We start from the raw sequence: 72,089 nt of genomic DNA on the forward strand, positions 1-72,089 counted from the left end.
ACTTACTAGGAACTTCGTTATGTCTATGTTGTCACATCAAACGTTTAAAGTTTTTTTTTTCAAAACTTCCTTAGTCGATTTTATTAAAGGTTTTCGTACTAGACTACACCATGTATGGATCACACTTCTTCTTGCCCTCCGTTACGGATGAAACTTACCATTAAGATCTTTGTTAAAAACTCTTGAGCCACTTTTGAAACAGACTGAAACCCGGGCTAGTTGTAAGTTGCTTATTTTGCCCTTAGGGTTTGTGCTTAGTCTTAAGTGCTTTTATTTTAATTATTTTATTAGTGTTTTATTATATTTGTGTTGTGACCAGTTTGTGACAAAGGTCTCAGATCAGGTTTGTTTATTTTATTTGGACCTCGTTTGGGCTACCTAATCTTGTGCGAAAGATATCAGATAACTGGTAAATACCCGTGTGTTGTGGGGTATGGGGTTTTAACCCCAAATTAAGTGTATGAGCAGCTAATTTCCCTCATTTGTTTCCTGAACCTTCCTCTCACTCACACCTTCACCTAACCTCATCTTCACCATCTCAAACAACCCTAAATCATTTGATCTCGAATTGAAGCTTGATTTTAGTGTCAAATTGTTCCTTGTGTTGTTTTGATTCTAACAAGGTAAAGTTTGTTTAATTTCGTGATCAAATCAGTGTCAAAATGGGTGTTTTAGTCAAGTTTTATGAAAATGGGGTTTTGTGTCAAATTGGTAGAAATTGATGTTGTTTGTGTTTGAATGTTGTGGGTTTATGTTCCAAAAAGTTTAGTGTACGAGTTATGTTCAGTTTTGAGGTCAAAAACGTGTCCAAAGTCGAGATTTGGTGATTTTGGGTTGAAACCCGTCACTTTGCTGCTGTTGCAGCTGGTGAACTACCTTCGACCGATGGTCGTTGACCATCGACCGATGGTGAGGGACGATCGGCCGGTGGACAGGACCATCGACCGATGGTGTATGACTTCTGACCAACTGATGTAATTTTGACGATCGACCGATTGGGGGAGACCATCGACCGATGGTGTGTTGACGATCGGCCGATGGATGGGACCATCGACCGATGGTCTTAGACAGTGAAAATTTTACTAAGTGTTGATTTATAGCCGTTATGCTGTCCGTGTATTTTTTAGATTTTCAGGATGTAAATTTTGAAAGTGCATAAGTGTTTACTAATTTTAGCGGACGCATTTTTTTTACTAATTTTCTATAATTCGCTGTCAGTGTGTCTAATCTTGATGGGAACACTATTCTAACTTGGTTTTTGCTGTTCTCAGGAGATAAGGACAAGGAGGAAGCTCAGAAATAATAACTGAGCAGTTGCTGGTAATTGGTGAGTGGGTCTATCTACGGATAGAGTTTAAGTAGCATATCATGCTACAGTGGTTGACTCTTTTACCATGCATAGTGTTGGAATTGCCATGATAGAATAATATAGTTTGCCTGATGTTGTATGTGAATTATGTGTACACCGTGTGAATGGCACCAGTCGGGCATAGGGAGACTGGGGACTCGAGACCGTGCCTAGGAGAGGTTAGAGTCCGTATGAGGTCAACCGTGCCTAGGGGAGGTTGGGTCCATAGGCTACTAATTGTGGAGTATAGTGTGAACGATGCACCCCCTGCATCTGGATAACTATACTGTGAATTGAGTAGCAGGGACTATCGGTAGACTCAGGCCCGATCAGCTGGGAGTCGTGTGCTCGTACAAGCCGCCGATCCTCGTATTGTCTTATTGTATGCTAGTTGGTGGTTAGCATGTATTTTTGTTCGTATATAGCTTGTGTGTGGCTTAAGCTATATCTGTTAGATAGATTCCATTCACTTAGCGGTGCGCTAATCCCCTACATATTCTCCCCTTGCAGGTTTAGGTACTGCTAGTCGGGATGGGTGCTGTTGCAGAAGACATGTTTGACAACCCAACTCTGATGTGGACTTTTGTATGAATAATGTTTTGTAATAACGTAACACCGTTGTGTAGACTTAAACTTAATTACTCAGATTAATGTAATGACGTGACCTATATTGTGTTTATTATTAAAGTCTTCCGCTGTGTTTAAAAAAAAATTGGCCGGTGTTACAACTTTGGATGGCAGTTTTATAAAATTTGTTAGAAAATCTTTGCACCCATAAAATGTTCCTTTTAAGGTTAGACATGACAAAAAGCGGGCCAATAAATCAGTTTTCTGAGGCACACTCAATGGTCACCCTATTATAGGAAAAGCACTAGGTGGGTTTCTGTTCTCAATACTTCACGGCAAATTGCAACACCCTCGTAAACCTCATCTCTATGAATCTGTATGTAGAGGTACAAGAAATTATTTTTGAGATTCTTTTCACTTAGAGTAAACCATTCTTTATGACCAAGGGTTCACGTATCTTCTCATCCGCACATCCCCTTAAGTACACGGATAAATTTAGAACGAACCGCTTGAAGTGATCACTCTCGTTTAAAGATCACACCTTTCGTGCGACTTTCTTTCGAAAATGTAATATAATATACTTTGAGAACCTATGAATCTTATTATCCCTTTTGGGAGGGGACTGCTTAAAACATTTACGACACTGATGTGGATACTCTACATATTCCTTCCTTCGTTGGTTGCAACTATCTGTTGTCCTAGTTAATGTTAACCCTAACTTCAACATGTAACTGAAAGGATGAAGTTACATTACGGAACTGTGCTTTCATTTCATCCAAAGATAAGTTCACCTGAAGTATGGTAAACTGGGTGATATCCTTCATTTTTCATTCAGACCGTCCTGAAGACACTATAAATAATTATGGCTTGCAAGACCGATTGGTCACTTTCAACTAAAATTTCAATTCATATATTCAAATGAAACGTTCTTAAATATCGAGTTCATTATGCCTATGGCCTCCTTCCGAAATCAAGGGGTTAGTAAAATTCGTAGCTAACACTATCCAGACATCAAATCGCATGGTTGTGATCACCATGTTTTCCATTCTACCTGTCAGCTTTGTATTGCGACATAAGCGCTCAATGTTTTAGATGAGTTTGAAAACATTCATGATGCATTTCACACATCCAGCTTACTGAAGATGCCCGTAAGGCTAAAAACACCATCTTTCCTTTTGTGGATATATATTTAGATAATATACTCATGTTAAACAGAAACAAAATCAATTTATCGATCTCTTAGGACAAGAGACTTAATTAATGGCAGGTACCTATTCTTACTTTCATACGCCGAAGTACCTTTCAAGGTAAATAACTCACTTCTGAGCCCACGAGTCTCACGGAACTTTGATACGCTCCTTCTTATTCAAATACGATACCATTGTTGGTCACTCCTCAAAATTTCGGGACGAAATTTTCTTTAACAGGTGGGTAATGTAACGACTCGGATTTTTTGACTTCCTTTTGTGCTTTGTGCTTTCACGAAACTGTGTATTTGTGCGTACTAAGCTAGCTTATGCTCTCGGATCTCTAATCATAGGTAATTACTTTCGTTAATATCTTACAATGTGCTATTAAGTGTGCAATCAATTAACTTGATCCTCGAATGCTTTTACGACCGTTGGTGTCACTTATCGTTTTAAAGGAAATACGTACTTGGTACACGTTAAACTTTTGTCGTAATTAGAATATTATGACTGCGAAAACTTGATTGTTATTTATTATAACAATTACTTGGCTTGAGGGCTTATTTAATTAAGCTTAGTGTTTACTAATGCTTACTAGTTACCTTAATGAACTTAACACCGTAATTGACTTTCCATAGCCCGACTTGTCTTTGTGACACACGCTTTTCACGAATAATATTTCGGATATTATTTACATTCATGATTAATTATTATTAATCATTTTTAATTAACTAATGTAACTAGTTAATTACTTGGGCTTTATTTATTAAATTGTTACATACTTGGACTTGGGCCTTTATTAATGGACATGGACTTGGAAGCCCACCCTACTTTCTTAATGGACTAGTAAGCCCACTTTTATGCTAGTAATTTTTTAAGACTAAACTAGATTAATTAAGCTAAGTTGGAGACAAAAATGTTTCAAGCATGCAAGACCTCTTTCCTATACATTTAACTTTAATCCATTTTAAGCTTACACCATCTCCTAATACTTGAAAGATCACTTTTGACTTACCCTTTTTGGACTCCAAAACCGTAGGTTTTGAATGGGGAGGGAGGTTCCATTTTTCATTTTTTTTGTTACTTATTTACTAGTCTTCATTTCATTTTCCACACACACATACTTGCACTACTCTTTTCTCTCATATTTTTCTCTCAAACTTTGTAAGTAATAAACTTATTTTCTTTCTTTTCTTTCTATTGAATTCGAGTTCCATCATCATCATTTACTAGTTAGTTGTTGTTTGTTGTTGTTAAAGATCAAGTTCTCTAACTTGTATCTTCATGTAATCTTGTTACTTCCATCTTTGTTTGATGAGAAAACAAGAATAAGGATCTAAGTTCTATAACTTATGGTTCTACAATTAAGATGTTATAAAGATCTAAAACTCATAAGCCTTGAGAGCTTACTTGTGTTCATGTTTTGTAGACTTGAAGTTTATTTCCTTAAGATCCAAACTTTGATTTGAATCTTCTCAAGTATGAAACAAACATGAACATAATACTTGTAACTTTAGTTTATTTCTTTCTTTTGTAAGTATTTTAATTATTACCTTGGTCAAGTATTACAAGTTAAACTTGATCTCATATTTCTTGAAACTAAAATTTAACTTTGTAAGTTCAAGAACATGGAAGTATAACTTTCTAGTTATAACTTCATTAACTTATGTTGGATCTAAGTTTCTATAGCTTATGGTCTTCCAATTTTGTTGTAAACAAGAGCTTATAAGCTTATATACATTTTTCAAGATAAAAATCTAAGTTTCATAACTTATGGTTTTATTAGAGTGAGGATCCAAGTTCTATAATTTAGGATCTAACTTAAGAACACTAGATCTAGACTTTCTAGTCTAGGATCTTTAAGATCTAATTAAGATCTAAGTTCTACAGCTTAACATCTTGTTTATTTAGTTTACTTTCAAGTTTGTAGCTTAATATTACTATTAGAACTCATGTATGTGTCGGATCTAAGATCTTGATGTAACTTTGGTTCATCAAACTACTTACAACTCTTAAGTGAGTTGTGCTACATATCTTAGACTTACATTAGTGTTATTATGGTCAAAACTTAGTAAAAATGATGCAAACACATCAACGAGTTGTACACTTGAAGCTATACGCATCAAGGATGAGAACCGTGATGAGCATCAAGCACCAAGAACCCACCGGAGCACCTTACCTACTGTTTTCTGGGTCTGATCAGTAACCTGGGCTACTGGAAAACTTTATTTCCAGCTAGTTCGGTTCGAGTAGATGATTTTCTGTTTAGACCTCGTCTTAATCCGAGTTATGGTTTAGGATTTATGGCCATGCGAAAGTCACTAAACCCTTTTAACGTTGTGCTTAAATTTCTGACCTACTCGCACTTAAACCGTCGCTACGGTCAAACGAAGATGAGTTTGCTTCTGTAAATTAGTCAGATTCTAGGGGACTCACATACGGAGCCATAGCCACTGATTACGCATCTTTTCGATTTACGTAGAGGCCGTATCTGCTGATTAAAGTCAGCCTTTGTTTCGGTCTCTATTCTTGATTGAAACTTACTTTACCCTTTTTGACTTATGATGAATGATGATGATACTTAAGACCTAATTTACATACTTTTAAACTTTTGGGTCGATTTACTGGCTTAGTAACTTTTGACTTAGGTTGAGGACCTTTCGGACCAACCACTTGCTTACTTATCTCGAATCAACTTAACTACTTTTCACTGTGAGTTATAGCATCCCTTTTTACTTTAACTATTTTGGGACTGAGAATACATGTGCATTTTACGTTTTACATACTAGGCATGAGTACTTAAACTTTATATATGTGTGGGTTATACAACGGCATAAACTTTCCCCTTAGCTCGGTAACGTTTAGTCATTGGTCTTTGAACCGGTGAACGCGAATCTTAGATATGGATCCATAGGGTTTGACATCCCCACTCGGGCTAGTCGCGCTAGCATTTAACGGGTGTTTAATACTTCGTAAACATACGCACTCGCCAAGTGTACTTTTAGGGTGATATTTACGTTAAGTTAGTTACCAAGTGCCCACGGTTGAATATATATTTTATCATACTGATTTGAATTACTGATTTGAAACGTTGGTTTGAAGCACTAAAATCTCGTGGCCTACATTACATTACTGATTACAAACAACTATAGCTCACCAACATTCGTGTTGACTTTTGCTTAGAGGTGCTTAGACATTGTTGCTTCCGCTGTTAGACTTGCTGTCTTGGTGTTACAGACTTGCTGTGTTAGACTTCCGCTGCACTACTTAGAGATGTCTCAATCATGAAACTTTTATTTGCATTCGTAGCTTACGTTATTTTCAAACAATGGCTTTGTAATGACCTTTGGGTCACGTACTTATGTTTATGCTTCTATTCATAGGAAGCACGTTATCTTTTGTAAAACGCTATATTTTCATGAATGCAAAACTGGTTTTCAAACAGCATATAGTGTATGACCTTGTAATGATCCTGTTGTTGATGATCCGTACACGATGGTTTTGTACGGGGCGTCACAATTCCTCTGAAAAGACGTCGGGAAATTCGTTCACAATTCGTACATCACCCACGCTCTTCACTTTGGTTTCTAACGTTTTCACATGTGCTAAAACAGCAAGACGTCATTTCTTCATGATCTTTTGTGCTTTCATGCAACTAATGAGATTCAGTTTCGAGCTACATCTCTCTCCGTAAATAATCAGTGGCTCACCATCTCCGTGTGGTATACGAACAGCTTTATCTCCACAGATAATGTCAACCCTTATCTTGGTCAACCAGTCCATACCGACAATAACATCAAAGCTTCCCAATTTAATGGGTATCAAGTCAATCTCGAAATCCACACCAGCTATGTTGATAATAGCTCCTCGGCTAATTTGGTCAACTTTCTCAAGTTTTCCATTGGCTACCTCTACAAGCATACTCTCCTTTAAAGGAACTAACGACCAATTTATCTTAGAGCAAAAGTGTCCACATACATAACTTCTATCGGAACCAGTATCAAACAGAACAGAAGCTAATAGATTGTTGATAGTGAATATACCTGTGACCAAGTCGGGGTTTTCACGGGCATCCCTTACGTTTACGTTGAAAGCTCTGCCACGCGGTGGTCCATCGTCCTTCGCTTGTTGGGACACTAATTTTTGAAGTGGCCCGTCTGTCCTCATTCATAGCACTTTCTTGATCCAGTAGGGTTTGTCTTCACATTCAGGGTGGTGATCTTGCAGTCTTTGCCAATATGCTCAGTCCTTTTACATTTTTTGCAGACCATGTTGCAGTACCCGGTGATGCTTGTAGCATCTCTTGCACTGTGGCAGACTACCCTTGTAGTTAGAGTTCGAGCTAGGGTTCGCGTTGGGGTTGTTTCCCTTGAAACCTTCATGCCTCTTAGTGGGGTTTTGTTCAAAGACTCTCCCCTTATTGTTGTCCCACTTACGCTTCTCACTACTACCCGATTCGGATTTAGCCTTTTCTGGTTCTTTGCTGGTGATTTGGTTCATCAGGGTATGCGCCATGCGCATAGCTTCTGGGACATCAACTGGTTTTAAAGAGGTGACATTTCCTTGGATGGACTTGGGAAGTCCCCACAAGTATCATTCCATTCACTTAAATTCCGGGGTAACCATCGTAGGACACATCAGCGCTAATTCCAGGTACCTACGGTTATAACCATCGAGATCGGTTCCCACGACCTTCAAATCCCAGAACTCAGCCTCCATTTTCTGTATCTCTGTCCTAGGGCAATACTCTTCAATCATGGCCCCCTTAAATTCCTCCCACGGGGTAGCATACGCCTCATCAATACCCTTAGCTTGAGCAAGTGTGTTCCACTAGGTTAAGGCGCCGTCCGACAGCGTACATGAGGCATACTTGGTTTTGTTCGTCTCTGAGCAGTTGCTTACACGGAACATAGCTTCTAATTTCTCAAACCACCTAGTCAGTCCAACTGGCCCCTCAGTACCACTAAAATTGTAGGGCTTGCAGCTTTGGAATTCCTTGTATGTGCACCCGTTATGATTGTGCTGGATAACCGGTGGAGCTTGGGGGTTCATTTCTGCTATAGCTGCGGCCACCCGTTCGGCCATCATTTCTTCAATCTGTGCTGCTGTGGGCGTTGATCTTCCGTTGGCCATTGATCTTCTAAACAAAAATTTTGACTCAAGTCAAAATCCAGTATTCAAATAATAATAATACAGTATATGGTAACCAACATGGAATCAACACAACACATGTTAATTAAATAACGCAAATAGATACAGATACCACAAAATCATCATACAGTAACGTAAAAAGAACACCGTACAAAGATTTAAATAACACTAAGTTCCATTCATTAATAAAAAGTTGCATACATCCGCATAAGATTCGTACAATACATGAGTGAAACATGAAACTACAAATGGGATTACATAAAGAAACCTAATAAAAAAGTCATATGGTGACGGTGGGTAAAGGATGTCCATTATGTGGGACATCTGGTCCTCGAGCTCAGTTACCTGAGCACGGAGGGTATTCACCTCCCTCATCAGTTCCTCGACAGAGGGAGAGGCTGGTGGAGCAGGCGGTGCTGATGGTGCAGGTGGTGCCGGTGGTGCAGACGATGCTGGTGGAGCTGGTGGTGCAAATGGTCCAGCACCAGAAGTAGATGTTGCGTAACGGGGAGCCTTACGCATGAATGGATCAGCAGGATACGGCACAAGCCGCTTACGGGCGGTAACTCTAACCTTCAGTCCATGTGCGTTAACGAACGACCTACCTCCGTTAACCCCTGGAATAACAGTACCGTCGAAACGATACCTCTTCTTCGACGGGGTAGAGGGTGGCTGCACGGGTGCCTCCTCAAGGTCCTCGTCAGAATCATCATCACTGGAATCGTCGGATGTTGAGTCGTCAGATGATGAGTCGTCGGAATCATCGAAAGGTGGATGTGCTCGGCCAGTAGTCATCAGTCGGTATCTGCCGGGTGAAATCGGCACGACACGTCCATCAGGAAGGCGTCTAGCCCAATGACCATGCTCATTCCGGAAAGGAACGTCCCCATATTCCCCAGGAATCACAGCACCACCGAAATGGTGCTGTTGCTCCGAGGGTCCTGGGATGAGTGGAGCTGGAATCTCCGATGGATCCTCATGTCCGTCTGAGATGATCACTGGGTCGGGTGCATGGCTACTGTCTCCAGAGGACGAAGTGCCAGAGTCACTGGAGGGTAAAGAGGACAGGATCTGTGTGTCGGCAGTAGTAGCAGGCGAGGTGGCGGATGAGTCTGAGTTGCTCTCCAAAATGATAACAGGCGGGATATCCGACATCTGAACAAGGAAAAATAACTTTTTCCATGTCAGTAAGTCATATAGCAAGCACGTATTAGGCAAAGTAACTACGACAATCTAGATCATCTATAGCAGTAAGTAGCATGACAATAATGACAAGTATCATGCAATCGAAAGCAGATGGTAGCATGTAATAGTGAAATCATGTAGTAGCAAACGGCATATAGCAGTAAAAGTAAGCAGCAGCATACAGCAAGTTCCGCGGAAACAAGTAAACTAGCAAGTTGTAGATTAGTCCTATTAGTGAATCCTACTCGGTCCGGTCTAGACTCACTAATGCAACCTAATTCCCTACAACCAATGCTCTGATACCAAATGTGACGCCCCATACAAAATCAACGTGTACGGATCATCAACAATAGGATCATTACAAGGTCAAACACTATATGCTGTTTTAAAATAAGTTTGAATTCATAAGAAAAGGTGACGTCATAACCAACGTCAAATGTTTAACATACGATAATGTGCCTCTATGAATAGAAGGCGATAATAATAGTACGTGACCCATAGGTCGTTACAAATTCATTGTTCAAAAGTAATAAAGTTTGAATGCAAATTAAATGTTTCATGTGAAGATATCTCTGATAAGCTGTGACAAGCCGGAAATTTTTTACCAAATTTAAACTTAATTTTTGTATGATTAATATTTCCAACACGATAAGCAAAGTCTGTAAAACTGAATCTCAAAATTTTCGAACTACTTTTATATATTTAAATACCCTTCGGTTGTTTTCGACGATTCGCGAACAATTATATGTAAATAGATACATATATACTATAACTTGAAAATGTAACGATGTATTAATTGTTTGATACCGTACATTAAACTTATTGGTTTAAATATCTATTTGAATATATATGATAAGTTGAAATATTTATTATTAAAATTAATTATAAATAACTTCCAATGTGTATTTAAAAACTGATTTATGTATATTAAAAAGATATATACATATATATAATTTCAAGTTATTTAGTAAACGATAGTAACATTCATTTATTGATTCGATTGATATTTAGATAAGTTAACTAAAGCGTTTAAGATGAACCAGTAAAACACTAATTTGCTACAGTATTTTCAAATTGCTACAGTACCCAAAATGCTACATTGTCTTCGAAAATCACTATTTGCTACAGTGAAATTGACTTTGCTACAGTAAAACACTATTTTAAAATAAATAAAAATATATATATATATATATGTATATGTATATACTACGAGACGATGATTTATAGAAGCAAATAACCAAAACACTTAATTGATTAAAGCTACACTTAGAGTGACATAGTTATCAATGATTAAGTTTATATTTTGACAAAGGTACGAGTCACGAAACGAAAAGTACTAGTTTTCTCAGCGTACGAAAGGGCGTTCGAAAAACCAGAACCGGGACATAAGTCGAGTGACAACGTACGACTTATCGGAACAAAAATTACAAGTCAACTATGCATGTGAATTTAATATAATATATAATTAATTATATAAATTAAATATATTATATTTATAATTAAAAAATATGTCGACAAACTAGAAGTTAAAAGATCATGAGCTGGAAATCCATCCCATGCGATCGCATGGGAAATGGTCTTGGAGGCCATGCGATCGCATGGCAGTCCTGGACAGGCCACACCTATAAAAGCTCGAGATATCTGCCTCTGTTTTGATTTAAAATTACTCCGTAAGTAATTATTTATTTATTTTATTATTATTATTATTATTATTATTATTATTATTATTATTATTATTGTTGTTGTTGTTGTTATTATTATTATTATTATTATTATTATTATTATTATTATTATTATTATTATTAAGATTAATATTATTATTAATCTTAATATTATTAGTAGTAATATTATTAATTAGTATTATACATAAAATACTACGACGAGGTCATGAGCGTATCACTTTCAAAATAGTTTTATGAGCGGGATAAAGCTAAGGAAATTATGGGTTATTGCCAAGGAGATTATGGGTAATGTTCGGGGGTATATTTGTGAATTAAATCTAGTGTTTATCATCTCCGTTACGTCTACGTACCTTCCTACAATATTAAATCACAATATTGATATGTAAGTATTTATATCTTATCTATTATATATTAATAGTGTATCCATGTCTAGTGCTCGAATATATATTTATACATACTTGTATACTAAATTTCGTCATTAAACAGTTTATAATGAATCACGAATTAAATACATATATTACTGGTAAAAGGTATATGATATACATGTTTTCGGAAAGCTGGCAAAAAATCAATAACTTTTCATTTAGATATCGAATAAATTCGATGAACAGATTAAAAGATATGATCAACTGAATTATGATTGACGTTAATTGAAATTGCTTTTGAATCTGCAATTAAGATTTAAACAACTTGTTTACGAGATTGATAAATTGGATTTTTGAATATTACCAACCGAGTAAATGAATCCTTATATAAGGTACGTCTCGTTTTGTTAAACAACTGTCAAAATTGACTTTTTGAAACGACTTTGGATAACTTTTATATGTCGATCTCGAGCATTAGGATTGTGATACACTATGACCTGACCTAGATTGATAGACATTTATTGACCAACATATGTTCTCTAGGTTGAGATCTACGGTTATTTGGTAATTCGAGTTTCGATCACATTTTGGTGAACGACTTTATATGCTGCTAAGGTGAGTTTCATTTGCTCCCTTTTTAATTGCTTTTGCAATCTATATTTTTGGGCTGAGAATACATGCACTTTATTTTAAATGCAATGGATACAAGTACATACTAAATTCTACACTAAGTTTGAACCGAAAATCCCTTAGCTTTGGTAACTGTTAACTGCCAGTTATAAGAACTGGTGGGCGCGAGTAGTAGTATATGGATCCATAGGGCTTGATATCCCCGTCCGAGCTAGAGCACTAGCCTTTTAACGGACGTATGCTATTTGAGAAGCGTACACGTTGGTTTGCGTGTATTATTAAGATGATTATACAAAGGGTACAAATTATATATACGTTAAGTTTAGTTACCAGGGTGCTCAATTTCGTAGAATATTTTGATAAACGTTTCTGGATTAAACAACTGAAATCTTGTGATCCATCTTTATATACAGATTATGCGCAACATTAAAACTATGAACTCACCAACCTTTGTGGTGACACTTTTAAGCATGTTTATTCTCAGGTTTCTAGAAGTCTTCCGCTGTTTACTTATATGTGATACAAGCTATGTGCATGGAGTCATACATGCTTTATTCAAGAAAACTTTGCATTCACAAAATCATCACCGTGTATCTTATTTTGACTTCATTGTCAACGGATGTATTATGGTAAACTATTATTTATGGTGATTGTCTATATGTAGAAATCATCAAACGTTGAAAACCTTAGAAATTGATATTCATTTATTGTGTACCTTTTGAAAAGAATGCAATGTTTACAAAACGTATCATATAGAGGTCAAATATCTCGCAATGAAATCAATGAATGACGTGTTCGTACATATGGATTTGGAGCGATCATCACAGTTGGTATCAGAGTGTTGGTCCTAGCGAACCAGGTCTTGCATGAGTGTGTCTAACTGATAGTTGTTAAGATGCATTAGTAAGTCTGGACTTCGACAGTGTCTGCATGTTAAAAGTTTTGCTTATCATTTCTTGTCAGAAATTACATGCTTATCATTCTTAAAGTCTAGACACGTTTTCCTGTATTTATTGCATAAATAGTGTATAGACAAAAATTCATATCTTAGCGTATCTGTTACTGTAAACTTTTCCTGACATCTTCCGAAAATTTCTCCGTAATTTACGGGATTTTGGTATTATATATACATATGTAAATTATGTATTGAAGAGTACCAATCTAAATTCTATAATCTATCTTATATCAAAAATCAATTCCCTGATTATATAAGATGGATCACGTATCTAGTTCAAATTCCTTAAACTCCGACAACTATTCTGATATGGATATTCACCTGAACTCCGAAGGCAGTGTAACCGGAATGGATCAACCAATTAGCCATCACCTATTCTAGATGAATTGGGGATGGGTTCGTAGCCTACTTAATCATTGGAGAGAAGAAGAAGGCGATCCCTTCCATCCACCACATTGCCCTCTTGGCGAAGAACCTAAAGCACTTACCGGCGAACCTGTTCGTAATACCATTTTCGCTCTCATCTCCAGAATATCTCGTCATGATCATATACTCTCTCAAATTCTGGATCTTATTCATCCGCTCATCCGAACCGCCAATCATCCCGGTGTAGTAGAAGAAGTCAACGAGCTTCGCGCTCGGGTAGTGGCTTTGGAGAATATGTTGCAAAGGTTACAAGTACCAGCAGAATCACCGGCATCAACAGTACCACCGAAAACAACACCAATAGTACCATTACCACCACCAACAACATCCGCACCGCAAGCCTCAACATCACAATATGTACCTTGAACATCAACGTCATACGCATCATAGTTACCAAGAAATACCAGCAACAATAACCGATGAAGTATTAACTCATTTTCCCTGAAGAAATTTTATGTATATTTAATATATATGAATTTTGAAATCAAAATAAATCTTTTCATACTAAGCTATTACGTGTGAATCTTAACTGGTAGGTACTACTTGGTTAGTTCATATTACTAATATGCTATGATGTACATCCTTTGTTAATGACTTAACCATCGTTAACTACAATCTCTGTTTTCAACTCAATGAATTCCATTTCATAATAAACTAAGTATATTATTCAATTATATGGTTGATTTTATACTTTCATCTTCGATGTATTCGAAACTTTCTATAAAACATCATTCGTACCTTGCGAATTTAGCAAGAGTTCCATGAGCACCAACATGATTCACTGAGAAAATATCAATAAAACTGAGTATTGATTTCATTAGTGAAATACTCCGCAAAGACTATGTAATCTTTAATGTTTTAGAGATTAATCATTTTTAAGTCAAGTCGAAAATCAAATGAGCTTAATATGATATTAACTCATTAAATCCGTATTACATCTGAAGAAATATACATACATATATTTTCATAAAGACTGTAATAAAACTTCTTTTGTACAAAATATTACTTGTGAAACCTTTAACGGGTAGGTAATTTCCGGGAAATATATAAGTTCACAATTAATATGTTATATTGTACATTCTTCAATTTTGATTCAAAAATCATTAACTATACTCACTATCTTCACAATGATACACAATCATTTCATACAAATTCAATCACATATTCTGATATCGACGTATCAGAATCCAAGCCATAACTCTGAACCGGTGACATCATTCTTAGATCTCTACATCTTTCAAAGCTATACGTTAACTTTAAAACTGTGAAAGATCCTTTAGCATTGTTATTACCGAAAATAATCTTGCAATCCCTGATCAAAGTATCCAGTTTTACACACTTCCAACCAGTCAACTTTGACTTTTTAGATTAGCCTTATTATAACCTTGATATATACGTTTTTGTTACTGGGGAACCTTTCATGTTCCACCACATTAGCAGTAAATTTACCAACAACTTCATTGATCTTTGACCTTCCGAAAAATCCTTATACTCATTGAAACCGTATCATGTACTCATCCACATCTTGTAACGGCAATTGACATACTAACTATCGGGAATTAGCAATCAGTATTTTGAAATCTTGTAGCACGTCTACGCTAATAGTTATATGTGTACATATAACGTCTACCTCCTGGACTTACATACTTCGAATGTGAAGTTTCCGAAAAACACCTTAAACCGCGAACAAGTTCTCGAAATTTTGAAAAGTACTGATGAAGCAGCAAAAACTGTAAACGACCTTAACGGTAAAAAGTTTGATGATAAAGAATAGTGTGTTGGCAAAGCTCAGAAAAAGAGAAGGTTTGGAACTGGAAAACGGATTGAGTAAAGTATGAAAGAGGCTGTGAATAAATTACAAAGACTGAACCTGCCTTCAAAGAATCCAAATGATTCAGTAACTGCTGAAACCATTAGTAAGAACCTTACTTCTTATTCTAAACCTTCACAGACAGATTTTCCGCATCATCCTCTGATATTAGAAATTCTAAGATATCATCGTATCTCCCATTATAAATATCCTCCATATTTCTGAAGATATTTTTCGAAACCATTCTTATCTGAAATCATTTATCTCTTCACGCTATCTTTGTTACATCATAAAAGAAACTATTTTAGTTTCTAAAATCTGAAAAATTCAAAAAATGGATGTTTTGAAGTAATGTTGGGAACTGAAGCATGAATTAGTATAATATAATGACACTTGATCAACGTGATTATATTACAGTAAATCATGCTGAGTTTCTAACGGAACGTGATAAAGGTTCACAGATCTCACCCTCATCGTGAACCATGTTACATAACTCTTTCATTCTATTTAATCTCTAAATATATCAAGAAAATACTTTTCTTGATGATTCGGTCTTTTCCAGGTATTCTGGTAATTTGACAAGTCAGATTGTGCCATTACCGTTTCTTTCTTTGAACATTAATTATGTTCATTTCGAAATTCATACCTACGAATTCTGGACCATTATTCGCTTGACTTGAAGTCGGGAAGGAAAAACAAAAGCATGGAGCTCCTAAATATAAGGGAAAATATAAAGCCTGACAACAACACATATATTACAAACCGTTTATATCAATGCGTATAGCAATATAAAGACACGGGAGAATGAAAAACACTATAACCCCAAGGTAATGGTAGAAGAAAGTAATTTCCTCTGGTGGTAGATGAAAAAAGAAGAATGACAGATATGAAAGTTAGGAGTATATCAAGAATCAGAACTGGATGAAGCATTTCACAATCTTTTGAAAGTATGAAATGAGGAAGAAGATATAGGAGTAGTGAAAATAATGAAACGGAAGAGGTCAATTTATAGAAAAATATCGGACGCAGCAATAGAGGCAGATTACGCATTTAATCAAAAAAAATCCTAATTTCTGCAAATTTCGAAAAATCAAATCTTATTTAAATTATGAAGATTTTCTATTCCTTAAATTCCGGAAATCAATCGTTACTACATCAAGAGATAAGACGAATCTCTATTCTCCATTTCAATCTATTACGATAACTTCTCACATACGATTCGAGTAATCGGATTGTTTTATCCGTATTATTCAATGGTGATAAAATTCTATTTACCACCTCATATTCATCATGAAAACATTTTTATTGTCAGCCATGACGAACTCACTCAAATTTCGGGACGAAATTTCTTTAACGGGTAGGTACTGTGACAACCCGGAAATTTTTGACCAAATTTAAACTTAATCTTTGTATGATTAACATTTCCAACACGATAAGCAAAGTCTGTAAAACTGAATCTCAAAATTTTTGAACTACTTTTATATATTTAAATACCCTTCGGTTGTTTTCGACGATTCGCGAACAATTATATGTAAATAGATATATATATATATACTATAACTTGAAAATGTAACGATGTATTAATTGTTTGATACCGTACATTAAACTTATTGGTTTAAATATCTATTTGAATATATATGATAAGTTGAAATATTTATTATTAAAATTAATTATAAATAACTTCCAATGTGTATTTAAAAACTGATTTATGTATATTAAAAAGATATATACATATATATAATTTCAAGTTATTTAGTAAACGATGGTAACATTCATTTATTGATTCGATTGATATTTAGATAAGTTAACTAAAGCGTTTAAGATGAACCAGTAAAACACTAATTTGCTACAGTATTTTCAAATTGCTACAGTACCCAAAATGCTACATTGTCTTCGAAAATCACTATTTGCTACAGTGAAATTGACTTTGCTACAGTAAAACACTATTTCAAAATAAATAAAAATATATATATATGTATATGTAGATACTACGAGACGATGATTTATAGAAGCAAATAACCAAAACACTTAATTGATTAAAGCTACACTTAGAGTGACATAGTTATCAATGATTAAGTTTATATTTTGACAAAGGTACGAGTCACGAAACGAAAAGTACTAGTTTCTCAGCGTACGAAAGGGCGTTCGAAAAACTGGAACCGGGACATAAGTCGAGTGACAACGTACGACTTATCGGAACAAAAATTACAAGTCAACTATGCATGTGAATTTAATATAATATATAATTAATTATATAAATTAAATATATTATATTTATGATTAAAAAATATGTCGACAAACTAGAAGTTAAAATATCATGAGCTGGAAATCCATCCCATGCGATCGCATGGGAAATGGTCTTGGAGGCCATGCAATCGCATGGCACCCTGGACAGGCCACACCTATAAAAGCTCGAGATATCTGCCTCTGTTTTGATTTAAAATTACTCCGTAAGTAATTATTTATTTATTTTATTATTATTATTATTATTATTATTATTATTATTATTAAGATTAATATTATTATTAATCTTAATATTATTAGTAGTAATATTATTAATTAGTATTATACATAAAATACTACGACGAGGTCATGAGCGTATCACTTTCAAAATAGTTTTATGAGCGGGATAAAGCTAAGGAAATTATGGGTTATTGTCAAGGAGGTTATGGGTAATGTTCGGGGGTATATTTGTGAATCAAATCTAGTGTTTATCATCTCCGTTACGTCTACGTACCTTCCTACAATATTAAATCACAATATTGATATGTAAGCATTTATATCTTATCTATTGTATATTAATAGTGTATCCATGTCTAGTGCTCGAATATATATTTATACATACTTGTATACTAAATTTCGTCATTAAACAGTTTATAATGAATCACGAATTAAATACATATATTACTGGTAAAAGGTATATGATATACATGTTTTTGGAAAGCTGGCGAAAAATCAATAACTTTTCATTTAGATATCGAATTAATTCGATGAACAGATTAAAAGATATGATCAACTGAATTATGATTGACGTTAATTGAAATTGCTTTTGAATCTGCAATTAAGATTTAAACAACTTGTTTACGAGATTGATAAATTGGATTTTTGAATATTACCAACCGAGTAAATGAATCCTTATATAATGTACGTCTCGTTTTGTTAAACAACTGTCAAAATTGACTTTTTGAAACGACTTTGGATAACTTTTGTATGTCGATCTCGAGCATTAGGATTGTGATACACTATGACCTGACCTAGATTGATAGACATTTATTGACCAACATATGTTCTCTAGGTTGAGATCTACGGTTATTTGGTAATCCGAGTTTCGATCACATTTTGGTGAACGACTTTATATGCTGCTAAGGTGACTTTCATTTGCTCCCTTTTTAATTGCTTTTGCAATCTATATTTTTGGGCTGAGAATACATGCACTTTATTTTAAATGCAATGGATACAAGTACATACTAAATTCTACACTGAGTTTGAACCGAAAATCCCTTAACTTTGGTAACTGTTAACTGCCAGTTATAAGAACTGGTGGGCGCAAGTAGTAGTATATGGATCCATAGGGCTTGATATCCGCGTCCGAGCTAGAGCACTAGCCTTTTAATGGACGTATGCTATTTGAGAAGCGTACACGTTGGTTTGCGTGTATTATTAAGATGATTATACAAAGGGTACAAATTATATATACGTTAAGTTTAGTTACCATTCGTAGAATATTTTGATAAACGTTTCTGGATTGAACAACTAAAATCTTGTGATCCACCTTTATATACAGATTATGCGCAACATTAAAACTATGAACTCACCAATCTTTGTGTTGACACTTTTAAGCATGTTTATTCTCAGGTTTCTAGAAATCTTCCGCTGTTTGCTTATATGTGATACAAGCTATGTGCATGGAGTCATACATGCTTTATTCAAGAAAACTTTGCATTCACAAAATCATCACCGTGTATCTTATTTTGACTTCATTGTCAACGGATGTATTATGGTAAACTATTATTTATGGTGATTGTCTATATGTAGAAATCATCAAACGTTGAAAACCTTAGAAATTGATATTCATTTATTGTGTACCTTTTGAAAAGAATGCAATGTTTACAAAACATATCATATAGAGGTCAAATGCCTCGCAATGAAATCAATGAATGACGTGTTCGTCCATATGGATTTGGAGCGATCGTCACATAAGCGCAGCGGGAGTCTACAAAGCATGGCAACTACAGCGGAAGCAATCAAACCTTAAGCACCTGAGAAAAACATGCTTAAAAATGTCAACACAAAGGTTGGTGAGCTATAGTTAAAGTATAACAGTAATGTAAGGTAGGCCACGAGATTTCAGTATTTTAAAACAGTATGAAAAGTATATGTATAACCGTGGGCACTTGGTAACTAACTTAACGTAAATAACACCCCTTAAAAGTACACTTGGCGAGTGCGTAAGTTTACGAAGTATTAAACACCCGTTAAATGCTAGCGCCACTAGCCCGAGTGGGGATGTCAAACCCTATGGATCCATATCAAAGATTCGCGTTCACCGGCTCAAAGACCAATGACTAAACGTTACCGAGCTAAGGGGAAAGTTTATGCCGTTGTATAACCCACACATATATAAAGTTTAAGTACTCGTGCCTAGTATGTAAAATGTAAAATGCGCATGTATTCTCAGTTCCCAAAATAGTTAAAGTAAAAAGGGATGCTATAACTCACAGTGAAAAGTAGTAAAAGTCGATACACGGGAATAGTAAGCAAGTGGTTGGTCCGAAAGGTCCTCAACCTAAGTCAAAAGTTACTAAGTCAGTAAATCGTTCCCAGAGGTTTAAAAGTATGTAAATTAGGTCTTAAGTATCATCATCATTCATCATTAATCAAAAAGTGTAAAGTAAGTTTCAATCAAGAATAGAGTTTGAAATAAAGGCTGACTTCGTTCAGTAGCCACGACCTCTATACAAACTCAAATGAGATGAGACCAGTGGCCATGGCTCCATATATGAGTCCCCTAGAGGCTGTCCAATTTACAGAACCAAAATCGTCTTCGTTTAACCGTGGTGACGGTTTAAGTGCGAGTAGGTCAGAAATTTCAGCACAACTTTAAAAGGGTGTAGTGACTTTCGGATGGCCATAAATCCTAAACCGTAACTCGGATTAAGACGAGGTCTAAACAGAAAATCATCTACTCGAACCGAAATAGCTGGAAATATCCTTTTACAGTAGCCCAAGTTACTGATCAGTTCCAGAAAACAGTAAGTAATGTGTTCCAGTGGGTTCTTGGTGCTTGATGCTCATCACGGTTCTCATCCTTGATGCGTATAGCTTCAAGTATACAACTCGTTGATTTATTTGCATCATCTTTACCAAGTTTTGACCATCATAACACTAATGTAATTCTAAGATATGTAGCACAACTCACTTAAGAGTTGTAAGTAGTTTGATGAACCAAAGTTACATCAAGATCTTAGATCCGACACATACATGAGTTCTAATAGTAATATTAAGCTACAAACTTGAAAGTAAATTAAATAAACAAGATCTTAAGTTGTAGAACTTAGAACTTAGCTAGATCTTAAAGTTCCTAGACTAGAAAGTCTAGATCTAGTGTTCTTAAGTTAGATCCTAAGTTATAGAACTTGGATCTTCACTTTAATGAAACCATAAGTTATGAAACTTAGATTTTCATCTTGTAAAATGTATGTAAGCTTATAAGCTCTTATTTACAACAAAATTAGAAGACCATAAGTTATATAAACTTAGATCCAACATAAGTATATGAAGTTATAACTACAAAGTTATACTTCCATGTTCTTGAACTTATAAAGTTAACTTTAGTTTCAAGAAATATGAGATCAAGTTTAACTAGTAATACTTGACCAAATTAACAACATCACAACTTTAAAGTACTTACAAAAGAAAGAAATAAACTAAAGTTACAAGTATTATGTTCATGTTTGTTTCATACTTAAGAAGATTCAAGTCAAGCTTGGATCTTAAGAATTTAAGTCTACAAAACATGAACACAAGTATGATTATAAAGTTTATGAACTTTAAATCTTATAACATTTAAGTGTAGAACCATAAGTTATAGAACTTAGATCCTTGTTCTTGGTTCTTCATCAAACAAAGATGAAAGTAACCAAGATTATATGAAGATTCAAGTTAGAAAACTTGATCTTTAACACAAACAAGTAACAAGTAACAAAACAAATAAAATGATGATGATAAGTTGGCGGTTTTAATGGAAGAAAAAGAAAGAAAAATAAAGCTTTGTTACTTACAATATTGAGAGAAAAATATGAGAGAAAGAGAAGTGCAAGTATGTGTGTGTATGGAATGAAGGAATACTAGTGAATAAGTAACAAAAAAATTGAAAATGAACTCCCACTCCCCCATGGAAGCTCACGGCCAAAAACCCCAAAATGGCAAGGTCAAAAGTTAACTTTCAAGTGTTGGAGAATGGTGTAAGCTCAAAATGGATTAAAGTTAAATGTATGGGGAAGAGTTTCTAGCATGCTTGTAGTATTTGTCTCATCATTAACTTAATTAATTCAAGTTTAAGCCTAATGAATTACTAGTAACATGTTGGGCTCACAACTAGTCCATTAAGAGATGTAGGGTGGGCTTTCAAGTCCATATAATAAAAGCCCAAGTCCAAGTAACCAACAAATAAATAAAAAGCCCAAGTAATTAACTACTTGCATTAGTTAATTAAAAATGATTAATAATAATTAATCATGAACGTAAATAATATCTAAAATATTATTCGTGAAAAGTACGTGTGTCACAAATACAAGCCGGGACATGTAAAGTCAATTACGATAAAAAGTAAATATATAAAAATACATTTATTAACACGCAAGTATTAATAATAAATATTAATAAATATAGGTTGAAAAATCCAGGGTCGTTACAATAATTATATAAAATAATTAATATAAGTAAATTGTTATTCGTTTTGTTGTCTCAAATACGTTTTCCCGGTTTTCATCAACCGGCGTATTTCAAAGTGCTTCTTAACTGAAGAGTTTTCTTATAGAATATGTATCACATATTATCATGTATCCTCTAAGGACTAAGTATGCATTTAATAAGTTAAATACACAAAATTTCAAGTAATCGCCGTTAAAATAAATAACTTATAGTTAACAGAAGTAACGGAAAAAGTAGGGTTGTTACAATATTCAATATGTTAAATGGACTCACTTCAATCTATGTACAGATTGAAGTTGTATTATATTAATGTTTTTTCAAGTTGACTTTCAGATTGTCAACTTACCTCATGAAAGGACCCGTTCATATACATTATAAACGATTCACAATAGTTGATTACATCGCGAGGTATTTAACCTCTATATGATACATTTTACAAACATTGCATTCGTTTTTAAAAGACAGACTTGCTTTACATCGAAAGTTGACGACATGCATACCATTTCATAATATATCCAACTATAATTGACTTAGTAATAATCTTGATGAACTCGACGACTCGAATGCAACGTCTTTTGAAATATGTCATGAATGACTCCAAGTAATATCTCTAATACGAGCAAATGCACAGCGGAAGATTTCTTTCATACCTGAGAATAAACATGTTTTAAAGTGTCAACCAAGAGGTTGGTGAGTTCATTAGTTTAACATAAATAATCATTTTCATCATTTTAATAGACCACAAGAATTTTATTTCCAGATCTCATAAATATACGTCCCATGCATAGAGACAAAAATAATCATTCATATGGATTGAACACCTGGTAACCGACATTCACAATATGCATATAAGAATATCCCCATCATTCCGGGATCCTCCTTCGGACATGATATAAATTTCGAAGTACTAAAGCATCCGGTACTTTGGATGGGGCTTGTTGGGCCCGATAGATCTATCTTTAGGATTCGCTTCAATTAGGGTATCTGTTCCCTAATTCTTAGATTACCAGACAAAAAAAGGGGCATATTCGGTTTAATAATCCATCCATAGAATGTAGTTCTGATTACTTGTGTCTATTTCTTAAAACAGTTATAAAAGCAGCGCATGTATTCTCAGTCCCAAAAATATATATTGCAAAAGCATTTAAAAAGGGAGCAAATGAAACTCACCATACTGTATTTTGTGGTAAAAATACATATGACGTCATTTATCAAGTGTAGGGTTGACCTCGGATTCTCGAACCTATATCGATTATATATATTAAAACATATAATGAAAATCAAATAATTCCCTCTATTAATTATATAGTATTTATATATTTAGTGTTGTAGTTCATGTATATTTCGTACTAGATTCTAATATATTTTATATCTTAAATTACAGGTTATATATGTATTTATTTTATATATACATAATAGAAATGTTAATATTTTTAATATATAATATAGGTAATATTACTAAAATTTTAGTATCAGTATATTTTTATATACAAAATATTTATTTGTTATAATAATATAATAACAATAATGGTAATGAAATTTTTAAATAAAAAGAGTGTTTTAATAATAATAGTTATAATAATAATATAAATCTTAATAAAATATTTTGAAATGTTACTTTTAATAATACTTATAATTTTAATGAAAATGAAAATTTTAATAAAAATGATAATTTTAAAAATAATGATTCTTTTAATAATAATAATAATAATAATAATAATAATAATAATAATAATAATAATAATAATAATAATAATAATAATAATAATAATAATGTTAATTAGACTTATACTAATAATAATAATACTAATAATAATTCTAATTCTAATTCTAATTCTAATTCTAATTCTAATTCTAATTCTAATTCTAATAATAATAATAATAATAATAATAATAATAATAATAATAATAATAATAATAATAATAATAATAATAATAATAATAATAATAATAATAATAATAATAATAATAATAATAATAATAATAATAATAATAATAATAATAATAATGAAATACTAACTTAAAAGCCTTCAAAAGAAAAATGCCATGGACCAGGATCGAACCCGCGACCTCCCGTTCCTCGAAAACACCTTAACCATCTACTCTACCTCGTTTATCTGACATTATAAGAATCCTATATTTATCTATCTAGTTTTCTGTTTAACCTTTTTTTTTCCCTTCAAGATCGTAACAACCAGAGCCCAGCTTATTTACTTCGGCCCAATTATACCAGAATTCGGCCCAATAGTGTACAAGGATTTTATGGCCCAATCATAGCCTGTTACTAACTCGAGCAGGTTACCAGCTGGAATTGTCTGATAAAAAAAATACACATATACATCTTGTCTTTTGTCGGCTGAAACTGGAAACGAAAAAAAATATATATAATCTGTGTATTTGGTTTCGGCTACAAACAGATCGAGAAAAGGCAGAAGTCTAAAACTTAGAATGAATCACACGGTTCATGGAACCTCCGGTTATTTAATCGATCAATCGATTAAACAATCATCATAGAGGTATAATAGGTCTTCGATTGATCATCGTTCTTCATCATTCTCCCTTAATCAATCAAGTAACAGGTTCATTAATTGTTCAAATAGGTAATTAGTTCTTTTATATTCTCTTAATTTCTTCATCCATTTAAATATTCTGCATTTTCAATTGGATTGAACACGAGCGGTAATAAATTGTGTTCATGAAGGGTTTAGTGATAATCGACTATAGTTAACGACTTGCTTGTGGTTCCGGTTTTTAATTGCAGCAATAGCGAATAATATAGAACAAATAGTGGTATGTGTTGTTTGATTGAATAGTCATTAAGTGGCATTAATATGTGATCGGCTAAATAGATTTTGATAGGGTGTTTATGGTGGTTTCGAGGGGTGGGTTTAGGCTGAACAACAGTAGCAACAGTAGCCCCATCTAATCTGGTTTTGATTACTGTTTGTCGAGTAAGAAAATAAAAGAAACAGGAGTATTAGCAATAGCAGCTCTTACGTGGTGTTCTTGGATGTTTGTGGATTCAATTTGTAACAGAAAAATGAGTGTAGCTGCAGCGGCATGAATGGCAAGAATAGAATTGTAGAAGGGTGATTTTGAGCAGTAGCAGTAGATGCACATGAACTTCAGCCGTAGTAATTGACTATTTTCATTTGGGTCTTGATCACAGAAACAATAGTAGTGACATAACAGTGACAGAATATGGCATCAGTCTTTTGGTGTGGTTTTTGGTTACTGCTCATTAGACCAAAACAGATGAAAAAGATAAAAAGAGATGTAGTAGTTATGGTGGTTGTGGTGTTGTGCTTTAATCGTACTAAAGGGAAAACATGAAACAGTTTTAAGAGAGAGCAAGGGATATGGTTGGTGGTTCTTGGTGTGGTCATGGTGGTTTTGTGAGGGTTGCAAAACAGAACAAGAATCGGAGGAAACCGTAGTAGCTGTGAAATGATTCATTTATGTTAATGTTTGTTTATAGTAATGAGCTGCTGATGTTGGTGGCTATTCTCAATTAAGATAGGAAATTAAGGATAAGAATTGAGTTTTTTTTTAGTTCACGAAAAGGAATAAGAAAAGAAGAAAGAGACAGAGAAGAGAGGTGTAACCTATGATGGTGGGTGATCGAGCCAGGGATGATGATGGAGGTGAATTGTAATACAGAGATAGATATATGATTGTGTGTTCCTATATATAATTGTATATGTAATTAAAGAATATAGAATTATAGAAAGATAGAATAGATAGTGGATGAAATTTGGTGAATGATACTTGTAACAGAAAGTGATCATAGTACCAATCTAATACAGTTAAGAAAAGGATATAAAGCTACTTTTGATTCTAATTTTTGTATGCAATCGTATGACTTTATTAATATTAATATTTAATAATTATTTTAATAATAATAATAATATTAATAATAATATCTAATAATAGTAATACAAATAATAATTAAAATCTAACAAGTTACATGTATCAAATCTTATATTAAAAACAATAATATTTATAATACTGTTGTTGATATTAATATTAATGTTAATAATACTAATGAAGGTAATAATAATAATAACAACTTATATTATAACTTGTAATTAAATTTAATATATAATAATATTACATATTATTAATTATGTATCATTTAACAATTATAATAACATATAATATTTATATATATTTTATATATATAACCCAATATATATATCATAATAATTATTTATAGAATTCATACACATTTATATAGTTTTATTTTAATAATTAATTTATTATCTTGTATATTATTTTACATACTTAACCTTACTGGCCTATTGTATTTCATTATTTTAAATCACTATATGTACTTTTGTTTATATTCATTTATATACATATATACTTATATATATATATATATATATATATATATATATATATATATATATATATATATATATATATATATATATATATATATATATATTACTTACACACAATTGTTCGTGAATCGTCGAGAGCAGTCGAAGGTCAATTGAATATATGAACATCGTTCCACAATTTTCTAGACTCAACATTACATGTTTTGCTTATCGTATCGAAATCATATAAAGATTAAGTTTAAATTTGATTGGAAATTTCCGGGTCGTCACAGTACCTACCCATTGAGGTGGTCATGGCTAACAATAAGTATGTTTTTATGACACATATGAGTTGATAAATAGAGTTTTATCACCATTGAATATTAAGGATAAAAAAATTCGATTAATCGAAGCATACGTGTGAGACTATCACAAAAGATTGAAATGAATGAATAAAGTTTCATCTTAGCTTTTGACGTTGTCTTGGTTGAATTCCGGAATTCAAGGGATTTAAAGAAAATCTTCGAAATCTAAAAGATTTGATTCTTCGGCGAGTAAGGAAATTATGATCTCTATAATTAAACACGGTGATCTGCCTCGATTACTCTGTCTGATATATAAATTAAACTCTTCCGTTTTATTAATCTCACCATCCCTATATTTTCTTTCTTAGTTCATACATCCAAAAGATTGTGAAAATGCTTAATCCAGTTCTAATCCTTAATATTTTCCTAATTATCATTTCTGTCATCCTTCTTTTCAATCTTCCACCAGAAGAATCTGTTTACTTTTACTATTACATTGGGGTGATATTATTCTTAATTATACTGTGTCTTTATATTGTTATTCGTATTAATATCGACGGTATGTAGTCTCCATGTTGTTATTGGGCTTTATATTATCTCTTATATTTTGGAACTCTTTGCCTTTTTATTCTCCTCTCGACCTCTAGTAAAGCGAGTAATGGTCCAGAATTCGTAAGTATGGAGTTTCGAATGATCTTAATGTTCTAAACAAGAAAGAATGTAGTCGCACGATTTGATTTGTCAAATTACCTGAATCGCTGAGAATAGAACTATCAAGAATATATTTTCTTGATATGTTCAGAAGTTAAGCAGAATGAAAGAGTTATGTAACATGGCACATGATGATGTTATGATCTGTGAATCATCACGTTCCATTAGAAACTCAGCATGACTTACTGTAATATAATCACGTTAATCAAGTGTCATTATACTATACTAACTCATGCTTCAGTTCCCAACACTACTTCAAAATCATTCATAATTTAAACGCGAATTTTAAAGAAATTTAGAAACTAAAGTAGTTTCCTTGTGATGTAATATGGAGAGCACGAAGAGATAAATAATTTTTGACGAGAATATTTATGAAAATATCTTCAGAAATATCGAAGATATTTATGATGATATTTTGGAATTTCTAAGTTCGATGGTTGATGAAGAAAGATTTTTCCGCAAGATTTTAACATGAGTACGGAGCAAGATATTCGTCGAAGGTTTCATCAGATCCAGAATTACCTGGATTCTTTGAATACATGGTATGGTCCTTGTATTTGGCCTCGGTATCCTTTATGGTTTGCTTAATCGGTTTTTCGGTACCAAATTTTCTATCGAGCGTTTCTAACACTCCCTTCTTTATCATCAATCTTTTGGCCGTTTAGACCATCTACAATTTTTCTGTTTCCTCTGCATTTAATACTACCATACCTGAATCATTGGTTATCAATCCGAGGTGATTTCAAGAGAATTGTGTTTTTAGATGATTAAACGATGAAGGTAGTATGGTGGAATATAAAAGGTTCCCCGGTAACAATAAAAGAGCACACATATATATCAAGATTATAATAAGATTATTTCGAATGGAGAGTCGAAGTTGACTTGCTGGAGCTATGACAAAACTGACTAATTTGAAAAGGAATTACAAAGTTATCTTCGGTAATGACAAAGCCAATGGAGCTAGCACAGACACATTTTAAACATTTACTCAGTTTCCGAGTGTTTTCAGGTGCATAACTATATGCATCAATATTTTCTTCCGTAGATGAAGCACGGTTAGTTCATCCTCTCGATTGCGATGTTTTCAAGAATCATGGAAAGTTTGAATGCAGATTGTAATCGTTAAGATACAAATGAGTTTTAAGATGAGATCAAGTGGCAAACTTAAAGAATTGTTTAGTTTCATATGTTATAATCAATATTTTAATTCATTTTAATTGTCCAATGTTATTAGTCCACGGTCGATAGTCCACAGTTGACAGCCCAATAATTCATATATAGTTTAATATATAATATTCGAATTAATTAATACGTATCGTGACCCGTGTCCATGTCTCAGACTTGATCACAACTCAAATTATATATATTATTATAGAATCAACCCCAACCCTGTATAGCGAACTCTAGCATTACAGCATATAGAGTGTCTATGATGATTCCAAATAATATATATGTATGCGTCGATATGATATGTCAAAACCTTGTATACGTGTCCCGATATTTAAAGTGCGTAAAATAAATAACAGAAATTAAATGACGATAAATTAAATTGCGATAATTAAATTGCGATAAATAAAATGTAATCTGTTAGCTATGAACAGTTAGCTGGAAACAGTTAGTGATGTTATGCGAGGTGTATATAAAATAGCTTATATTTTACAAGGAAATACTATTAAATACGATACAATTTTACACAAGATATTTATTTATTTATAGAATGGATATACTTAAACCTTGCTACAACACTTATAGGAAGTGTACCTAATCGTACAGTAGTGTAGTTTTTAGTAAGTCCGGTTCGTTCCACAGGGAATCTTTTAACAAAGCTTAACGCTATATTAGTTTTATTTTATAAAAATACAAATATATATATAAGTAATATTATTATTATAAAGGGGGGTTTTTACCGTTTAATGACCGGTTTGTCGATTTTAAAAACTTTAGTCGCAGTTAAAACCTAATGTAAAATATTAAAAATAAATACAAGACTTAATTTAAAGTGTAAAGTAAATAACGATAAGGAAATTGCGATAAATAAAAGTGCGATAATTAGAAGTGCAATTAAATATAAAATAAAGGAAATTAAATATGAAATAAAATAATTATGCTTATTTAAACTTCCGTAATCATGATGTTTGAAGTGTTGATTTTAGTTTTATGCCCATGGGTTAATTGTCCTTTGTCCTGGATTATTTAATATGCCCGTCTGGTTTTTGTCCATAACAGTCCATCAGTCATAAATATAAAGTGCGAGTGTCCTCGTCAAATTATTCTTATACCCGAAGTTAAATATTCCAACTAATTGGGGACTTAAACTGTAACAAGGTTTTATTACTTTGTTTAATAATTACACCAGGTTATCGACTGTGTGTAACCCAAGGTTTTAATACTTTGTTATCAATTATGCCAAGTGTCCTTGTACATAATTTCACCCCTGTTTTAATAATTCTAGTGACTATTAATCCATTCCCGTGTCCGGTTAAATGAACGATTATTCGTACATATAAATACCCCGCCCATCGTGTCCGATCGAGTGTATATGGTTATTTATAGGGACGTCCAATTGTAAATCTTTATATTAAAATTAACAAACTATCATTTAGTTAAACAAATATAAAGCCCATTAATAGCCCATAGTCTAATTTCCACAAGTGTCGTCCTTTTGTCCAAACCCCAATTATGGTACAAAGCCCAATTACCCAATTTTAGTAATTAGCCCAACATCATGATTACTTCGATTTAAATAAGCATAATAATAACTTAGCTTACGAGACATTAAATTAAAAAGGTTGAACATAACTTACAATGATTAAAAATAGCGTAGCGTTACACGGACAGAATTTCGACTTACACCCTTACAACATTCGCTAACATACCCTTATTATTAGAAATTAAAATTAAAATTAAAATTAAAATATAAATATATATATATATATATATATTACGTATATATTGAGAGAGAGATTGATTTATGATATTTTTACGATCAAACTGCGTTTGCTTTTATAGGCAGTTTTTGAAATTGGGGCTCCGCGAGTCGCGGGATTTCTCTTCTTCAAACTCCGCAAGTCGCGGAGTTTGAAATTCCAGCTCACTCCATTTTGGCTCCTTTCTTGCCGACGGATTTTTATATAAATATAATATATAAATAATTTTTAGGAATTATTTAAATATTATATTATATTTATGTGCATAGTTGACTCATAATTTTTAGTCCGTTGCGTCGAGCGATGAGAGTTGACTCATGTCCCGGTTCCGGATTTTCGAACGTCCTTGCGTACAATTTAATATCTTGTACTTTGCGTTTTGAATCTTGTACTCTTGTAATTTTGAGACGTTTCTTATCAATAATTGGAACCTCTTTGATTGTATTTTGTACTTTTGAGCTTTTTGGTCGTTTGCGTCTTCAATTCGTCAAATCTGTCTTTTGTCTTCACCTTTTATTATTTAAACGAATATCACTTGTAAATAGGACAATTGCAACTAAAAGCTTTTCTTTCTTGAGGAATAATGCTATGAAATATATGTTCGTTTTTAGCATTATCAAATATTCCCACACTTGAGCGTTGCTTGTCCTCAAGCAATATAGTCTTGAAATACTAGAATCACTTCTTTATTCTTCACACTTTGTACATCAGTGATTTCTATACGGCGGTATAAACAATGGTAGTAACGATATGGTTTACAGTCCCACATGACTATAAAAATTTAGATCCATTAAGGAAATTGGATCTTTATGAAAACATTTGATCTTTTAAAAATTAAATCTAGCTTTTACCCTAGATAAGTTTTCCGGAATAACCCTTCACCGGTGTTTGCAAATTCTTTTTGTGGGTTTGGTGGGTTTCAGATTTGAAAATTTTAGCTCAAAACTTGCGGTTTTGTGTCACCCACTTGCTAACCTTGTATTGGGAAAGCAACACATCCAGTTTACTTGTTCCGTATATTACCTTTCGGTAAACTACCGTCCGGTTGTAAAGGAAAGCGTTGAACAAGCAACTGTTAAGGCAATGTCCCCTGACATGCTTTTCATTATGGTCTATAACGTGTCGGACGCAACTACTATCCTTTGTAGGAGCAATAGTAAAGCTCACCCTTATAATTTTTCGGTCTGGCACAAGGTCCTGTCTTTGACCATGCTATGCAACCACCGTTCTTACGGTTGACACCTGATTTAGTTCAGGTGACCTAATGAATTCCAGGTGAATTCCTAGGATTTTACGTTCAATGGTAATGAACGCATTGAAAATAGGTTTTCAGAAAACAAATCGGTTTGTAATTTTGATCAAAATATTTTCTCGTTCAAGCTCGAGTTTAGATATCATTGAATTCCATGAGTTTGTAATTCTCAATCTTTAAGGTTAATCTCAAGGATTGACTAATATCAGTCTTAAAAGCTGATTTTTGATCTTTAAGGAGATTATCCTTTCTGGGGATCTGATTCATTAGTCTTATCCAGCTAATTTGCACGGTGCCCCCCATTGTACGAGATAAATCCTTCTCATGGTTAGGATAAATCTGACCACTTGGCGACCCTGTTTTATGCTGAGGTCCGTGAATTTCCTGCTGATTTTAGAGATGACTTTTCTAGATTTTTCATCAACCTACAGCTGGTCTGGACGACAACTTCATGACCTAAATCAAGAAGCGCGTGTCTTTTTCGGAAGACTTTACTTCCTTTTAATGATGGAATTGATTCATCGTGTAGATCCATCTTTTATTACAGTAAATCGGGTAAAACAGTTAATTTAGTCCAAAACAAAAGTATTTTCAATTATTTGTTACAGAAATATGTGACATATGTTTAAGATAACTTGGTAATTTTTCCCACACTTGGCTTTTATTTTCCTTTTTATTGTTCTCTATTCCATTTTAAATGAATTTTAACATTTTGGTTTGTTTCTCAATTTATGTCCTTTCTGAGGTAACAATAATTTCGGTGTTAATACCTAATTTTATCATTCATATGTAGTGACCCGAACTTTTCCATGTTTATATATATTAATTGAGATTGATATTTACATGATTAAATGTTTCCAACATGTTAAGCAATCAAACTTGTTAAGACTTGATTAATTGAAATATGTTTCATATAGACAATTGACCACCCAAGTTGACCGGCGATTCACGAACGTTAAAACTTGTAAAAACGACGTGACGATATATATATGGATATACATATGGTTAACATGAGATTATGATAAGTAAGTATCTCCATAAGTATATTAACAATGAGTTATATACATATAAACAAGACTACTAACTTAAGGATTTCGAAAAGAGACATATATGTAACGATTATCGTTGTAACGACATTTAAATGTATATATATCATATTAAGATATATTAATATATCATAATATCATGATAATATAATAATTTAACATCTCATTAGATATAATAAACAATGGGTTAACAACATTAATTGATATCGTTAACTTAAAGGTTTCAAAACAACACTTACATGTAACGACTAACGATGACTTAACGACTCAGTTAAAATGTATATACATGTAGTGTATTTAGATGTATTAAAATACTTTTGGAAGACTTCAAGACATATATCAAAACACTCATACTTAACGAAAATGGTTACAGTTACTTTCCCATTCTTTTCTTTCATCAAGAATTCTAGTCGTATTCTTACCCGTATTATACACAGCTTCAAAACGTACTTACTATGGGTATATACCAATAGGAACTAGCATGGGATTCCACTCTTGATTATGTCATGTATGACTAATCAATTTTAACTTCTACCATGAGCTAGTCAACTAACTAGAACTCCTTTTAACCCCACTCACCACTCACCAATTACCACTCATCATTCACTCCATTTCACTTCCAATTCTCTTTCTAATTCTCTCTCAACACACACACACTATTATGAACGTATTTTTCCAGTAGTTAATCATCATATTCATCAAAAATCACTTCAAGAATCAAGCTATAATCATCATAGGAAGAACACTTCAAGAACACTTCACAAATCCCTTCAAGTTTACTAATTTACTTCCAAGCTTTCTAATCCATTCCAAGTAATCATCTAAGATCAAGAAACCTTTGTTATATACAGTAGGTTATCTTTCTTATTCAAGGTAATATTCATATTCAAACTTTGATTCAATTTCTATAACTATAAACTATCTTAATTCGAGTAAAAATCTTACTTGAACTTGTTTTTGTGTCATGATCCTACTTCAAGAACTTTCAAGCCATCCAAGATCCTTTGAAGCTAGATCATTTCTTGTCACTTCCAGTAGGTTTACCTACTAAACTTTAGGTAGTAATGATGTTCATAACATCATTCGATTCATATATATAAAACTATCTTATTCGAAGGTTTACACTCGTAATCACTATAACATAGTTTAGTTAATTCTAAACTTGTTCGCAAACAAAAGTTAATCCTTCTAACTTGACTTTTAAAATCAACTAAACACATGTTCTATATCTATATGATATGCTAACTTAATGATTTAAAACCTGGAAACACGAAAAACACCGTAAAACCGGATTTACGCCGTCGTAGTAACACCGCGGGCTGTTTTGGGTTAGTTAATTAAAAACTATGATAAACTTTGATTTAAAAGTTGTTATTCTGAGAAAATGATTTTTATTATGAACATGAAACTATATCCAAAAATTATGGTTAAACTCAAAGTGGAAGTATGTTTTCTAAAATGGTCATCTAGACGTCGTTCTTTCGACTGAAATGACTACCTTTACAAAAACAACTTGTAACTTATTTTTCCGACTATAAACCTATACTTTTTCTGTTCAGATTCATAAAATAGAGTTCAATATGAAACCATAGCAATTTGATTCACTCAAAACGGATTTAAAATGAAGAAGTTATGGGTAAAACAAGATTGGATAATTTTTCTCATTTTAGCTACGTGAAAATTGGTAACAAATCTATTCCAACCATAACTTAATCAACTTGTATTGTATATTATGTAATCTTGAGATACCATAGACACGTATACAATGTTTCGACCTATCATGTCGACACATCTATATATATTTCGGAACAACCATAGACACTCTATATGTGAATGTTGGAGTTAGCTATACAGGGTTGAGGTTGATTCCAAAATATATATAGTTTGAGTTGTAATCAATACTGAGATACGTATACACTGGGTCGTGGATTGATTCAAGATAATATTTATCGATTTATTTCTGTACATCTAACTGTGGACAACTAGTTATAGGTTACTAACGAGGACAGCTGACTTAATAAACTTAAAACATCAAAATATATTAAAAGTGTTGTAAATATATTTTGAACATACTTTGATATATATGTATATATTGTTATAGGTTCGTGAATCAACCAGTGGCCAAGTCTTACTTCCCGACGAAGTAAAAATCTGTGAAAGTGAGTTATAGTCCCACTTTTAAAATCTAATATTTTTGGGATGAGAATACATGCAGGTTTTATAAATGATTTACAAAATAGACACAAGTACGTGAAACTACATTCTATGGTTGAATTATCGAAATCGAATATGCCCCTTTTTATTAAGTCTGGTAATCTAAGAATTAGGGAACAGACACCCTAATTGACGTGAATCCTAAAGATAGATCTATTGGGCCTAACAATCCCCATCCAAAGTACCGGATGCTTTAGTACTTCGAAATTTATATCATATCCGAAGGGTGTCCCGGAATGATGGGGATATTCTTATATATGCATCTTGTTAATGTCGGTTGCCAGGTGTTCACCATATGAATGAATTTTTATCTCTATGTATGGGATGTGTATTGAAATATGAAATCTTGTGGTCTATTGTTACGATTTGATATATATAGGTTAAACCTATAACTCACCAACATTTTTGTTGACGTTTAAAGCATGTTTATTCTCAGGTGAATATTAAGAGCTTCCGCTGTTGCATACTAAAATAAGGACAAGATTTGGAGTCCATGTTTGTATGATATTGTGTAAAAACTGCATTCAAGAAATTGATTTCGATGTAGCATATTTGTATTGTAAACCATTATGTAATGGTCGTGTGTAAACAGGATATTTTAGATTATCATTATTTGATAATCTACGTAAAGCTTTTTAAACCTTTATTATGAAATAAAGGTTATGGTTTGTTTTAAAAATGAATGCAGTCTTTGAAAAACGTCTCATATAGAGGTCAAAACCTCGCAACGAAATCAATTAATATGGAACGTTTTTAATCAATAAGAACGGGACATTTCAGTTGGTATCCGAGCGTTGGTCTTAGAGAACCAGAATTTTGCATTAGTGTGTCTTATCGAGTTTGTTAGGATGCATTAGTGAGTCTGGACTTCGACCGTGTTTACTTGAAAAATGATTGCTTAACAAATTTTGTTGGAAACTATATATTTTTAACATGTGAATATTATGTGATATATTAATCTCTTAACGTGTTTGATATTATGTGATAGATGTCTACCTCTAGAACAAGTCCCATTGACTCACCTAATAATAATGAAGAGTCAAATGTAAATTGGAATGATTCGTGGACTGATTCACAAGTTCCCGAAGAGGAACCGGAAGAAGAGTCGGAACCAGAAGAAGAATCGGAACCGGAAGAAGAATCGGAACCGGATGAAGAAATAGAACCGGTGGGGGAAATAATAAAACGGTTAAGTAAAAGAAAATCCTCAACCAACTGACCAAGGTTAATTATGGTCAATGGTGTTTCCGCTAAGGAAGCAAAATATTGGGAGGATTACCAATTCTCTGATGAATCGGATTCTGACGAGAATTCCGATGATGTTATAGAAATTACCCCAACTGAATTTAAAAAGGCAAAAGAAAATAATAATGGAAAGGGCATAAAAATAGAGAAATCTAATTCCAACCCCGATGAACTTTATATGTATCGTCAACCCCCGAAGTCCTTAAGTTGTAACAATGACCCGGGAACCTCTAAACCACCAGATTTTTCTAAACCAATGTGGAAAACGCCGGCTCGTATTAGGGGAACATCATATATTCCTAGAAACTTGGCAAAACAAACCAAAACCGAAGAAGAAGAAACAAGCGAGTCGGAATAAGATAGTTGTATTCGTGTGGTGTAATATATGTAATATAGTGTGCTTATGCTTTATGATATATGTAACAATTGCTTGTATTAATAAGTATTTTTTTTATGAATCTAACTCTTATCTATTTTACAGTATAAAAACACAAAATGGATAGACAACCCAATATTTTAAGAGACCTACCCGGAGACATGATTGATGAAATCTTGTCTAGAGTCGTTCAGAATTCTTCGGCACAACTATTTAAGGCGAGATCAGTTTGTAAGACATTCGAAGAACGTTCCAAGAATGCCTTGGTTTATAAAAGGCTTTCGTTCGAAAGATGGGGGATATCACATTGGGAAATCCATAAGTTACGATGTGTTTACTTTGACGCATATATTGCGGGGAACCCAAATGCTATTTTACGCAATGGGTTAAGAAATTATTTTGACTCAATATATCCGAATATTGGACTTCGTGATTTAGAAAAAGCGGCTAACATGCAACATAAAGAAGCATGTTATGCTTACGGATTAGTAATGTTCGCTTCTCACCAAAGTGAGAACAAGAACATCGGCCTACAACTATTAAACAAAACGTTCCCACAAGTGACGGAGTCGGTAATTGGGGTAATAAATGAGGTTTTTAGATTGTTACGGGACTGTTGGACATTACATAACCCTCGTCCCTTTGACGACGTTACAACACGCTGTCTTATCAACGGCCATAACGGTTATGTTCCACAAGACCAAGGATGGGAAGTAGTCCTAGTAAAACCAGAATGCATGACTTGTTTCTGGACGTATGAATTACGTGTCTTTATTGCCTTTGCTGAACGACTTGTGTACTAGCTAGAATTATCTTCACAACTATCTTGTATCAAAGTTATTGTGTGCTATATTTCATGCTTTATGTAAAATAAGCGGTATTGTAAGTTTGTAAAATATTGTATAAAAGTTTGAACGCGAAATATCATTATAATCAGTTTTTCATATAGAATTGTAGTAGTTGAATTGTATATTAGCTACTAAGTATGAACTTAACGGGTAGGTACTACCCGAATTTAAACTTATAAAACGCTAATATGAAGAAAAAGCTTTTATAAATGAGTTCATATTACGCTACGAAATACTATTAACTACTCTTGATATTCTGTATGATTAACTTGTTCCATTTGACTATTATGAAGGAAATGGCACCGACTACTCGACACACCGTGAATATGAATGAAGAGGAATTCCGTACTTTTCTAGCTTCAAACATAGCCGCAGTACAGGCTGCGCTACATACCAACAATAACCTTGGATCTAGCAGTACAGGAAATCGTGTAGGATGCACCTACAAAGAATTCACTGCCTGCAAACCTTTGGAATTTGATGGAATCGAAGGACCGATCGGATTGAAACGGTGGACCGAGAAGGTCGAATCGGTGTTTGCCATAAGTAAGTGTACTGAAGAGGACAAAGTAAACTACGCTACGCATACCTTCACAGGTTCTGCATTAACATGGTGGAATACCTATCTAGAGCAAGTGGGACAAGACGATGCGTACGCACTACCGTGGTCAGCATTCAAGCACTTGATGAACGAGAAGTACCGTCCCAGAACCGAGGTCAATAAGCTCAAGACAGAACTTAGAGGGTTACGAACCCAAGGATTTGATATTACCACGTACGAAAGAAGATTCACAGAATTGTGCCTATTGTATCCGGGAGCATTCGAAGATGAGGAAGAGAAGATCGACACGTTTGTGAAAGGATTACCGGAAAGAATCCAAGAAGATATAAGTTCACACGAGCCCGCATCCATACAACAGGCATGTAGAATGGCTCACAAACTAGTGAACCAGATTGAAGAAAGAATTAAAGAACAGACTACTGAAGAGGCCAATGTGAAGCAAGTCAAAAGAAAGTGGGAGGAAAACGGTGATAAGAATCACCAATACAACAACAACAGCAATTACAACAATAATCGCAACAATTATCCCAACAATCGCAACATCAATCGCAACTACAACAAACGGCCCAACAACAACAACAACAACAACAGCAACAACAACAACAGCAACTACAACAATCATCCCAACAACAATAATAACTGCAACAACAACAACAATCAGAAGCAGCTATGCCAAAGGTGTGAAAAGTATCACTCGGGGTTCTGCACCAAATTTTGCAACAAGTGTAAAAGAAATGGTCATAGCGCGGCGAAGTGTGAGGTCTACGGACCAGGGGTTAATAGAACGAAAGGAACAAATGGTGTCGGAACGAGTAATGGCGGAGCAAGTAGTGTCGGAGCAAGTTATGCCAATGTAGTTTGTTATAAATGTGGAAAACCGGGCCACATTATTAGAAATTGCCCGAACCAGGAGAACACGAATGGACAAGGCCGCGGAAGAGTTTTCAATATTAATGCGGCAGAGGCACAGGAAGACCCGGAGCTTGTTACGGGTACGTTTCTTATTGACAATAAATCTGCTTACGTTTTATTTGATTCGGGTGCGGATAGAAGCTATATGAGTAGAGATTTTTGTGCTAAATTAAGTTGTCCATTGACGCCTTTGGATAGTAAATTTTTACTCGAATTAGCAAATGGTAAATTAATTTCAGCAGATAATATATGTCGGAATCGAGAAATTAAACTGGTTAGCGAAACATTTAAGATTGATTTGATACCAGTAGAGTTAGGGAGTTTTGATGTGATAATCGGTATGGACTGGTTGAAAGAAGTGAAAGCAGAGATCGTTTGTTACAAAAATGCAATTCGCATTATACGAGAAAAAGGAAAACCCTTAATGGTGTACGGAGAAAAGGGCAACACGAAGCTACATCTTATTAGTAATTTGAAGGCACAAAAACTAATAAGAAAAGGTTGCTATGTTGTTCTAGCACACGTCGAGAAAGTACAAACTGAAGAAAAGAGCATCAATGATGTTCCCATTGCAAAAGAATTTCCCGATGTATTTCCGAAAGAATTACCGGGATTACCCCCACATCGATCAGTTGAATTTCAAATAGATCTTGTACCAGGATCTGCACCAATAGCTCGTGCTCCTTACAGACTCGCACCCAGCGAGATGAAAGAACTGCAAAGCCAATTACAAGAACTTTTAGAGCGTGGTTTCATTCGACCAAGCACATCACCGTGGGGAGCTCCTGTTTTGTTTGTCAAGAAGAAACATGGTACATTCAGGTTGTGTATCGACTATCGAGAGTTGAACAAACTTACCATCAAGAACCGTTACCCACTACCGAGAATCGACGACTTATTTGATCAACTACAAGGCTCGTCTGTTTATTCAAAGATTGACTTACGTTCCGGGTATCATCAAATGCGGGTGAAAGAAGATGATATTCCAAAGACTGCTTTCAGAACACGTTACGGTCATTACGAGTTTATGGTCATGTCTTTTGGTTTAACTAATGCACCAGCTGTGTTCATGGACCTTATGAACCGAGTGTGTGAACCATACCTTGACAAGTTTGTCATTGTTTTCATTGATGACATACTTATTTACTCAAAGAATGACCAAGAACACGGTGAACATTTAAGAAAGGTGTTAGAAGTATTGAGGAAGGAAGAATTGTACGCTAAGTTTTCAAATTGTGCATTTCGGTTGGAAGAAGTTCAATTCCTCAGTCACATAGTGAACAAAGAAGGTATTAAGGTGGATCCGGCAAAGATAGAAACTGTTGAAAAGTGGGAAACCCCGAAAACTCCGAAACACATACGCCAGTTTTTAGGACTAGCTGGTTACTACAGAAGGTTCATCCAAGACTTTTCCAGAATAGCAAAACCCTTGACTGTATTAACGCATAAAGGGAAGAAATTTGAATGGAATGATGAACAAGAGAAAGCGTTTCAGTTATTGAAGAAAAAGCTAACTACGGCACCTATATTGTCATTACCTGAAGGGAATGATGATTTTGTGATTTATTGTGACGCATCAAAGCAAGGTCTCGGTTGTGTATTAATGCAACGAACGAAGGTGATTGCTTATGCGTCTAGACAATTGAAGATTCACGAACAAAATTATACGACGCATGATTTGGAATTAGGCGCGGTTGTTTTTGCATTAAAGACTTGGAGGCACTACTTATATGGGGTCAAAAGTATTATATATAGCGACCACAAAAGTCTTCAACACATATTTAATCAGAAACAACTGAATATGAGGGAGCGTAGGTGGATTGAATTATTGAATGATTACGACTTTGAGATTCGTTACCACCCGGGGAAGGCAAATGTGGTAGCCGATGCCTTGAGCAGGAAGGACAGAGAACCCATTCGAGTAAAATCTATGAATATAATGATTCATAATAACCTTACTACTCAAATAAAGGAGGCGCAACAAGGAGTTTTAAAAAAGGGAAATTTAAAGGATGAAATACCCAAAGGATCGGAGAAGCATCTTAATATTCGGGAAGACGGAACCCGGTATAGGGCTGAAAGGATTTGGGTACCAAAATTTGGAGATATGAGAGAAATGGTACTTAGAGAAGCTCATAAAACCAGATACTCAATACATCCTGGAACGGGAAAGATGTACAAGGATCTCAAGAAACATTTTTGGTGGCCGGGTATGAAAGCCGATGTTGCTAAATACATAGGAGAATGTTTGACGTGTTCTAAGGTCAAAGCTGAGCATCAGAAACCATCAGGTCTACTTCAACAACCCGAAATCCCGGAATGGAAATGGGAAAACATTACCATGGATTTCATCACTAAATTGCCAAGGACTGCAAGTGGTTTTGATACTATTTGGGTAATAGTTGATCATCTCACCAAATCAGCACACTCCCTGCCAATAAGAGAAGATGACAAGATGGAGAAGTTAGCACGACTGTATTTGAAGGAAGTTGTCTCCAGACATGGAATACCAATCTCTATTATCTCTGATAGGGATGGCAGATTTATTTCAAGATTCTGGCAAACATTACAGCAAGCATTAGGAACTCGTCTAGACATGAGTACTGCCTATCATCCACAAACTGATGGGCAGAGTGAAAGGATGATACAAACGCTTGAAGACATGCTACGAGCATGTGTTATTGATTTCGGAAACAGTTGGGATCGACATCTACCGTTAGCAGAATTTTCCTACAACAACAGCTACCATTCAAGCAGTGAGATGGCGCCGTTTGAAGCACTTTCTGGTAGAAAGTGCAGGTCTCCGATTTGTTGGAGTGAAGTGGGGGATAGACAGATTACGGGTCCGGAGATTATACAAGAAACTACCGAGAAGATCATCCAAATTCAACATGGGTTGAAAACCACCCAAAGTCGACAAAAGAGCTATGCTGACATCAAAAGAAAAGATATAGAATTTGAAATTGGAGAGATGGTCATGCTTAAAGTTGCACCTTGGAAAGGCGTTGTTCGATTTGGTAAATGAGGGAAATTAAATCCAAGGTATATTGGACCATTCAAGATTATTGATCGTGTCGGACCAGTAGCTTACCGACTTGAGTTACCTCAACAACTCCTGGCTGTACATAACACTTTCCACGTCTCGAATTTGAAGAAATGTTTTGCTAAAGAAGATCTCACTATTCCGTTAGATGAAATCCAAATCAACGAAAAACTCCAATTCATCGAAGAACCCGTCGAAATAATGGATCGTGAGGTTAAAAGACTTAAGCAAAACAAGATACCAATTGTTAAGGTTCGATGGAATGCTCGTAGAGGACCCGAGTTCACCTGGGAGCGTGAAGATCAGATGAAGAAGAAATACCCGCATCTATTTCCAAAAGATTCGTCAACACCTTCAACAGCTTAAAATTTCGGGACGAAATTTATTTAACGGGTAGGTACTGTAGTGACCCGAACTTTTCCATGTTTATATATATTAATTGAGATTGATATTTACGTGATTAAATGTTTCCAACATGTTAAGCAATCAAACTTGTTAAGACTTGATTAATTGAAATATGTTTCATATAGACAATTGACCACCCAAGTTGACCGGCGATTCACGAACGTTAAAACTTGTAAAAACGACATGACAGTATATATATGGATATACATATGGTTAAAATGAGATTATTATAAGTAAGTATCTCCATAAGTATATTAACAATGAGTTATATACATATAAACAAGACTACTAACTTAAGGATTTCGAAACGAGACATATATGTAACGATTATCGTTGTAACGAAATTTAAATGTATATATATCATATTAAGATATATTAATATATCATAATATCATGATAATATAATAATTTAACATCTCATTAGATATAATAAACAATGGGTTAACAACATTAATTGAGATCGTTAACTTAAAGGTTTCAAAACAACACTTACATGTAACGACTAACGATGACTTAACGACTCAGTTAAAATGTATATACATGTAGTGTATTTAGATGTATTAAAATACTTTTGAAAGACTTCAAGACATATATCAAAACACTCATACTTAACAAAAATGGTTACAGTTACTTTCCCATTCTTTTCTTTCATCAAGAATTCTAGTCGTATTCTTACCCGTATTATACACAGCTTCAAAACGTACTTACTATGGGTATATACCAATAGGAACTAGCATGGGATTCCACTCTTGATTATGTCATGTATGACTAATCAATTTTAACTTCTACCATGAGCTAGTCAACTAACTAGAACTCCTTTTAACCCCACTCACCACTCACCAATTACCACTCATCATTCACTCCATTTCACTTCCAATTCTCTTTCTAATTCTCTCTCAACACACACACACTATTATGAACATATTTTTCCAGTAGTTAATCATCATATTCATCAAAAATCACTTCAAGAATCAAGCTATAATAATCATAGGAAGAACACTTCAAAAATCCCTTCAAGTTTACTAATTTAGTTCCAAGCTTTCTAATCCATTCCAAGTAATCATCTAAGATCAAGAAACCATTGTTATATACAGTAGGTTATCTTTCTTATTCAAGGTAATATTCATATTCAAACTTTGATTCAATTTCTATAACTATAAACTATCTTAATTCGAGTAAAAATCTTACTTGAACTTGTTTTTGTGTCATGATCCTACTTCAAGAACTTTCAAGCCATCCAAGATCCTTTGAAGCTAGATCATTTCTTGTCACTTCCAGTAGGTTTACCTACTAAACTTGAGGTAGTAATGATGTTCATAACATCATTCGATTCATATATATAAAACTATCTTATTCGAAGGTTTAAACTCGTAATCACTAGAACATAGTTTAGTTAATTCTAAACTTGTTCGCAAACAAAAGTTAATCCTTCTAACTTGACTTTTAAAATCAACTAAACACATGTTCTATATATATATGATATGCTAACTTAATGATTTAAAACCTGAAAACACGAAAAACACCGTAAAACCGGATTTACGCCGTCGTAGTAACACCGCGGGCTGTTTTGGGTTAGTTAATTAAAAACTATGATAAACTTTGATTTAAAAGTTGTTATTCTGAGAAAATGATTTTTATTATGAACATGAAACTATATCTAAAAATTATGGTTAAACTCAAAGTGGAAGTATGTTTTCTAAAATGGTCATCTAGACGTCGTTCTTTCGACTGAAATGACTACCTTTACAAAAACGACTTGTAACTTATTTTTCCGACTATAAACCTATACTTTTTCTATTTAGATTCATAAAATATAGTTCAATATGAAACCATAGCAATTTGATTCACTCAAAACGGATTTAAAATGAAGAAGTTATGGGTAAAACAAGATTGGATAATTTTTCTCATTTTAGCTACGTGAAAATTGGTAACAAATCTATTCCAACCATAACTTAATCAACTTGTATTGTATATTATGTAATCTTGAGATACCATAGACACGTATACAATGTTTCGACCTATCATGTCGACACATCTATATATATTTCGGAACAACCATAGACACTCTATATGTGAATGTTGGAGTTAGCTATACAGGGCTGAGGTTGATTCCAAAATATATATAGTTTGAGTTGTGATCAATACTGAGATACGTATACACTGGGTTGTGGATTGATTCAAGATAATATTTATCGATTTATTTCTGTACATCTAATTGTGGACAACTAGTTGTAGGTTACTAACGAGGACAGCTGACTTAATAAACTTAAAACATCAAAATATATTAAAAGTGTTGTAAATATATTTTGAACATACTTTGATATATATGTATATATTGTTATAGGTTCGTGAATCAACCAGTGGCCAAGTCTTACTTCCCGACGAAGTAAAAATCTGTGAAAGTGAGTTATAGTCCCACTTTTAAAATCTAATATTTTTGGGATGAGAATAAATGCAGGTTTTATAAATGATTTACAAAATAGACACAAGTACGTGAAACTACATTCTATGGTTGAATTATCGAAATCGAATATGCCCCTTTTTATTAAGTCTGGTAATCTAAGAATTAGGGAACAGACACCCTAATTGACGTGAATCCTAAAGATAGATCTATTGGGCCTAACAAACCCCATCCAAAGTACCGGATGCTTTAGTACTTCAAAATTTATATCATATCCGAAGGGTGTCCCGGAATGATGGGGATATTCTTATATATGCATCTTGTTAATGTCGGTTACCAGGTGTTCACCATATGAATGAATTTTTATCTCTATGTATGGGATGTGTATTGAAATATGAAATCTTGTGGTCTATTGTTACGATTTGATATATATAGGTTAAACCTATAACTCACCAACATTTTTGTTGACGTTTAAAGCATGTTTATTCTCAGGTGAATATTAAGAGCTTCCGATGTTGCATACTAAAATAAGGACAAGATTTGGAGTCCATGTTTGTATGATATTGTGTAAAAACTGCATTCAAGAAACTGATTTCGATGTAACATATTTGTATTGTAAACCATTATGTAATGGTCGTGTGTAAACAGGATATTTTAGATTATCATTATTTGATAATCTACGTAGAGCTTTTTAAACCTTTATTATGAAATAAAGGTTATGGTTTGTTTTAAAAATGAATGCAGTCTTTGAAAAACGTCTCATATAGAGGTCAAAACCTCGCAACGAAATCAATTAATATGGAACATTTTTAATCAATAAGAACGGGACATTTCATCATAAATATGTATAAACATGATTTTGAGTTCATTTAATTGAAATTTTTGAAAAATTTTACTAGAATTGGGTAGTCAGTATATAAGACTAGGGCTGTTCTTTATTATCAGAGAGCACTAGATTCTAATACAACTACTGCTTTACTAGTATTTTTAATGGTAACCAAGTGTTTAAGATAAAAATTTTAAAAATCCGAAAGAATTTAACCCCTTCCCACACTTAAGATCTTGCAATGCCCTCATTTGCAAGAAATCAGTAACAATTTAAATTATTGAGGGTGATTAGCGTAGAAATGATTAAATTTTACCAAAGTTTCCAAACATATTGTTGTTTGTGTTGAATGATAAATGGTGCACATCATTTGTTCATTCCGTGTTGTTGTTATTTCACATATATTTTGCATCTTGTCGTCAAAATTAGTTGCTTTTGCTGAACTTAATGCCAGTCTTTGAAAATGCGTTGTTTTACCCTGTTGTGTACATAAGATAAACTGCAAACATATATACATATTTTTGAAGTTTGGTATATTACCCCACATTCAAAAATTATTAAAATCTAATAATAAAAGTTAGAAAATTATAAAAACTATTACAATATTAACATAAGTATTAAATGTATCAACATTACAAATTATAAAATAAATAAAACTAAGTAGACTAGGGATGATACTGATACCAGTAGGGGTTCCATGCATAACCGTATGTGTTATAGAATGCTTCGGCTGGGTTATACGTAGGATACGGTGGTTGGATCTCTATAGACCAGGGAGGAAATACGGGCGATGGAGTAGGAATATAGTTTCTACCTAAATGTTGGCAATGAGCTATGATGTCTAGCATTTTCATACTCTTGTGAAGGTATAAACCTTTGCATTTCTGTCATTTCATTTCCCCCTCCCACATTACCTGGCTGTTGGTTTCTCTCAACCTTGGATGTCTACCATTATATCGTACTGCGGCGTTATTTCGCCTCTTCAAAACTTTAGCACCATGGTATACATTTAAACCAATTGTATCGTGGGGTTCTGGTTCTTCGATTAATAATCCCCCCCGACTTATATCCACACCGAGATATTCAGCAATCAAAGTAATAAATATACCACCTCCTATTATGCTATGCGGTCTCATCCCCCTAACCATAGCTGATAAATAATAACCCACACAATAAGGTATACTTACAGTGCTTTGTGGGTCTCGAATACACATGTGGTAAAACAAATCCTGTTCATTTACCTTTTCCTTATTCTTACCTCGTTGTGTAATCGAATTGGCTAAAAACCTATGAATTACTCTTAACTCTGCTCTATCTATATCCAAATAAGAGTAATTTCCCCCTTTAAATCGGTGATGGCTAGTCATTTGACTCCATACACCATGCGTATCAAAATTTTCATCAATTTTCCTACCGTTCAATATCAACCCTCTACAATCGGCAGATGCTAACTCCTCAGGCGTATATATACGTAAGGCCTGAGCCATGTCTAGTAGAGACATGTGGCGCATCGAACCTCCTAACAAAAATCTAATAAAAGATCGATCGGTTAAACTAACTACCCGATCATTTATTTCTATACTACACAATAATTCTTCACACCATACTTTATATACAGGTCTACGCATGCTGAATAATCGTACCCAATCGTTAAAAGTAGAATTACCATACCTCTGTGTAAGTAATTCTCTAATTGGCCCGGCCAATTCTACAGCTTCTAATGGTGCCCATTCTATTACCCTAGGTAATTCAACAGCTTTAGAATGAAGAGTATGCAAGCCCCTTTGGTATTTTGGATAATCTATCCAACGTCTTTCAAATCTCAAGTTCGGGTGCAAATCTTCCAAGTGCATATCTGAAAATGTCATAACTGGATGAGGTATATCTTGTTTATAATAGCTATCAACATCCTGTTGTTCCGCATTCTCAGGAGGATCATTGCGAGCTTGGGATGAAGATTCACCCCTTTCAGTCGTTTTCCTTGAGTAATTCCTTGATAGCATCCTTCTCAACATGATTTTAGTTAAAAATGTGATGAAAAACGGTGAAAAATTGTGAATTTCGGAGTGTTTGTGTGTGTATTTTCGGGTGTTTTTCGCAGTTTTTGTGGTGTGGGGATGGGGACTGATCAGTTCAGCTCGTTTTATTTTTTTCTGTAATTTCGGTCCTCCGCGAGTCGCGGCAAATTTACCCTTCAATCTCCGCGAGACGCGGAGTTTGTATTTTTTTTTTTTTTTTAAACATCTTATACTAATTAAAACAATTAAGTAATTAATTTTAAAATTTTGTTTCCCTTGTTATTTAGGACGAGGTCGTTTCGGAACGATGTCCTAGTCCGTCCCTTGACAAAATTTTAAAATTTGTCTTTTTGTAGCGATTGTTTTAAAAGCTAAGATTTTTGGGTTTTTTTTTAATGTTTTTGGCATACTTTAATTCAATAAGATTAAAAATAATGATAATAAAAGTTCTCGTCCCTCCCTCGGGTAAAGCAATTTCGGTTCAAAGACCTAGTCTTCAACTTACGACGAATTTTAAAAATCATATTTTTAACTTAGCAAAATAAAGTAAATTTTTATTTTTAAATTCACACCAAACTTAAATTTAAAATGCATAAAATTAAAAATTCACACCAAACTTATATTATATTTTTATTTTTATACATACAAACTTATATTAAAAAGATTAATTTTTCAAATATTTACAATTTTAAATATATTGATTTAAAAAGTTTACAATAATTTTTTTTAATACTAATTTATTAATTTTAAAAACATGGTAAAAATAAAATTAAAAATTTTTTTGGTCTTTTATCCCACTTTAATCAATCAAATATTATCAAAAATATACGCCCCTCTTTTCGGTAAAGTAATTTCGGTTCCATGACCTAATTTAACTCATGACAAATTTTTGAAATATTTTGGGTTGATTGATTAAAGATATTTATACCTTAAGAATAAACGTTAAATTTCGCAGTGATGTAATAAATTTTTGTATGATATCAATAATTTCGGTCTCCAAACCTATTTTTATTCAATACCAATTTAATACTTTATAGCGAACAAATTAGCGTTTATTATCAAAAGGTTAAAAATAAAAATAAAAACTGTACAGACTTACCTGTGAGATAGTATTCTTAGTGATATGATCTATCCCATTCATAAGATAGTCGGTTTAATTGATCTTCCATGGCTACATAGGTGTAACCTCGAGCATTCAGTGTTTTTTCTTCTAAACATATGAACGGTCCGTCTCTGCATAAAGTAACAAATTCGGTGTTTGAATAAGTTTGATTATTTGAACATTTACCTCCATGTGACCATTTTCCGCATTTGTGACATCTTTCTAGGTGTCGTGCTCTTCTTTTCACTGCAGATTTTGATTTTCCTTTACCAAATTGTAACTTATTATCTTCGCATCTGGATTCTTTTCTTACTCCGTCCAATCTTTCTCTGATTACTGATACTAGTTCACTCGGAAGTGTGTCATTATTACGTTTAGTAATCAAAGCGTGTAGTATTAGACCATGGTTTAGTTCACAGGAAGTCTTCATTTCGTAAAAACCTAAAAAAAATAAAAATTCAGAATGGGGGGAGAAGACTAGTTCTTTAGGGTCTGCTAGGGAAAGACCATTCGGGTTCCATTTTCGAGAACTACACGAAAACAGAAAATCTAACTCTAACAGAAATACATATTATCCTTTAAAAGACTTGATTCTCCCCACACTTAGTTAGCTGTGGTATCGAAATTGTGATTAACTTCGTTGTTGACTTCCATCGGACTATCTATGTAATGTTTAACTCTGTGACCATTAACTTTAAATTCAATTCCATTTGAATTTATTAATTCTATCGTTCCGTATGGGAAAACTCTTTTGACTATGAATGGTCCAGACCATCTTGATTTCAATTTTCCAGGAAATAGCTTGAATCGTGAATTGAAAAGAAGAACTCTGTCTCCTTCTTTAAATTCTTTTGAACTTCTGATTCTTTTATCATGCCATTTCTTCGTTCTTTCTTTATAGATTAATGAATTTTCGTATGCTTCATGTCTTAATTCTTCTAATTCGTTTAGTTGACTTAACCGTAGACTTCCAGCTTCATGTAAATCAAGATTACATGTCTTCAAAGCCCAAAATGCTTTGTGTTTAATTTCTACTGGAAGATGACATGCTTTTCCATAAACGAGTCTAAAATGTGTGGTTCCAATTGGAGTTTTGTAGGCTGTTCTAAAAGCCCAAAGTGCATCCTCCAACTTAATGGACCATTCCTTTGGATTTGATCCTACGGTTTTTTCTAGAATACGTTTTAAAGCTCGGTTGGTATTTTTAACTTGTCCACTTGTTTGTGGATGATATGCGGTGGAGATTTTATGAGTTACTCCATATCTTTTAAGAACTTTCTCAAGTTGATTATTACAGAAATGAGTTCCCCGATCACTTATTAAAGCTTTCGGTGTTTCAAACCTTGCAAAAAGACGTTTTAAAAAATTGACTACAACTCGTGCATCGTTAGTTGGGAGAGCTTGTGCTTCCGCCCATTTAGATACATAATCAATGGCTACGAGAATATAGAGATTATTATGAGATTTTGGAAATGGACCCATAAAGTCAATACCCCAAATGTCAAATACTTCACATACTTGAATGACATTTTGTGGCATTTCATCACGTTGACTTATTTTTCCAGCCCTTTGACAAGCATCACAGGATTTGCAAAGAAGGTGTGCGTCTTTGTAAATTGTAGGCCAATAGAATCCAGCATCATAAACTTTTCTTGCTGTTAGTTGAGACCCATAATGCCCTCCTGTTGGTCCTGTGTGACAATGATTTAAGATTTGATTGGCTTCATCTCCGAATACGCATCGGCGTATTATTCCATCTGGACAACTTTTAAACAAACGTGGATCTTCCCAGAAATAGTGTTTTATATCACTGAAGAATTTCTTTCGTTTTTGGTACGATAATCCTTTTTCAAGGAATCCACATACTAAGTAGTTTGCATAGTCTGCAAACCATGGAATTTCAATATAATCTATCTTCAATAGATATTCATCAGGAAAGTTGTCTTGTATTGCCGATTCATTTAGAACTTCTAATTCGGGATTTTCAAGACGAGAAAGATGATCAGCGGCGAGATTTTTTGCTCCTCTTTTATCTCAGATTTCAATATAGAACTCTTGTAAGAGTAAGATCCAATGGATTAATCTTGGTTTAGCATCTTGTTTCGAAAATAGGTATCTAAGAGCAGAATGGTCGGTATAGACCACCGTTTTTGCTAGAACGAGATATGAACGAAATTTGTCAAAAGCAAAGACAATAGCAAGGAGTTCTTTTTTAGTAGTTGTGTAATTTATTTGTGCTCCTTGTAATGTCTTACTAGCATAATATATAGGTTAAAATCGTTTATCAATCCTTTGTCCTAAAACGGCTCCCATTGCAAAATCACTTGCATCGCACATTAGTTCGAACGGTAGATTCCAATTTGGTGTTATCATGATCGGCGCATTAGTGAGTTTCTCTTTAAGAATATTAAAAGATTTGATACATTCATCTGAAAAGATGAATGGAGCATCCTTTTCTAGGAGTTTATTCATAGGAGTGGCAATTTTAGAAAAATCTTTTATGAAACGTCGGTAAAAACCGGCATGCCCTAGAAAACTCCTAACTCCTCTAACATTGGTGGGATGTGGAAGTTTAGCAATTACATCTACTTTAGCTCTATCCACTTCAATTCCTTCCTTTGAAATTTTATGTCCAAGAACGATGCCTTCTTTAACCATGAAATGGCATTTCTCCCAATTAAGTACTAGATTTGATTGTTCGCATCTAATAAGCATTCGTTTAAGATTAGCTAGACATGATTCAAATGTATCACCGAAGACTGAAAAGTCATCCATGAAAACTTCCACGCATTCTTCTATCATGTCGTGAAAAATCGCCATCATGCACCTTTGAAAGGTTGCAGGGGCGTTGCAAAGTCCAAATGGCATGCGTTTGTAAGCAAAAGTATCAAAAGGGCACGTGAACGTGGTTTTCTCTTGATCTTCGGGTGCTATTGGAATTTGAAAATATCCGGAAAAACCATCAAGAAAACAATAGTAACTATTTTTGGCTAATCTTTCCAACATTTGATCAATAAAAGGTAAGGGAAAGTGATCTTTTCTGGTGGCGTCATTTAATTTTCTATAATCAATACATACACGCCATCCTGTTACAGTCCTAGTAGGAATAAGCTCATTTTTCTCATTTGTAATGACAGTCATGCCACCCTTCTTAGGCACGCATTGAACTGGGCTTACCCATGGACTATCAGAAATTGGATAAATTAAACCTGCATCTAGCAGTTTAATAATTTCTTTCTTAACAACATCTTGCATATTAGGATTTAGTCTTCGTTGGAGTTGCACATACATTTTATGACCTTCTTCCATAAGGATTTTATGTGTGCAATACGAAGGACTTATTCCTTTAATATCATAAATCTTACATGCAATAGCTGGTTTATGAGCTTTCAATACAGAAATGAGTTGTGATTTCTCATTTTTAGTAAGAGAAGACGATATTATTACAGGTAATTCAGATTCACCATGTAAATAAGCGTATTCCAAATGGTTTGGAAGTGGCTTTAACTCTAATGTTGGAGGTTCTTCTATCGATGATTTATATCGATATCTGTCTTCTTCTTTTAGCATTTGAATTTCTTCTGTTGTTGGTTCATATCCATTAGCTATTAGTGTAGCTAACATTTCAGCTTCATCAATTAGTTCAGTACTTTCTCCTAAAGAACATTCTCCGGTTCCTTGTAATTCTGGAAATTCTTCTAACAATTCTGCATGTGAATCTATAGTTTCAATATAATAGCATGTATCATCTGCAGATTGCGGTTGTTGCATTGCTCTATCAACTGAAAAGGTAACACTCTCATCCTCTATACTTAGGGTCAGTTTTTTACCAAACACGTCTATCATTGCTTTAGCCGTGTTTAAGAATGGTCTTCCTAATATGAGAGGAACTTGAGAATCTTCTTCCATGTCCAGAACAACAAAATCTACTGGAAATACTAAAGTACCAACTTTAACTAGCATGTTCTCCATTATCCCTCTAGGATATTTTATTGATCGACCGGCTAGTTGTATGCTTATTCTTGTTGGTTTCAATTCTCCAAGGTCTAGTTTAGTGTATAGTGAATACGGCATTAGATTTATACTAGCACCTAAGTCTGCTAATGCTTCTATTGAACTATGACTACCCAGAAAACATGGAATTGTGAAACTTCCTGGATCAGATAGTTTTTATGGTATCTTATTCAACAGCACTGCTGAACAATTAGCATTCATAGTAACAGCCGAGAGTTCTTCCATTTTCTTTCTATTCGTGATTAGATCTTTCAAGAATTTAGCATATCTAGGCATTCCTGAAATTACATCAATGAAAGGAAGATTTACATTTATTTGTTTAAACATATCCAAGAATTTGGATTGCTCGGCTTCAAGTTTTTCTTTTTTCATTTTACTCGGGTAAGGAAGTGGTGGTTGATATGGTTTAACATAAGGTTTAGCCTTAACTGTGTTATCTTCATTAACCTTTTCAACTACCAGTTCTTTTTCCTTATCTTGATCAGGTTGTGGTTCTTGTGGAGTAGGAATAGCTTCATCAGAAGTTACAGGTATTTCAGGTGGTTTAAGTGTTGTACCACTTCTTGTGGTAATGGCTTTAGCTGTTTCATTTCGGGGGTTTGCATTTGTATCACTAGGTAAACTTCCCGGTTTTCTTTCACCTATTAACCTCGCTAGGTTACTTACTTCTTGTTCCAAGTTTTGAATAGAAGCTTGTTGATTTCTAAATGCTTGAGCATTTTGTTCATTAGTTTGTTTCTGAGATGTGAAAAACTGCGTTTGAGTTTCAACTAGCTTTGTCATCATATCTTCTAAATTCGGCTTTTTATCATCGGGTTGTGGTGGTTTGTTTTGAAAATTAGGTCTTTGTTGGTTGTAAGTATTATTGGATACTTGTTGATTGCTAGGACCTTGTTGGTTGTTGTATGGAATATTTCGATTATAATTCTGGTTTTGATTGTAGATCGGTCTTTGTAGTGACCCGAACTTTTCCATGTTTATATATATTAATTGAGATTGATATTTACATGATTAAATGTTTCCAACATGTGAAGCAATCAAACTTGTTAAGACTTGATTAATTGAAATATGTTTCATATAGACAATTGACCACCCAAGTTGACCGGTGATTCACGAACGTTAAAACTTGTAAAAACTATATGATGACATATATATGGATATATATATATATAGTTAACATGATACTATGATAAGTAAACATATCATTAAGTATATTAACAATGAACTACATATGTAAAAACAAGACTACTAACTTAATGATTTTTAAACGAGACATATATGTAACGATTATCGTTGTAAAGACATTTAATGTATATATATCATATTAAGAGATATTCATACATGATAATATCATGATAATATAATAATTTAAAATCTCATTTGATATTATAAACATTGGGTTAACAACATTTAACAAGATCGTTAACCTAAAGGTTTCAAAACAACACTTACATGTAACGACTAACGATGACTTAACGACTCAGTTAAAATGTATATACATGTAGTGTTTTAATATGTATTTATACACTTTTGAAAGACTTCAATACACTTATCAAAATACTTCTACTTAACAAAAATGCTTACAATTACATCCTCGTTCAGTTTCATCAACAATTCTACTCGTATGCACCCGTATTCGTACTCGTACAATACACAGCTTTTAGATGTATGTACTATTGGTATATACACTCCAATGATCAGCTCTTAGCAGCCCATGTGAGTCACCTAACACATGTGGAACCATCATTTGGCAACTAGCATGAAATATCTCATAAAATTACAAAAATATGAGTAATCATTCATGACTTATTTACATGAAAACAAAATTACATATCCTTTATATCTAATCCATACACCAACAACCAAAAACACCTACAAACACTTTAATTCTTCAATTTTCTTCATCTAATTGATCTCTCTCAAGCTCTATCTTCAAGTTCTAAGTGTTCTTCATAAATTCCAAAAGTTCTAGTTTCATAAAATCAAGAATACTTTCAAGTTTGCTAGCTCACTTCCAATCTTGTAAGGTAATCATCCAACCTCAAGAAATCTTTGTTTATTACAGTAGGTTATCATTCTAATACAAGGTAATAATCATATTCAAACTTTGGTTCAATTTCTATAACTATAACAATCTTATTTCAAGTGATGATCTTACTTGAACTTGTTTTCGTGTCATGATTCTGCTTCAAGAACTTCGAGCCATCCAAGGATCCGTTGAAGCTAGATCCATTTTTCTCTTTTCCAGTAGGTTTATCCAAGGAACTTAAGGTAGTAATGATGTTCATAACATCATTCGATTCATACATATAAAGCTATCTTATTCGAAGGTTTAAACTTGTAATCACTAGAACATAGTTTAGTTAATTCTAAACTTGTTCGCAAACAAAGTTAATCCTTCTAACTTGACTTTTAAAATCAACTAAACACATGTTCTATATCTATATGATATGCTAACTTAATGATTTAAAACCTGGAAACACGAAAAACACCGTAAAACCGGACTTACGCCGTCGTAGTAACACCGCGGGCTGTTTTGGGTTAGTTAATTAAAAACTATGATAAACTTTGATTTAAAAGTTGTTATTCTGAGAAAATGATTTTTATTATGAACATGAAACTATATCCAAAAATTATGGTTAAACTCAAAGTGGAAGTATGTTTTCTAAAATGGTCATCTAGACGTCGTTCTTTCGACTGAAATGACTACCTTTACAAAAACGACTTGTAACTTATTTTTCTGACTATAAACCTATACTTTTTCTGTTTAGATTCATAAAATAGAGTTCAATATGAAACCATAGCAATTTGATTCACTCAAAACGGATTTAAAATGAAGAAGTTATGGGTAAAACAAGATTGGATAATTTTTCTCATTTTAGCTACGTGAAAATTGGTAACAAATCTATTCCAACCATAACTTAATCAACTTGTATTGTATATTATGTAATCTTGAGATACCATAGACACGTATACAATGTTTCGACCTATCATGTCGACACATCTATATATATTTCGGAACAACCATAGACACTCTATATGTGAATGTTGGAGTTAGCTATACAGGGTTGAGGTTGATTCCAAAATATATATAGTTTGAGATGTGATCAATACTGAGATACGTATACACTGGGTTGTGGATTGATTCAAGATAATATTTATCGATTTATTTCTGTACATCTAACTGTGGACAACTAGTTGTAGGTTACTAACGAGGACAGCTGACTTAATAAACTTAAAACATCAAAATATATTAAAAGTGTTGTAAATATATTTTGAACATACTTTGATATATATGTATATATTGTTATAGGTTCGTGAATCAACCAGTGGCCAAGTCTTACTTCCCGACGAAGTAAAAATCTGTGAAAGTGAGTTATAGTCCCACTTTTAAAATCTAATATTTTTGGGATGAGATTACATGCAGGTTTTATAAATGATTTACAAAATAGACACAAGTACGTGAAACTACATTCTATGGTTGAATTATCGAAATCGAATATGCCCCTTTTTATTAAGTCTGGTAATCTAAGAATTAGGGAACAGACATCCTAATTGACGCGAATCCTAAAGATAGATCTATTGGGCCTAACAAACCCCATCCAAAGTACTGGATGCTTTAGTACTTCGAAATTTATATCATATCCGAAGGGTGTCCCGGAATGATGGGGATATTCTTATATATGCATCTTGTTAATGTCGGTTACCAGGTGTTCACCATATGAATGTATTTTATCTCTATGTATGGGATGTGTATTGAAATATGAAATCTTGTGGTCTATTACTATGATTTGATATATAGGTTAAACCTATAACTCACCAACATTTTTGTTGACGTTTTAAGCATGTTTATTCTCAGGTGATTATTAAGAGCTTCCGCTGTCGCATACTTAAATAAGGACGAGATTTGGAGTCCATGCTTGTATGATATTGTGTAAAAACTGCATTCAAGAAACTTATTTTGTTGTAACATATTTGTATTGTAAACCATTATGTAATGGTCGTGTGTAAACAGGATATTTTAGATTATCATTATTTGATAATCTACGTAAAGATTTTTAAACCTTTATTGATGAAATAAAGGTTATGGTTTGTTTTAAAATGAATGCAGTCTTTGAAAAACGTCTCATATAGAGGTCAAAACCTCGCAACGAAATCAATTAATATGAAACGTTTTTAATCAATAAGAACGGGACATTTCAGTCTTGGCGGTTGATAATTATTCTGATAATTATTTTCAGGCCTTTGGTTTATGTATGAAATATTCTCTCTTTGTTCCATTGTTAATTCAATACTGAGACAATCTTTTGTCAGATGTGGTCCTCCAAACTGCTCACAACTAATTCGTCTCTTGACAGCATCTATCTTTGCGGAAATGGAATCTAAGTCATGGCTAGAATCGGCTCTAGCTGCTTTAGATGATCTAACGATATCTTTTTCTTGGTGCCACTCATGTGAGTGGGAAGCAGTGTTATCAATAATTTTGTAAGCATCAGTTTCGGTTTTCTTCATAATAGAACCACCAGCTGCTATATCGATGTCTTTCCTTGTAGTGATGTCGCATCCTTGGTAGAATATTTGTACTATTTGACAGGTGTCTAAACCATGTTGCGGACATCCTCTTAATAACTTTCCAAATCTTGTCCATGCCTCATATAGAGTTTCATTCGGTTTCTATGTGAACGTAACAATTTCTCCTTGAAGTCTTACGGCTTTATATGCCAGAAAGAATTGTTTAAGAAATTTTTCAACTAAAACGTCCCATGTATCAATCGCCCCTTCAGGTAACGATTCCAACCAATCTTTGGCTTCTCCCTTTAAAGTCCAGGGAAATAACATGAGATATATCTGTTCATCCTCCACTTCTCTTATTTTAAATAGTGTGCAGATCCTATTAAAGGTACGAAGATGTTCGTTTGGATCTTCCTTCGGCGCACCACTAAATTGGCATTGATTAGTCACCATATGTAGAATTTTTCCTTTGATTTCATAATCTGGCGCATTAATGTCTGGATGAGTAATTGCGTGACCTTGGCCAGTGCATTTAGCTCTCATTCGGTCTTCCATACTTAAAGGTTCCGTTACTTCCATAATTGAATTTGTTGAATCTGAATCACTAGAGGATTCTGATTTAATGGTTCGTTCCTCAACAATCTCTGTTTGAATGATTGGTGGTTCCGGAGGAAAAATTAATGGTTCAGGATCTACGAATCGTCCCTAAATATTTTCCGGATTCTCAATTGTGAGGTCGGGTTCAAAAAATGGATTATCGGAAATTTGACTTGGAGTACTTGGTTGACTGGATGACGATTCTAAAGAAAAATCAACGACGGTAATATTAGCTAGATGTCTTGATTTAGTTACAGGTGGTGAACGTACAAAAGGTGGTGAACGTCTTGCTCGGTACATTTACTGAATATCCTATTAGTTTTTAAAAGGAAAGAAAAATTATATAAGTTATTCAATTAATAGACTTTTCTGATTTTGCCCACGTTTCGAATAGCCAAAAGATGCAGCAGAGGGGCAGGATTCGTTTGGTCTCAATATAATTGAGTACTGTTTGGCTCCAATAACCCGGTCCACGTACAAATCCAACTATTACTACGAACTAGAAAATTTTGATGTCTATCAATTTAACCACTTAAAATAAATTTTCGTAATTTTAAGAAATTTAGATAAGAAGTAGAATAAAAATCTATGTCCTAAAACTAGAATTGCGAGAAATAAGAAAGAAAAAGAGCACGTCGAAAAAGAAAAGGGTCGAAAAATAAAAGGCGTCGAAAAATAAGAAATAATAAAAAAATGACTTATAGAACTTAAAAACACTCGACTAACCCAACCTTATTACTATCACTAACTTAAAATTATAATCGCAAATTGAGATTACTAATTGGAATGATAATTGATACATAGGTAAAAGACGTCTAAAAATATTAAAGCTTACAAGTAAATCTATATCCCAAATGGAAATATCTTAAAAAGGCGTCGCAAAATTCTAAAGCACCTAAATCTTAGTCTAAAGAAAAAGCACTTAAGGGATTTTAGGGCAAGGCCTAAAAATCTATAAATAAAAATAACTATGGTAAAAACTAAGTTTAAAACTAAATACGAGCGAAAAATATAAATATTACGCTAAAACAATTAAAAAGAGACAAAATATAAAAATATACTAAAAGTTGTAAAAAGTACAATTTTTATAAAAATATTATTTTTATATTATTTATTTTATAAAACTATTAATTTTATAATTTAATTAAACTAAATAAAATTAAATAAAACTAAATAAACTAATTAAAACTAAATATTATAATAAAAATACCCTAATTAGGGTTTTTAATTATTAATAATAATAATTACACCGTAATTAATGCCTGATTAGGGTTCTGTGTACCCATGTCAGGGCTGCTCCGCGACTTGCGGTATTCCTGGCTCCAAACTCCGCGAGTCGCGGGGTTTCAAATTTCAGATTAAGTGAACTCGTTTGACAGGTTTCGACGTAATTATTTTTTTTATTTTTTTTCTGTTTTTAATTTAATTAATATATTTATATTATTTAAATAAAACTTATTTTTAAAAACTAAAATAGAAATAAAATACTTTATAATTTTATAAATAAAAATCTTAAAACTAGATTTATATATATATATATATATATATTTTTCGGTTTTTTGATTTTATGTTTTAAATAAAAACAAAATATTTAAATAAAACTTATATTTTTATAAAATAAAAATAAAGAAACTTTATAAAACTTAATTATTTAACAAACTCTTAAAAATATTTAAATTTTTTTTGTTTTTCTTTTTATATTTTCGAATATATTAAAACGTATTTTTACAAAAGCATATTTTAATAAAAGTAAACTAAAAATAAAAATCTTTTTGTTTTTTATATATATTAGCGTTGCGCTTCCGGCTTTTAAGCTAGATGTTCCCCGGCAGCGGCGCCAAAAATACTTGATGTTATGCGAGGTGTATATAAAATAGCTTATATTTTACATGGAAATACTATTAAATACGATACAATTTTACACAAGATATTTATTTATTTATAGAATGGATATACTTAAACCTTGGTACAACACTTATAGGCAGTGTACCTAATCGTACAGTAGTGTAGTTTTTAGTAAGTCCGGTTCGTTCCACAGGGAATCTTTTAACAAAGCTTAACGCTATATTAGTTTTATTTTATAAAAATACAAATATATATATAAGTAATATTATTATTATAAAGGGGGGTTTTTACCGTTTAATGACCGGTTTGTCGATTTTAAAAACTTTAGTCGCAGTTAAAACCTAATGTAAAATATTAAAAATAAATACAAGACTTAATTTAAAGCGTAAAGTAAATAACGATAAGGAAATTGCGATAAATAAAAGTGCGATAATTAGAAGTGCAATTAAATATAAAATAAAGGAAATTAAATATGAAATAAAATAATTATGCTTATTTAAACTTCCGTAATCATGATGTTTGACGTGTTGATTTTAGTTTTATGCCCATGGGTTAATTGTCCTTTGTCCTGGATTATTTAATATGTCCGTCTGGTTTTTGTCCATAACAGTCCATCAGTCATAAATATAAAGTGCGAGTGTCCTCGTCAAATTATTCTTATACCCGAAGTTAAATATTCCAACTAATTGGGGACTTAAACTGTAACAAGGTTTTATTACTTTGTTTAATAATTACACCAGGTTATTGATAGTGCTCCAAATGAACATATATTTAGTAGCAATATCGTTCCAATATGTAAAGTTTTTAAATGTAATTTCCTTATTTTTAGTTGTAATAGTTAAATAAATAAGTGCGAAGACGAAAGACGCAAATCGCTCGAAAATGAAGATTTAAAGACAAAAACGAAGATTTGAAAGACCAAAACGTCCGAAAAGCTCAAATGTACAAGATACAATTCAAAACGTTCAATTTATTGATGAGAAACGTCTAAAAATGACAAGAGTACAAGTTACAAAACGCAAAGTACAAGATATTAAATTATACGAAAGGACGTTCGAAAATCCGGAACCGGTACCCGAGCCAACTATCAACGCTCGACGCAACGGAGCTGAAAGTACAAGTCAACTATGCACAAGAATATAATATAATATTTAAATAATTCATAATAAGAATAATAATAAATAATAAAAAGTTGTTAATTGAGCATAGTTAAGGGGTCATAAGTGAAAATTTCAAATCAACATTTGCCTATAAAATGGAATTCACGTAGTAATGAAAAAGAACACCTTTCTTCATATTTCTTTCTCTCTTCTGTAATATGTAATATATATTTATATTATAATTTTAATATAAGTTAATTTTAATAATAAAGTTATGGTTTAGTTGGGTTATTGTAAGAAATATTTTACGGGTTTTAAGTTGAAATTCTGTCCGTGCAACGCTACGCGATTAATCACCACTGTAAGCTACGTTCTTCCTTTTTAATTTAATGTATCGTAACTAAGTTATTATTATGCTTATTTGAGCCAAAGTAATCGTGATGTTGGGCTAAAATATTAAGAAGGGGTTATTGAACTTTGGACCATAATTAAGGTTTGGGCAAAAGACCGACACTTGTGGAAATTGAACTATTGACTATTAATAGATGGGGGGTATTGTCTAATTGAGTGACAACTCATTGGAGTCTGTCGAACCTATCTTCAAATTAATTAACCTAATAATTAATAATGATTATGGTTGTCCTATTTAGTGATGTTCATATGGAATCTGTTATAATCATTTAATTAATCAATTGGGTTGGGTAATTGATTATTCATTCTGATCAAGTGGATGAATTAATATTCATAAACTAATTAAAACAGGGGTGGATTACATACAGTGATAACTGGTGTAATTATTGACAGAAGTGATAACTGCGTCACAGTTTAAATCCTTAATCAGTTGGAATATTTGACTTCGGGTATAAGGGTAATTTGACGAGGATACTCGCACTTTATATTTATGACCGATGGACTATTATGGACAAAAACCAGATAGACGTATCAAATAAACCAGGACAAAGGACAATTAACCCATGGTAATAAATTAAAATCAACACGTCAAACATCATGATTACGGAAGTTTAAATAAGCATAATTCTTTTATTATATTTCTCATCGTATCTTTATTTACTGTCATTTTATTACTCGCAATTTTATTTACTGTCATTTTATTTATTGTCATTATTTTACGCACTTTAATTATCGTCATTTATCTTTACGCTTAAAATATAGAATCGACAAACCGGTCATTAAACGGTAAAACCCCCCTTTTATAATAATATTACTACTTATATAATTATATATATTTTGTATAAATATAGTTAAAAATATAGTAAGTATCACCAGCTCCCTGTGGAACGAACCGGACTTACTAAAAACTACACTACTCTACGATTAGGTACACTGCCTATAGTGTTGTAGCAAGGTTTAGGTATATCCCATCCGTAAATTAATAAAACTTGTGTCATATTTTGTAGTATTTTGTATTAAAAATAATACTATTTCGTACCCTCACGCTACCACATCAAGTTTTTGGCGCCGCTGCCGGGGAGCGCTAAAACGCTATATTTTTAATTATAATAATATTGAAATAAAATATAATAATATAATAATATTGAAATAGAATATAATAATATAATAATATTGAAATAGAATATAATAATATAATAATATTTTAGAATCAAAATTTGATACGTAAAATTTTAAAAAGTCGTATTTATTAAATACTTCAGGGGTATATTATGTAACTTGTAATTAATAATTTCTATCATATCGCTTTCATGTGAATAGTAAATTAATTAATTTCTTTTCATTTACTATTCATGAATAGTAAATGAATTAAAAAAAAATTTATTAAAAAAAATATATTTTTTTAAGATTTTGTCTATAAAAAAAAATGTTTTTTTTAGTTTTATTACCTTTAGATTTTTAGACTATAGTCGCAACTTTTAGTATTAAGTTTAGTTTTGCCATAGTTATTTTTATTTCTAGAATTTTTAGGTTTGCCGTAAAATCCCTTAAGTGCTTATTCCTTAGACTAAGATTTAGGTGCTTTAGAATTTTGCGACGCCGTTTTTCGCGCTACTTTCTTATTTTTATTTTTCGACGCCTATTTTTCGACCTTTTATTTTTCGACATTTTTCGACGCGCAATCTAATTCTTTCTTATTTCTCGCCATTCTAGTTTTTAGGACTTAGAATTTTTTCTACTTCTTCTCTAAATTTCTTAAAATTACGAAAATTTATTTTAAGTGGTTAAATTGATAGACATCAAAATTTTCTGGTTCGTAGTAATAGTTGGATTTGTACGTGGACCGGGTTATTGGAGCCAAACAGTACTCAATTATATTGAGACCAAACGAATCCTGCCCCTCTGCTGCATCTTTTGGCTATTCGAAACGTGGGCAAAATCAGAAAAGTCTATTAATTGGATAACTTATTATAATTTTTCTTTCCTTTTTAAAAACTAATAGGATATTCAGTGAATGCACCGAGCAAGACGTTCGCCGCCGGTCATACGTTCAGCACCTGTAACTCGATCAAGACATCTAGCAAATATTGTTGCCGTTGATTTTTCTTTAGAATCGTCATCTAGTCGAACAAGAACTCCAACTCAAATTTCCGATAATCCATCTTTTGAACCCGACTTCACAATTAAGAACCCGGAGCATATTCAAGGACAATTCCAAGATCTTGAACCACTAATTATTCCTCCTGAGCCACAAACCATTAAATCAGAATCCTCTAGTGATTCGTATTCAACAAATTCAATTATGGAAGTAACGGAACCTCTAAGTATGGAAGATCGAATGAGAGTCACACGCACGGGCCAAGGTCACGCCATTATTAAGCCAGAAGTTAATGCTCCAGATTATGAAATCAAAGGACAAATTCTACACATGGTAACTAACCAATGCCAATTCAGTGGTGCACCGAATGAAGATCCTAACGAACACCTTCGTACGTTTAAAAGAATTTGTACACTATTCAAAATCCGAGAAGTGGAAGATGAGCAGATCTATCTCATGTTGTTTCCCTGGACTTTAAAGGGAGAAGCCAAAGATTGGTTAGAATCGTTACCTGAAGGGGCGATTGATACATGGGATGTTTTAGTAGAAAAATTTCTTAAACAATTCTTTCCGGCATCCAAAGCCGTGAGACTTCAAGGAGAAATTGTTACATTCGCGCAAAAGCCAAATGAAACATTATATGAGGCGTGGACAAGATTCGGAAGGATGTTGAGAGGATGTCCTCAACACGGTCTAGATACTTTTCAAATAGTGCAAATCTTCTATAAAGGCGTAGACATCGCTACAAGAAAAGACATCGACATAACAGCTGGTGGTTCCATCATGAAGAAAACCGCAACTGAAGCTTACAAAATTATTGATAATACAGCCTCCCACTCTCATGAGTGGCACCAAGAAAAAGATATCTTTCGATCATCTAAAGCGGCTAGAGCTGATTCTAGCCATGACTTTGATTCCGTTTCCGCAAAAATAGATGCTTTCGAAAGACGAATGGAAAAGATGAATAAAGATATTCACGCAATACGAATCAGTTGTGAGCTATGCGGTGGACCACACTTATTGAAAGATTGTCACATTGAACCAACATTGGAACAACGAGAGAATGTTTCCTATATGAACCAAAGGCCTGAAAATAATTATCAAAATAATTATCAACCGCCAAAGCTAAACTTCAATCGAAATCAAAATATTCTTTACAATCCAAAAGGACCCAAAAATAACTGGTATAACCAACAAGGTCCGAATAACCAACCAACTCAAAACAACACTTTCAATCAACAAAGACCTGGCTTATATAAACCACAACAACAAACCGAAGAGAAAAAGTCAAATATGGAAGACGTGGTATTCAAGCTAGTTGAATCTCAAACACAATTTATTGAAACTCAAACCCAAACGAACGAGAGGTTTGATCAGTCATTAAGAACTCAACAAGCTTCCATTTTGAATATAGAAAAACACGTAGGTACTCTTGCTAGCATGATGAGTGAGAGGGAACAAGGAAAGCTACCGAGTAATACTGAAGTAAATCCTCGGAATGAGAATGTTAATATGGTGTCAACAAATTCTAAAAAACCAGCTCCAGAAGATGGGAAGGTTTTAGATGTGAGTAACAATGAAGAAATTACACCACCACCACCCGAGTGTGTAAAGCCAGTGGTGGCACCATACAAACCACCCATCCCGTTTCCAAGAAAAGGAGTTGAGTATGAGCAAGTAACAAGTAATAAAGATTGTGATACCTCTGGAAAGAAGAAGAAGAAAAAGAATAAGAAAGTGCAAGAAACAAAAGCCGTAAATATAAACCCGGTGAATACAGTTCCACCAAAACCTCCACCTAGGGTAGGTGATCCGGGTGAATTTATTGTTCCTTGTCTACTTAGTGATTGTGTCATGTATGATGCACTAGCAGATTTAGGTGCAAGTGTGAGTGTTATGCCTCTTTCATTATATAAGAGATTAGGTGTAGGTGAGTTAAGTCCAACGGATATGAGTGTTCGACTCTTTGATCAAACCATTAAGCACCCAGTTGGAATTGCTGACAACCTACCCGTTCAAGTAGGTAATTTAACCTTTCTAGTCGAATTTATTGTCATTGATATAGAAGAGGACCCAAACGTTCCTCTAATTTTAGGTCGACCATTCTTTGCGTCCACCGGGGCGTTATTTGATGTAGGAAATGGAAGAATGACACTTAAAAGTGGTAACAAATCAATCACCTTTATGATTCGAAAGTCTAAATCTCCACCAACTAAAACCGTTGAGCCAGTAAAAACGATTGGTAATAACCATGTTGTTTTACCAACTCCAACGGTAGTGCTTAGCAATAATAAAACGCCTAAGTGTGGGGAAAATGAAGTAAAACCTAATGATGACTTGATAATAAAGAACCCCGTGGTTGATACGAAATTAAATGACCCCGTTATTAACAGTTCAATGAAGAAACTTTTTAAACGGGCTATCGATGCTAGAAGTAAGGGGAACTTTAAGTTATGTAACCGGTTAGTATCCAATCTATCGCCTAAAGAAAAGGCGAAACTAGTTGAATTTTGGGATATTACGGAAGAAGCGGGGCACTGGCTTAAAGAAAAAGTCACAGATAGGCAAGTTGATTATGGACCAAAAGAAATTGACGATGAAGTTAATCACAATTTCGACACCACAGCTACCTAAGTGTGGGGAGATTCAAATGTTCTAAGAAAATGTTATCTAGAGTTAGTTGTTCTGTTCTCGTGTAGTTCCGAGAATGGAATCCGATTGGTCTTTTCCGCTAGCAGACACTAAAGAACTAGTTTTCTCCCCCCATTCTGAATTTTTGTTTTTTTTAGGTTTTATATGAAATTAATATGCTTTTAAGTTTTGTGTGATATTTAAAAACAAAATTTACTTTAATTCATTAAGTTGAAAAAATGATTTCTAAAATTCGTCGTGAGTTGAAGACTAGGTCATTAAGCCGAAATTGCTTTACCCGAGGGTGGGACGGCAAATTTTGTTATCATTATTTTTAATTTTATTGATCTAAAGTATGCCAAAAAGATATTAGACTTTATAAATTTTTGAACGTGGGGTAATATACCCAACTTCAAAAATATGTATATATATGTTTGTATTTTATATTATGTACAAAACAGGGTAGAACAACGCACTTTCAAAGACTAACATTAAGTTCAGCAATAGCTACTGATTTTGACGACAAGAAGCAAAATATCAAATGTGATGTAAAATAATATGCTTACAAACTGGGTATTTTTAATCACTTTTCTACACTAATCACCCTCATGAATTTATAATTATAGTCTGATTTCATGCAAATGAGGGCATTGCATGATCTCAAGTGTGGGGAAGGGTTATAAATTCTCTCGGGTTTGCACTTAGTTTATTTGCCAAATTTTGTGAAAATTTGAAAAATTTTCAACTAAATGAATTTAAAATCATGTTTATACATATTTATGAACGGTGAAAACTAGGTGATAATACCGAAATTATCGTTACCTCGAAAAGGACATAAATTGAGAAACACCCTAAAACGCTTGAATTCATTTAAAATGAAATAAAAGAAAATAAAAAGGCAAAGAAAGAAACTAAGTGTGGGGAGAATGTACCAAGTTATTCAATTAAAAACTATCTATCACATATCTTTGTACAAGATTATTGCAGGTACTTTTGTTTTGGATGATACTAATCAGTTTTACCCGATTTACTATAATACTTTTGAAAGAAAGATGGATCTACACGATGAATCAATTCCATCATTAAAAGGAAGTAAAGTCTTCCGAAAAAGACACGCGCTTCTTGATTTAGGTCATGAAGTTGTCGTCCAGACCAGCTGTAGGTTGACGAAAAATCTAGAAAAGTTATCTCTAAAATCAGCAGGAAATCCACGGACCTCAGCATCAAACAGGGTTGCCAAGTGGTCAGATTTATCCTAACCATGAGAAGGATTTATCTCGTACAATGGGGAGGCACCGTGCAAATTAGCTTGATAAGACTAATGAATCAGATCCCCAGAAAAGGATAATCTCCTTAAAGATTAAAAATCAGCTTTTAAGACTGATAATACTCAATCCTAGAGATTGACCTTAAAGATTGAGAATTCAAACTCATGGAATTCGATGATATCTAAACTCGAGCATGAACGAGAAAATATTTTGATCAAAAATACAAACCGATTTGTTTTCTGAAAAACCATTTTCAATGCGTTCATTACCATTGAACGTAAAATCCTAAGAAATTCACCTGGAATTCATTAGGTCACCTGAACCAAATCGGGTGTCAACCGTAAGAACGGTGGTTGCATAGCATGGTCGGAGACAGGACCTTGTGCCAGACCGAAAAATTATAGGATGATCTTTACTATCGCTCATACCAAGGATAGTTATAGCATCCGACACGTTAATAAGACCATAATCATCTGCATGTCACGGGACATTGCCTTAACAGTTTCTTGTTGATCGCTTTCCTTTACAACCGGACGGTAGTTTGCCGAAAGGTAATATACGGGACAAGTAAACTGGACGTGTTGCTTTCCTAATACAAGGTTAGCAAGTGGGTAACACAAAACCACAAGTGTTGAGCTAAAATTTTCAAATCTGAAACCCACACAACCCACAAAAATATTTTGCAAACACCGGTGAAGGGTTATTCCGGAAAACTTATCTAGGGTAAAAGCTAGATTAAATTTTCAAAAAGATCAAATGTTTTCATAAAGATCCAATTTCCTTAAGGATCTACATTTTCATAGTCATGTGGGACTGTAAACCACCTTTCAAATGTGCACTTTGCTTTGGAAACCGAAAGTAAATCGGCTATTTGATTGCAAGTGTCGTTGACCTAAACCCGAGGCAACTGTGGATGACACACCCACCTTTAACCATCATTACTGTCATTGTTTATACCGCTATATCAAAATCACTGATGTACAAAATGTGATGAATAAAAAAGTGATTCATGTATGTTTTTATTTCAAGTTCTGTATTGCTTGAGGACAAGCAACGCTCAAGTGTGGGGATATTTGATAGTGCTCCAAATGAACATATATTTAGTAGCAATATCGTTCCAATATGTAAAGTTTTTAAATGTAATTTCCTTATTTTTAGTTGTAATAGTTAAATAAATAAGTGCGAAGACGAAAGACGCAAATCGCTCGAAAATGAAGATTTAAAGACAAAAACGAAGATTTGAAAGACCAAAACGTCCAAAAAGCTCAAATGTACAAGATACAATTCAAAAGGTTCAATTTATTGATGAGAAACGTCTAAAAATGACAAGAGTACAAGTTACAAAACGCAAAGTACAAGATATTAAATTATACGAAAGGACGTTCGAAAATCCGGAACCGGTACCCGAGCCAACTATCAACGCTCGACGCAACGGAGCTGAAAGTACAAGTCAACTATGCACAAGAATATAATATAATATTTAAATAATTCATAATAAGAATAATAATAAATAATAAAAAGTTGTTAATTGAGCATAGTTAAGGGGTCATAAGTGAAAATTTCAAATCAACATTTGCCTATAAAATGGAATTCACGTAGTAATGAAAAAGAACACCTTTCTTCATATTTCTTTCTCTCTTCTGTAATATGTAATATATATTTATATTATAATTTTAATATAAGTTAATTTTAATAATAAAGTTATGGTTTAGTTGGGTTATTGTAAGAAATATTTTACGGGTTTTAAGTCAAAATTCTGTCCGTGCAACGCTACGCGATTAATCACCACTGTAAGCTATGTTGTTCCTTTTTAATTTAATGTATCGTAACTAAGTTATTATTATGCTTATTTGAGCCGAAGTAATCGTGATGTTGGGCTAAAATATTAAGAAGGGGTTATTGAACTTTGGACCATAATTAAGGTTTGGGCAAAAGACCGACACTTGTGGAAATTGAACTATTGACTATTAATAGATGGGGGGTATTGTCTAATTGAGTGACAACTCATTGGAGTCTGTCGAACCTATCTTCAAATTAATTAACCTAATAATTAATAATGATTATGGTTGTCCTATTTAGTGATGTTCATATGGAATCTGTTATAATCATTTAATTAATCAATTGGGTTGGGTAATTGATTATTCATTCTGATCAAGTGGATGAATTAATATTCATAAACTAATTAAAACAGGGGTGGATTACATACAGTGATAACTGGTGTAATTATTGACAGAAGTGATAACTGCGTCACAGTTTAAATCCTTAATCAGTTGGAATATTTGACTTCGGGTATAAGGGTAATTTGACGAGGATACTCGCACTTTATATTTATGACCGATGGACTATTATGGACAAAAACCAGATAGACGTATCAAATAAACCAGGACAAAGGACAATTAACCCATGGTAATAAATTAAAATCAACACGTCAAACATCATGATTACGGAAGTTTAAATAAGCATAATTCTTTTATTATATTTCTCATCGTATCTTTATTTACTGTCATTTTATTACTCGCAATTTTATTTACTGTCATTTTATTTATTGTCATTATTTTACGCACTTTAATTATCGTCATTTATCTTTACGCTTAAAATATAGAATCGACAAACCGGTCATTAAACGGTAAAACCCCCCTTTTATAATAATATTACTACTTATATAATTATATATATTTTGTATAAATATAGTTAAAAATATAGTAAGTATCACCAGCTCCCTGTGGAACGAACCGGACTTACTAAAAACTACACTACTCTACGATTAGGTACACTGCCTATAGTGTTGTAGCAAGGTTTAGGTATATCCCATCCGTAAATTAATAAAACTTGTGTCATATTTTGTAGTATTTTGTATTAAAAATAATACTATTTCGTACCCTCACGCTACCACATCAGTTATCGACTGTGTGTAACCCAAGGTTTTAATACTTTGTTATCAATTATGCCAAGTGTCCTTGTACATAATTTCACCCATGTTTTAATAATTCTAGTGAAGTGACTATTAATCCATTCCCGTGTCCGGTTAAATGAACGATTATTCGTACATATAAATACCCCGCCCATCGTGTCCGATCGAGTGTATATGGTTATTTATAGGGACGTCCAATTGTAAATCTTTATATTAAAATTAACAAACTATCATATAGTTAAACAAATATAAAGCCCATTAATAGCCCATAGTCTAATTTCCACAAGTGTCGTTCTTTTGTCCAAACCCCAATTATGGTACAAAGCCCAATTACCCAATTTTAGTAATTAGCCCAACATCATGATTACTTCGATTTAAATAAGCATAATAATAACTTAGCTTACGAGACATTAAATTAAAAAGGTTGAACATAACTTACAATGATTAAAAATAGCGTAGCGTTACACGGACAGAATTTCGACTTACACCCTTACAACATTCGCTAACATACCCTTATTATTAGAAATTAAAATTAAAATTAAAATTAAAATATAAATATATATATATTACGTATATATTGAGAGAGAGATTGATTTATGATATTTTTACGATCAAACTGCGTTTGCTTTTATAGGCAGTTTTTGAAATTGGGGCTCCGCGAGTCGCGGGATTTCTCTTCTTCAAACTCCGCAAGTCGCGGAGTTTGAAATTCCAGCTAACTCCATTTTGGCTCCTTTCTTGCCGACGGATTTTTATATAAATATAATATATAAATAATTTTTAGGAATTATTTAAATATTATATTATATTTATGTGCATAGTTGACTCGTAATTTTTAGTTCGTTGCGTCGAGCGTTGAGAGTTGACTCATGTCCCGGTTCCGGATTTTCGAACGTCCTTGCGTACAATTTAATATCTTGTACTTTGCGTTTTGAATCTTGTACTCTTGTAATTTTGAGACGTTTCTTATCAATAATTGGAACCTCTTTGATTGTATTTTGTACTTTTGAGCTTTTTGGTCGTTTGTGTCTTCAATTCGTCGAATCTGTCTTTTGTCTTCACCTTTTATTATTTAAACGAATATCACTTGTAAATAGGACAATTGCAACTAAAAGCTTGTCTTTCTTGAGGAATAATGCTATGAAATATGTGTTCGTTTTTAGCATTATCAGTTAGCGTGGATTCTTAACAAATTTTTTTTTATAGTTGATTTGTTTGTTTCTAACAAATTTTATTTTGTCCCATGTTTTCTTCATTATGCCACTTGTTGGATTCTGATAGGTCAAAATTCAAATATGAAATTGAATGAAAATGGTTATTCTGCGGTGAACGGATTAGTATATCGGTGAATATAAGCAGGATAGTAGATGATCATTGAATCAGATTCGCAGAATGTACTTTTTAATCTTATTAATGTGAAATCTAAATATTCCTCGGGTATTACCTACCCGTTAAAATATTTTCACCATTAACAGTTTGTATATATATATATATATTTTTTTTTAATTACGATCTTTATGAAAATATACTTGCATATATATTTTCTTCAGATGTAATCATGGATTTAATGAGTTAATATGATATTAATCTCATTTGCTTTTCGGTTTGAATTAGAATAAGTAATCTCTAAAACTATTAGGAACCACATATTCTTCGCAGAATATTAATGAAGTGCCGCGACTCGCGGAGCACAGAAATTTCAGAATGCCTATAAAAGGTCGCGAATTCTGCCGAGTTTAAATAACAATAATAATAATAATATACTCCGTAAGATAATAAATAATTAAATATAATATATATATATATATATATATATATATATATATATATATATATATATATATATATATATATATATATATATATATATATATATATATATATATATATATATATATATATATATATATATATATAGTATAGATTAGTATTATATTAGATTAGT

The sequence above is a fragment of the Rutidosis leptorrhynchoides genome, chromosome 6 (genome assembly GCF_046630445.1).
Source record: "Rutidosis leptorrhynchoides isolate AG116_Rl617_1_P2 chromosome 6, CSIRO_AGI_Rlap_v1, whole genome shotgun sequence".
Taxonomy (NCBI): domain Eukaryota; kingdom Viridiplantae; phylum Streptophyta; class Magnoliopsida; order Asterales; family Asteraceae; genus Rutidosis; species Rutidosis leptorrhynchoides.